Source organism: Solea solea, chromosome 16, assembly GCF_958295425.1.
Source record: "Solea solea chromosome 16, fSolSol10.1, whole genome shotgun sequence".
Classification (NCBI taxonomy): Eukaryota; Metazoa; Chordata; class Actinopteri; order Pleuronectiformes; family Soleidae; genus Solea; species Solea solea.
Genome location: NC_081149.1, coordinates 7,703,311 through 7,775,399, shown reverse-complemented (window position 1 = coordinate 7,775,399; position 72,089 = coordinate 7,703,311). Strand labels below are relative to the sequence as shown.

Here is a 72,089-nt window from a genome sequence, read left to right as displayed (position 1 = left end):
GATGCAGTGCTTGGTTATCAGATCACCTCTTGCTTTCCCTCAGTCAGCCTTCTAAAAGCCTGTGTGATGAATCGCGCGGGGCATTCACTCCAGTGAATATGAGGCAAGGCCCTCCTTTTCTATCAGCCACTGATACAGCCTCCTCTTTATTTAATGCCAGCACACATGTTCCATTTTGTCTCAGACTGCAAGCACGGAGGAATGTTCCCTCTGTTGACATCATAAATCTGAATTGGATTAAAAGTACTACTACACTGCTGGGGAAGCTCTGTGTTCTCATCTGTCACCTGTGGAGGAGTGAAGATTCAAGGGTGAAGGGGGGGGGGGGGGAAAGCAAAATGGGGTTCACTTGCCTGTGTATGCCTGTTCAACTACTGCCATCTACAGTATGTTACAGTCACAGCGGCCTCCCTGCGTCTGCCTCTCACTGTTCATGTGCACAATGGTTCGGTGATCAGCGTCACTTCTATGCAGAACCAACACGCATGAAATATAGAACAGACCCCAGGCGTTAGTCTGCGGAGAAATGCCTTATAGCCACAACAAACATTTAGCAGCCATGACTTTGTCTAGAAGAGGACGCGGGGAGAACAAACAGCCCTCATTATGTTTATTCACTCTGTCAAGAGAGAATCATTTGCAACTGTGAACAGAATGAGGAAAGACATGACCGTAATGGTTTGAGAAAGGCGGCTCATTAGTGTTGACTTGGCTGCTTTTCACCTGAGCAGTGAGATGTTTTTTTTCAGAGGGGCAATTTTCCCCCAAAAAGAAAGAAAGAAAGAAAGAAAGAAAGAAATCACATGTCTGACATGACACGTCTTCCTTTTTTTCCTAAGACTCATAGAAAAATGTCTCTTTTCACAAATCAGGATCTAAAAGAAAAGACAATAAATTTTCAATTTATATTCTGTCTGTCACCGAAATGGGACCGCACTGGCAAAGCGGGGAGGATACATGATTCATTCTGTTTGCCTGTGCATGATGTGTCTGCTACACCAGTGTGCAAATGTTGCTTATCAGCCAATCTCCCACTTAAAATTCCAAATAATTACTGGCCTTGGAGCCTCAGTTTGAAGTTGTTACGTTCGTAAAAATCCTTAATCACCGTGTTTCTGTGAATGAGCTCACAAAACAAAGAGGAGCAGCGGCTTTTTTCAGACAGATTTAAGGTCATCAAAACATCTGAAAGCCATGTGCCTATGATCAGCACTTAAATATCTGTTCTGCTGGGTCGTATATAAGCCTGTGTGGGGTTTTATCTCTGTGTTCGGGTTGAGAAAACAGGTCAGAATGAGCACAATCTCGGCCAAGTCTAATAAATCTGTGGAGAAGCTCACCGTCTGACTCCATAGTGACATTTCTGGCACCGAGGTTTTGGAAAGGTTTAAACCCTCAATAGCCTGGATGTGCTCCCTTATCCCCCTGACACACAGCTTTCTGACCCGGGGAGCTGCCATACATGCCTCACATGCGCTTCCTGACATCTTCGCATTTTACGCCTGTTTGAATTTCAAAATAAAATAAATGGCACTAGTATTCGGCGAGGTGAGCGGTCACACGTGTCTGGCGGATATACGGAGATAAGATCGATGTTATTCATTGGCTGCGGAGGCCTGTCGACAGTGGAATAACCCACATATTTCGAACATCAGCGCGGCATGACAGCGAGTGCAGGAGCAGAGGGAATGAAAACAGACAAAAAAAAAGATAATACAATGAATTGTCAGTCTTTTTCCATCCTCAAATATCCCCCCCGACTAAAACCCTGCTCCTTTTTTTTGTTGTTTTTACTGCAGATTTATAACGTGTGAAATGTATGCACTCAGAAAACAATGATTGCACAGTACTTGTGCGGATAGGCATCCGTTTGAACTTTGCTCCATGCCAAGTTTTTTTCAGGCTTCCTCATATAATCAGATTCCCTGACTCATTCCAGGCCTTTACAGATTGAATGAACAAGCACCTGCTGTGCCAGTGTGGGGAGGGGACCGAGCTGGCAGCTTGTAGATTAAATAAAGCTGTCTAGTCTGTGCCAAGGTAATGGCTTCTCAAACCAGAGTTAAATGTAATACTGATTCTGTGTCAGTGTTACTTTGTTGGAGGACTCTGTCTGGGGTATCGAATCGGCAGAGTACTGACACACATTGCACATACAGGGCTCCAGCTGAGATAGTCTCCATTCTGGGTCCACGGGGGCCCAAAAGAATGTTCCTGCACTTTCAATTGTGCAACTCAGCATCAGCAGAAAAGCAGATATGTTACAGTGTTATGTTTAAAAGCACTGCTATGCATATACACGCAAGCACATGGCCACACCAGAGCCCAGCCAAAGCTTTAGTTGTATCATCATCAAAAATAAATGCACATTTGAACAAGAAGAAGAAAATAAAATACCAGTCCCAGGAAGCCTGTTTATATTTAGATGTGTTCTTTGCAGGTATTAGGTTTTGGCACCTTGTCAGAAATACAGTAAAACCTCTTCTTCTTCTTCTTCTGTGTCCAATGCTGATGAGCACAGGTTTTTTTTTTTTTCTTTGGAGTTACAAAGAGAAACATAGTGTACTCTGCAGCCCACACATCCCATCTAAAAAAACAAAACAAGATACACTTATAATAAAAATGTAACACAGATTTAGTCGCCTTATGCCTGGCGTGTTCCGGCAAAGTGCCAAATGGGCTGGGATCATCTGCCATATGTGACCACATTAATGCATATTTATGCATCAACAACTGCAGAGATTGAAGTCAGGCATCCATGTGTCATTATTGTGATATGACAGAAATATTATAATCTCGAAGTGAGGTCTGTGTCACGCTGGAACACGAGGTCATGGATGTGTGGACGAGTGGGAATGTGGGAACGTTTACAATCTGTTGGATGAACATGATGTTAGTCTTACCCACTCTGTTCCTTTTGACTGCAATCACCAAGGCTGTGCCTAAAATAAGCCGCTCAAAATGCATGTGGTAATCAGCAGGTTTATTCGTTCAGATGTTTACCATGGGTGAGTATTAGGAGGTGGAAAGGTGAAAAACACAATATTCATTCTTTAAGACAGTTAAGAAAATCCACTGTAACACTGTAAGGTTTCCATACTTTGGATGCACAACTTTCCATGACAAAATTCATCCTGATCTGTGACGATGTCGCTGACCTACACACAGCTGAACACGTTAAATGGGATTGCCTATGTTAAATTTAAATTGCTGCCAAATCCTGAAACTTACACTGCTCTTGAGATTAAACAATTATTATGCAGGATCAGAGACTTCCAGCACAGTGTCTTAACCTCTTCTTCTCATGTCCAAACTAAATAGAGCACATATCTCTGCAATTACAAGCTCTACGTTAATTATCTTGGTATCATAATAAAGATAACACTTTTCCGTCGCCTAAAGAAATTGCATTTTGTAGTAAATATCACCTTTAATATAAAAATATGTAGTAAAGCTTAAAAAGTGTGCAAAGATTTGTTAGGTACCAAATGATTAAACCCATTTAATTTTATATACATGTCACTATTTGTCAAAAAATAGGGATGACTCAGGAATTTCCTGGTTAAACTCATCATCAACAAATGTGGTCATCACGAGAACAACATCTAGCGGTCTTGTTGTGTCGCAATAAATATGGACCTTATGGAAGCATTACATGCTTCATTTAATGTGGAATCACCGCATCATCAGCTGATGTCATGGTACAATTCACTTGCAACTGATGGAAGTCAAGCTCCCCAAACTTCTAAACATGGAGCAAAGGTTACTAAATCTACAATAATATTGTATGTTTTTTTTTATATGTCAACATTTTTCAAATAAATACACTCTTGGATGTGGGGAAACAATGTGAAGTAAAAATAACTGAGGAGGAAGTGAAGGTCCAGGACAGATGATAAACCCGTGGAAATGATTGGAAATGAGTGATAATGTCAACATTGGCTCAGTTTTTGACACACCGACACCTTCATATATTCCCAGGTCATATCTTGATGAGCCCATTCACTCCGTCAAAGCGAGAACCATTTTATTTTCCCCCTTAAATCAATTCCAGTTGAGATATGAAATGCAATTTCTTATTTCATGACCACACACTGGTGGCTGCCATGACAAAGAATCAATCCTAAACTGTAACAAATGGCTGCAATTCATGGAGGGAAATGGTTCCCATTTGTCCCCAGCTGGTCAATACGCATTTGCGGTCCAGCCGAGAGCTCTTTAATGAATGTGTGTTGGCTTGTTTACCCTGTGGAGACAGAGACATAATTTCTGACTGCGTGTCTTTGGCCACTTTTTGCCTCAGCGTCATGCCACGAAACGCTGCAAAGCCAGTTCCAGAGAAAATGTCCTGGCCTGATGAAAGCCCTTCTTTTTGGCTCACTGTATCAGCTTCACTACCAGTGTAAGGGATCAAACTAATCACAGCAGCTTTTGTATGCTATATTCAACCCCTTGTTTTTAAAGGGCACCACTTAAGTTGCCCCACCACAAGGGCGCACACACACACACGCACACACACATTTACCACAGGGAAACTAGATGGAAGAGTTTGACCTATACTGTACATTTCCCTTGTATCCCTTGTCCTGTGAATAAAGGACATTGAGCTTTCTTTGCATATAAACCACTTTAAGTAGTGCAAGTGGGTTCAAGGGCAGGGTCAAATTCACGATCAATACCTGCTAAAGATCCTAATTTAGCACATTATTCATGTTGACTACCGTGCTCTATGTTTTATTGATCGATGTACGTTGTGGAGATGACAAAGACAAATAGATGAAATAAGAGGACTTATTAAAGAGGATGACAGAATCACTACTGGTCAATGGAGATCATACAGAAGGTGCAGTGAAGTGGCCCCATAAAAGGAGAAGTCTATTTATGTATATGTATTATTTTGTTTACCCTAATTATGTATTCACAAAGCTTCGCTGCAGGAGCGTCTCATTTAATGCTATCGAGCTGTGATGTTGAGGGTTGGTCATCCTGGCCTTTTACACCACAGCTGTCAATAAACTTCCATTTACAGTGGCATCCAACAAATGGGGAAAGGAATTCAATTTGCCAGCATTCATTCAAAACTATTTTGTTCTATGGTCTCGCTGACATCTACCATCAAGCAAAACCAATGTGGTGGAACCTAGCGACCGGCTGCAGGCTGACAGTGAATTCTCCCCCCATTACTGCAGCAACAGATCAATCCACCGCCACTGTGGAGGTAGTGCAGACAATTGGCTATAAATATGGATGATTTTAGGGAAAGTATATTGCCTGGCGGGCATTTGTTTAGGTACAGTGTGTTTTCCAAACCAATACTATATTAGTAAACAAGCTCCATCCTCTCGTTAAACAGGATAGCGACTCTGCTGGAGATACTGGTGTGGGAATGTGTACACTGCTGCCGCCCTGACTGAACTCTGTTTCATTTTATTTTCCACCAAAGGCAGAACTGATGTATAACTAATGGTTGTGGTCATTCAGCGGAGTGAAATAATTTTAAAAGGCACCGTAAACTGTTTTTGGTTTTAATGTTTTGCAACAGGCGGCCCATTTCATTTTACTCCTACTTTAGCAATAGGGAGAATAATTGAACTGACAAAATCAGGTTTAATTCACATTATTGATGGGTCAGAATAAACTCCCTTTAAAACAGGCTACGTCTATGTACTGATGAGTTACCGGTTGTAATACTATGGCTGATTGATTGTTCACTGTATATTCATTTGTGGTTAAAGCTGTAGTATGATCAATGTATGCGTTTAATTTTGTGTACACTCAGTGCATGCATATTGTTTTTTTTACTGGGTAAACATTGCATGTTATGTCATGCAATAGGGTGTCTGCTATTTTGTTTCTTTTAACATTGATTTCCGTCAGTTTTATTACCATTCTGCACACCTGATTAATGTTACATTTTTATCATTTAAAAACTCCATGTTCTCTTTTTTAGGGTGACACTGTAACATTTCCTCAGGGAGTACATGCTCAGTGAGCATTAAAGTGAGCATAATTCACATAATACACACCTCTATCCTTAACCACTTCCTCGGGTATGAGGTTCAGCCTCATTAGGACCAGGTTTTCCATGAGGACTATTGGTCCTGACAAGGTCAGAAAGCAAGAGATGGCTAACACAAGTACACACACACACACACATTTTGGTTTCTTTGATGACTTATAGTTACAGTTCGAGTCCAGAATATTAATATAACTAATACTGGCCTAACCCTAATCCTAACCATACGTCTTCACCTTAAAATGTGTCAGTTTACATCATGATACTTGCTTTTTGTCCCCATAAGGAAGACAGGTCCCCACAATCTGAGTGCATAAGCAGATTCAGGTCCCCACAAAAATGCATAATACCTGGAACAAACTCGCACTCAAAACATAGCTTTTATCCTTGTCTTATTTTGATATACATGTTTGCTGTTGCTGATACAGCAATAATACAAATAATTGCCCCCGGGCCTTAATATACCACTATTACAAAAACAATAAAGCAGATACGCACCACTACCACTCAGCCTTTGCCTCTGTAAAACAGTTTGGATTTATTATTCTCGTGCTTTTTTTTTGTTCCTGTTGCTCTGTTGCCTCGTGGAGACGGTGGCAGCTGCTGCTAATTCCTCAGTCTGGTATTTATGTGCGATAACCATCTCCTCTCACATACACAGACTGAAGATGAGGATGTAATATATTGACCTGTCTATGGGTGGCACTGCATCTACATCAACGGCAGAGGAGAAAGGCTCTGGATGCACACAGGAAGCAGGATGTCACACATTCGGAGAGATTCACACACACGTTTGCACACTGAGAACTTTCTTTCTTACTCTAATCCTCGCCATCATGTCTGTATAATTGTTAATGGTGCTGCGTGGTAGTTAATTAAAACCCATCAAACACTCCATTAAGCTACTTTGCATCTAATAATTTAAACTGTCTAATGGCTCAAAGCATGCTTAATGTCCAATCTGCTATAATCTGTCACTAGAAGCTGAAGCGTTTGAGTAGAATAGCACAATTGCCCCAGACACTCAAACTAAACTGAAGCAGGTGAACACAATAAGAGGAGAGTATCTTTTGTTTCTTATTATCACTCATATCAAGAGTGAGTGAGCAGCATGGAAATGTACTGCTCAAGGTATTAAAAGTATTGTTGGGTCTCACAAAGTTATGACACACTGAAATACAACCATAAATCTAATACGCTGATACCTGGCATCATTTTGGTCAGTATTTATTTCTATGAAGGAATGCAAGGGCCTGCGATGTGGTTGCAGGAGTTATTTGGAGCTCATTTTCTTCTAATCGTCAAAGCAAACAAGTACAACTGAGCTCCTACTTCCTGTACACCATGACTCTTGCCCTCATTTTCCTTGCGTGGCAGCCTTCTCGCATTAATGTGCTGCACAAACCGCTGTAAGACACAAACATGGACATTGTACACAGAGTTTCAATGTACGCGTTGAATATTTTCATTTATTAAACACGGGCAGCGGCGATAGATTGCAGAAAATGGAGTTGAGTGACTCAAAGGGCACAGTTTTATATGTGTAGTTTAGCTAATCATGGACGGCTCTTTCATTTAATGGCGGTCATCAATGTTGCTCTTCACGGCTCGTTGTAAACTGTGAGTTAAAGAGGCCGTATAAGGCACATAGTAGTACGATTTAAACCTCATACAAATGCACAACACTATCGTGAATGTGGTGCATTCAATGTATGCTGAAATGATGCATAATTTCTACCATACTTTACCCTTGACCAATGAAAATCCGATAAAATGGGCTTTTAAAAAGGTAAAACTCCATACTGACAAACAAAATCTACACAAATACACCCACTCTGGTGTTGAACAGCTTCTTTTTTATTAGGAATATTTTGTCAAATTTCTGTCAATAACAGCTCTGATGCTTGTTTCATCGGTTTCATTCAAAATAAAGTAATAAAAAATACGTTTGTCAAGGGGATGCATTGAAATGACCTTGTGCAAACACTCACTAGATAACTGGAAAAAAAGTTGATATGTAAACCACAAAGTAAGGTTTTATTGATGGTATATCGCATATTGCATAAATAAGTATTATTACATCACAAAAAATATTATTTTGGACTTCCTATAGCACACATTATATAGTGTAGTATAGTCTTATATAGCGAGGGCAACTATTTGTGACTGTTGCACCTGCTTTTTTACCATTTTTATTCAACACATGACTGTTGTGAATGGTTTAATATTGTTTGTTGTTGATGTTTCTCTTCTTCTTGTTGTGCTGCCTCTTGCCCAGGTTGTCATTATAAATGAGAATTGGCTTTCAACTGACTTACGTGGTTACATAAAGGTAAAATAAAACATCACAAGAAATGTAATATAGCATTATATTTAATATATTAATACAATTTCCAGCACTGACACTCAGTTTATGTGACGACAACATTCATTCAGAGTAATTCAGAGTTTGGCCACCAAGGGGCTCCCTTCTCAAATATGACTATGCAAAGCAGACTCAGTCTTTTGGAGTGTGGACTGCATATGCTCATATCTACAGGGAAAGCGTAATCATTACCATGGAATGTATAAGGCTCAACGATAAATACAGTAAATAATATTATACATTTTAATATTGTGTGATAGAAATGATTCAGTACATCTTTATACCTGATATACATGGACTTTGTCACACTAAATTCGTTTTTATTCCAGTGTTATGTGCATCAAAGGCACAATAACACAACTAACAATGAACTTTTAATAAAAAGCTGATTTATTATGCAAGTGTTCTGTTTTACATGAAATATACTGTATGGAAATAAAACATTGAACTTTTACTCTGCAAAACACTGCCACACAAGTGTGTGTTATTATTATTATTATCCATGCATATATAAGTATATGCAAGTTCCCAACACCAGTGCAAAGATACTATCCCATATGTTTGAGCACTGGAGTGATGAAATCCAATTGTACAAACAGCGAGCCAAATATATTAAAAAAAAATAATGGCTTTGTATGAGACCCACGTCCAACACTGACCTTTCTTGATTGAGTGTAATAGCATACAGAGCAAATGCAAAAAGGTCACTGCTAGAGACAGCTATAATATTATAATTGGCACTTTTTTTTTTTCCCAGGGAGACAGTTCAATTGCAGGGAACTACACACACACACACACACACACACACACACACACACACACACACACACGCCTCAGAAAGAAGAGAAGAAAAAAACCTGTTACATATTCAGGGAGTAATGTTTGTGTGGCTGTCATAGCCATGCAAGATAGACTACCTGGTTACCCACACAGACAAAATGCTAACAGGAGCAATTGCAACGTGCATGTAACTTGTTTTATCAGCCTCTCTCTCCCTCTCTCCCTCCCTCCCTCCCTCCCTCCCTCTCTGTGTTAGCATTCAGACGGATGCCTTTGTGTCTTTACCAAGGCTTCTCCTTTTATTCTGTGTAATAGTCAAGGACGGCATGTTTTTAGCTGAATTCATATACGCTGAAATATGCAGCAAGAGGAGGATGATGCTAAAAAAAAAAAAAAAGATCAAATGACTGTGCTTCGCCTGACATTTCGAGAGAGGCAGCACATTTTTGAACATGTTGCCACTGTCGTCTTTGGGAATAATCTCCGCACCCTATGCTTTCCTCGCTCTATGGCAGCTAATCAGCAGAGGAAAAAAATATATACTGCGTTATGTGACTGTTAAGCACCTTCAAGTATTCCGACTGCCCTCTCCTTGTGCCATAATGATGAGCAAGCCGTCTGCCCAGTTTAATCACTGTTATCCAGGCAGGTTAGCTTCTGTACGTGGGCTACATGGTTAAAGACCACATCTCAAAATATAGAGTGAATCACACTGCGGGAGCATCTTTGTCTCTGTGCTCCTTGTGTTTACGCTGATACCGACCGGATCAAAGACATCACAACAGGATGTGAGTCTTCTTTTTATTATTATCACTGGTGAAGGAGAAAGTTTTGCATTAATGGCACTGCTGTGATGTTTGTAAAATGAGTAAACCCCATGAAAATAAAAATCTTAAATGACATTGTGAACTATATCATGATGATAGTAAGTTGTAGAAAGCATAATGTGGAGATATACTTTGACAAAAACTGCATCCAATATGTAGGCCACGTAGGCCAACCTGTCAACACTCTATCCCCTTAACACTGGAAGTTATCGTCAATATTGAGACTGGACTTTCAGCTAAAATTGTTGTTCCTGCTAGAAGTTTGCTAACTTCTAGCCATAATATTTGCTTTAGTGGTATATATACAATTTTTAAGGGTCTATTCATCCATCTTCTACAACTTTATCTTCCACAGGAGGGTTTGCGGGGGGGTGCCGGTGCCAATCCCAGCAGACATAGAGGCGAAAAGCAGGATACAACCTGGACAGGGCACCTGTCCATCACAGGGTCACATCGAGACAAACCAATATTCACGCCGACAGTATGGTCAATTTAGAGTGTCCAATTCACCTAATCCCCAAAATCTGCATGTTTTTGGACGGTGGGAGGAAACCAGAGAACATCCACACACACAGGGAGAACATAAGTAGGTCACAAAACCCCAGTCTTCTTGCTGCAAAAGCAAATGTGCTAACCACTACACTACCCATAACTATGTTGGTATGAGTGCAAGATTGTTTAAAAATGAAAATGAACCCCTCTACAGTACAAGAAGAAGAGCACCTTCTCTTGTGCAGTATGTGAGGGCGACAGAACCTCCCTGATGTGCTTGGAAAACATAGGAGTGAGCGGAGTCCTTCATCTGTTACAATCTGCAGTCTCACCAGTTCTCACACACTTGAACTTTAAATAGTATTATAAGTTTGTGAAATCATATTATAAACTTATTGGTACCCAGACTTATTTTTCTGTTTACTTTTACTATCTTGAATGTAGCAGCCTGTGTGACAACAGCATCAGAAGATGGAGTAATTATTTCCACAGAAGCTTTATAATAGGTTTAGCTCGATGGCTTATTTGTTGTGGGTTATGTAAATACAGTGCTGTCTAATTAATACAATTGGGTGAACAGGGGGAGATAACATGGGAAACATCACGCACGCACACACAGCAATTGTGTGCTCCTGTTAATAAAAAAGGTCACAGTGACAGAATACATAACTTGAGAGCAGCGCGATGTCACGTGGGTTAGCCATAAAATGTTCCGTTTTCCAATTTCAGACAGACTCTACTGTACTAGTATTTGGAAAATGATATGGAAATGAAAAACTATAGTCAGCGTTGCAGTAGCTGTTGCACTTGTGATTCAGACCGCAGTGTCATGCAGCATGCTCTGGACAAATGGCATCATGGCACCATGTGATAGATAGGATTCAGTCTGCGGATGATTTGTTAATGATTAATGGTCATGTCACAGCACTCAGCACTGCAGTGACTTCCCATTCTAAGTACTTGCTGCTGCTGCTGCTGCTGCTGCTGCTGCTGCTGCAGAAGCCTTTAAACCACAAGCGGATCCCCCATCTTATCAAGTATTTTTCTGTCTGTTATATAAAGCAGCACTGGTGATGTTCTTCGCTCTTTACAATGCAAACTCGGTATTTTTTGAAGTGGCTGCTAATTGAAACAGCCACTTCAATTATTCTGTCTTTCAACCCTTTGGATGCATGACTCACAACAACTATATGCAGATTTTCAGACCACAGACTCTTTGTCTATATTATTCTGTATTAATATTTGTACTCACTTACTTTGTATGAAAGCAATTCCCATGGTGGACATCACCGTGGGCTGAAACATCTCAACTGCAGTGACTTTACTGATACTCTGACTTTTCCTCTCGCAACAGTTTTGTTTTTGAGAGTCTTTCGGATACAATTTGGATATTTAAACTATTTTTGTCACGAGTACAACTTTCAGGCCTCTGCACACCAAACACATGCTTTTCTATACAATCAGAATATGTGTTGTTGGAACAATGGAAGATTAAAATTATTTAAAAATGTAAATGCACACAGTTTAAAAACAAACAGGACCTTCTTCAAACCTTCAAAGTGTCTGTCAGACAATCCAATGACTATCATACAATTGGCAAATAGTAGAGTTTTAGCTCCTTTCTTTCCTTTTAACTCGTAAACACTAGTTCACTCATCACTAAACACAAACTCCACCTTCTCGGGTCATTTTTAGTCAAGTCAAACTTGGTGTAAATATAGAGTCTATTTTAAAATGAATCTCCAAATTACACGTCCATGCTGTTTGTTTGAATGTTTGAAATGCACTTAATATTCAAAGGACTTTATGAGAAACAAGTTTCTTTACACAGATCAATTTGAAGCTGTAGTGCATATGTATATATAAACAGACTCATGTGAAAATGCTTTGAATCTAACTGACTTTCATTTTTTCAAGCAGTAGGATTTACTTTGTGGGTGCTTCTTCTTTGTGTTTTCAAAGTCATTCAGCAGTTTCATGGGATACATGCTTCTTGACCCCACCTGCCCCTGCACTGCTGCTGTATATACACAAGCGCTCCCTCAGGCGGGTCTGATAGTTTAACTGGACAGAGTTGCTTTTCATACAAAGAGGACATCATACAAATAAGAGTGTTAAATGTATAAACATGACGGTTGACATATTTCAACACATTGGTTCATTCAAACACACCGCAAATAAAAGCGAAGTGCAACGGAGATTATGATTATCCTGAAGAAATAATTGATGTTTTTCTAAAGGATGGTTTATTCCACTGAAGTTGTCAGGGGTCAGGGGGTCAACACTACATGTGACAGCAAAGAGTCAGTGAGCACCTGTGAACCCCCCACACACTTTCATGATTCTATCATTTAATGGCTGCCTCTCAGTAACACACTGACATCGTCCACCCGAGATCCTCTCTCCAAGATGGCTTGATTTACCAAACCTCTTGTAAAGGGGGGAAAAAAAAATCTCATTGAAGAGACGGATTGCAGAGAGGGCTCTGCAGCAGGCCTATAAATCATTCTTTAATCAGAGTGCACTGAGAGTGAGGTTACACACTCAGACCCCACATTAGCACCACTGACTCTCTGCTGTCTATGGTTCTGCTCCTGCACTCTGCCTTCCAAACGCCTTCACTGCTCCTTAAATCCTCCACCTTCTCTCATCGCCCATGCCTTGCAATATAAAGCAGCGTGTCATCTCCCCCGAAAGCTGGGAAAATAAAATATTGGAAACGTCAATGTGTTTTGAGTCGTCTAAATATTTGGACATCAACGCGATCCAGTCATGGCTTTGGATGAAGAATTTCAAAACATACGTGGGTGGTAAACACTGACGGCTTCAGCTACGTCGGTCAAATAACATAGCTCGCCGTGTGGCTCTAAAAAATGTGGAGATTTTTGTTCAGGCAGACACAGGGGCCACATGGAATCACATTTGGCCACTAACCACTATCACAGGCCATTGAAATATAACACTGTGCCCTATGCTGTGGAATCCAATATGTGATTGAGCACAATGACCTCTGTCAAAGTTGACCTATGGCACATATCTTATGGTTTAAAGCAACAGTTTGACTTCAAAAAAGTCTATTAAATGGGTCACTGACCAGGAGTGGAAAGAAGCCTCTTTCATTTCCACTCTGCATCTGAAGTGAGTGGGCAGGAACACTGCAAGGAGGGCGGTAGACTTGATGGAAGTCAGCGATTCGATCAGGCCCAGCGAGTTAATAATGAATGCTGATAGCAATAATATAGCACAGTAATATAGTGTTGTTTTAAATGTGGTTTTATGGTAAAATATTATTATCTCTATAATAATAGAGATAACTATTCTCTTGACTCTTAACTGCATAACTGTCCGACAGGTTGCTTGACAGGCTTCAAACTTAGCACGTGACGTACTCCGGGCACCAGTGTGTCCAGTGCCGACTTATGCGGTGTTTGGATGTGAAATGCGATAGAGAGATGACAGATATATCACTAAAAGAGTTGTCTCCGCCCTGCCCCCGCCCCTATCAAAGGCTCTTGCCTCTTAAAGGCAAGCGTTCTTTAACCCTCTTATGACCATCTTAGGTTTTATTTTGCCTGGATTTATTTGGATTTTATGGACTGTAGAATTGTCAAAAAATGTTCAGTGAGTGAGTTCTTCTGCCTCTTTTTCCCAGATAACTTTCACTTTCGTTATCTGGCAGTTAGTCAACCGTTTTGGAATTGCGTTACTGAGAAGCTGACGTCACAAATGTGTGACGCGCTGGTGAAGCTTGTCTGGGGCTACCGTAACGACAAGTATATGGGCACAAAGTTCTTTTTCTCTGCTTTTCGGTATCCATCCATCCATCCATCTTCTACCGATTAATCTCAGCTGACTTGGAGGGGAAAGGCGGGGTCACACCCTGGACAGATCGCCAGTCCATAGATTTGGAATTTTCTAGATGTCACAACCAGTCTATGAGTTACAGTAATGAGAAGTACAAATGCCAAATCCTGTCGGCGACGACTGATTGATTGGTAACGGGTTAAGGGTCATTGACTGCACAGAAAAAAGCATGTAGTGAAACACTATTGATTCACTACTCGTGTTTTTATGGTGTACATCAAATACTTGTATGGGAACTTCAGGCAAGGGTCTTGTGCAGGGGTGGACTGGACAAAATTTTTGCCCTGGACTTTTTGGTCCAGACTGGCCCACTATAATCTGTGCCAACTCGCCCCATTGATGTACATACAAATACGCAAGCCCTTGATAACACCACTATACTGAGCAATATCCTTTATATTCTGGAGCCTTGAATAAATAAATGATAAATATACAGTGCATTGCTTACTGTACCTGCTCTTAAGAAGGATACTGGAGAAAGGATTTAAGACTTGAGTGCGTTCATTTATCACTCATTACCACACAGCTGCCTGCTGCCTTTCACAAATCTGGACAAGTAGAGAAATAGTGTGGAATAGTTTAAGTTTGAACAAGATTACATGCAAAAAATGAGTCTGCATGCAATCAGAACTTTGGCTAGTTGACTAAAGTATGGAAAACAATAGTATAATGATCTGAAAAATGGACTCCTGGGCCTCTGTAGCCTCTCATAGGGCCATTCTTGACAATTGTCACATCATCTCTCCGTTGTGTTGTGCGTTGTCCCCCGGGCCAGAACATGTCCCTGGGCCGGCCTGGTTTTCAAGACAATGCGCAGCAAATAATATAGCAAATAATGATAGAAAAAAAAAAAACGTCCGTCCCTTGGCCGGCCCAAAATCGATCGGCCCACCGGGAAAACTCCCAGTATTCCCGATTGCCAGTCCAGCGAAATGGTGTGATTGACAGGTGTGTGAGTGCCAACTTTAACGTTTGGATAAAAAAATGCAAGCGACATTGGTAGAAAAGCAACAGCTATATTGTGAAATGAGCCACTTTCACATACCTAAAGACAGTTGTGCTAATAGAGAAAGGATATGTGAGGCAATTTACCATGTACGAAATGCAGGTACTGCACATGTTGATGGATATCTTAAAACCCAGCTATGTTTTATAGAAATCAACCTCTTCAGTTCAAATTCATTTACAAAAAGAAGTTCTGCTCTACTCTTTGGAGTGCAAATGTTTTGAAATTCAATATTTCAGAATAATAAAGTGAACGAGGATCCCACAGACCTTCTGCAATCGCCGTTGGCAACTGACCCAACACTAATTGGGATTAGCAGTGGTTCACATTTCATAGTGTTTTAGCCAAAGTAACCTTGAGCTTTGAACGTGAACAAAATTAAGCTTTATTAGTTTTATTACTACCTTAGACTCTGTATTTTGGAAACAGTTACTGTAATGTTCTAATCATATGTATGCCCTATGTTATGGTACACTCAAGTGTTTTTAATGGTTCGTTGCTGGCATTTGCAGTTCCAAGGTTCACACCTCTGTGAATAAAGAGCATGCGCTTGTATTTGTAACCATGCAGCATTGTGCAAAAAAAAAAAAAAAACACTTTCCCTTTTGGTATTATTTATTCCAAGTCACAAACACAGTGGATTCAGTATTTGTGAGCAGGAGCAGCTCTTTTATGAAGACCAAGGTCACGGAGAGACGGCGCACGTTTAAGATAAAAGTTACTCACAAAGCGAAACACAGGAGATCGTTTTAAATGTAAAAAAAATAAAGAGAGATATGTGTCTGGATAATAATGTACAAATTCCCCATTAAATTCCCTCGAAATAGCAATGGTGATGAGATTTGATGAAGATCGGCCCTTTGGTTTCCTCATTAGCCGCCCTAATTGTAAGTGTGTGATTAGCTTTTTGTCTCCTCGAGCCAAAGTGATTTTATTGCTCTTTTGTTCCCTTTTAGCTCGACAGTCTCATCTTGTTTCACCGGTGCTCACTGAAGGACAGGGCCGCTGCAAGCGGTGGCCTAGAGCCTGTGGCTGAGAGGGGCCCTTGAAAAGAAATTACTCTTTTTCTTAAAAAAAATTACCTATCAATTGTGTAATTGATTACGTACCAGAGACTGCAATGACCCCATGGCATTAATATTCTGCTTCAATTTGGTTTAATGCAGGGCCCCCAAGGTCCCTACTGCCTGGGGCCCCTTAAATCTCTGAAATGCCCTTGTTAATAGGATGCCACTGTTTTAACAATGAATTCATAAACATGCTGTGTTTGAAGTTGTATCGCCACAAAAAAAACGCACTCACCGCCCACTTTACTCGGTTCACTTGTTTGACGGTGCATTAGCACAAATATCTGATAAGCCCGTCACATGGCAGCAGCCCATGTAGATTATGGTCAAGATGAAACTGCTGTTCAAACGAAGCATCATCAGAACGAGGAGGAAAGGAGATTTAAGTGACTTTGAACGTTGGCCCACGAACGTGATCCGAGTAATTCAGAAACTGCTGATCTAGGCAAGCTGGGATTTTCACACACAGCCACATCTTGGATTTCCTGAGAATGGTCTCAAATATCCAGTGAGTCGCAGTAAAAAATGGCTTGTTGATGCTAGAGGTCAGTTTTATTAGGGCATACGTACCTAATAAAGTGGCCAGTGACTTGTGTATTTTCTTGTGGAAAATCACAGTGTGTTAGATCTGCATGTGATGATCTAAATTTAGAGGCTACACAAAATGAACAAGGTTAATTGGCTGTTAGACGGATTAAGATTGGTAATTTAAATGACATTTTCTCTGATCTATGTTCTATTTAATAGTCTACTTCTGTGAGCATGATGAAAAAAAGAAAAAAAACACTTATCTGTAGGCTATTTTGGAGGAGAAGCGAAACATTAGCATCCTCATTAAAGCTTGCTGCGCACTCGTCCTCACTGTGTTTGGTCAGAGATGAGGACCCCAGTCATCATCACTGGATACAAGTTCTTTCAAGTCACTTCAAAAAGCAAAGACTCCCATTGATGTTGTGGCAAAAAAAATAAATAAATTCAAGCCTCAGTATGAGAACATCACAGCCTGCACTCCGTGGATGTGTCGACGCCATCACGCGGAGCCTCTTAGTTGTCATTTCCTTCAAATGGTATGTGTTCAGTCCTGGTGAGAGAGAGTCTGTGCATTACGGGGACATCACAGTTGATGTCCTATAATGTTTTGAGTGTCATTCGCATGCATTTACGTATGTGTGTACATTAGAGAATAGACAGCTAAATATCTGCTAGAGAAACCCTGTCATCAGCGGTCTGTTAAGACAGTCCCACGTACACCGTAATCTCCATTAACACACTCTGCATGTAAATATGCAGAATCTGGGGGACTGGATTTATATTTTTGGACCTTTTTTTGAGAGACAGATTTCACTGTTGAACAATCACATTTGAACAGGGTTTGTTTGGCTGCAGGTAAACAAATGTGTGAGGAGAAAAAGAGGTTTTTGAATTTATCCGCATTAGCTGTTCACGGATTAGCCCGGGAAAAAAAAAAAAAATCTGGTACCTCAATTATTGTGTCTCACGCTGAGTCTCAAACAATAATTGATGGTTTCCCATAGACAGTAGTGTATTTGCTCTTCCTGCAGCCTAATAAAAGGAGAAGGATTACAATAAAGTATTCAATAACATGCATGGTTTTGTGGAAAGTTATCACTGAGATTATTTGTTAAAATGAAATGAAACTGCTGCATTCACTCTGAACTACTGTACAATCTGGACGTTGTGGAGTAAAAGTGAAAAAGTACATTAAAGTGCTGTCGGTGTGTGTGATAATCTCAATCCTCTCAATCCCCAGCACAACTGAGTTCACCTCCTCCTGAGTTCATCACAGCGTGTGAGTGCGCAGCTCTTGCGCCGTATCCTCTTCCCGCAGAACATCTCTGCTGACTTTTACTAAGCTGGGAGTCTTTTTTTGGAAGCACGGCGCCTCGCCGTCAGTGCCTTGTTTACTCTGTTTATGAAAGTACACTGGCAGTAAACCTTATCTGCCACACTTAATGTCATAATTATAATATTCATGAAAACGGCATGTGCACCTCACACTTTGCTTTAGTCTTAATCAGTCTTTCGGAGAGGAAAATACTGCACAGCTATTCAAGCACTTAAAGCTGCATGGGTAGGCGACATAGTGTCGGGATTTCTGATCAATAGGGCCACTGTAATCATTCAGAATAATGTAAATCAAGTGATCGAAGACACAACTAAGCTCCTGCATTTCCTCTAACCTCAGTTTACAGCAGAGGTCTCAAACCTTAGCCCTCAAACCTTTTTAAATGTTTTTCTATTGTGAATTATATATCGTCTGTAAAATATCGTCACAATATTGTAATTGCGACATAATGGAGTACTGTGACATAATTCTAAGCTTACACTATATTGTCCACTGGTGTTTTTCCCCCTTAAAGGCCACATAGACCGGAAGCTCCAATTAACGCTGCGTCTGTGTGTGTATCTGCGTCATTACCTCGTTTTTTTGAAACCCTAAAGTTTCAGAACAAACAGTTCAGCCACTGCTGAGAAAATAGTGTTGTATTGTTTTCCTGGGCTCTGCGAAGCGAATCGGCACTTCCCTATGCTGATGATGTCATCAGAAATCCTCACCACTCCTCTCACCACCGTAGCGCCTCCCGGTGCGGGCACTAGTCCGGGTACATCCGGTTGCGTACATTCAACCGCAGAAGAAGAAGAACTACTCTCGTTGTAGCTGCTGAGATGCAGAGCATCCACCGGGCCAGAGGGGGAGCTGTGTATCTGAGAGCTGGCCTACCAATTATGTCACTTCCAGGTACCTGGCCAATCACAGGACAGTGGGAAAGCTCTCGTTGGCTGGCCAATCACAACACAGTCCACGTTCTGGGGGTGTGGTTTTGGTCTGAAACAGCGCGGCTGGCGAGAGTGTCAGTGAGGAGATATTTTGATCGGCTTGTTTCCAGCGATTAGGAGGTTTTTAACCATGAAAACAAGTTAATATATGTAAGTAGACCTCCATAACTAACATATATGTGCGATACAAGCATTCGATGTCACCTTTAACTTGATCGGCTCCTGTCTGACCAGACAAGATACTCATTGGCTCATTTGAGTTTGAGTTTTCAAGCCTATGACAGACGACCCCTCCCACTCTGAACTACCCTGTGATTCGTCAGTTATATGCTCCAAAACAAAGGGCTCTTAGAAATAAACCAAAAAAATAAACAATATCAGCCTTTTAATAGAGTTCTGTGTCCTGCTTTGTTCAGCTACAAAGAGCAGTGTTTTTTCAGGTTTAGCTCGATCAGTTAATCCATCTGATAATATATTAATCAAAAATGTCTTTAAGCGGGAAATGGCTCCTTCAGGGGTTTCCTGAAAGTGTCAACATTACAGCATGCATGAGCTCGGCTTGTTTACCTGCAGGTAACAACAAAAAAGATGCTTCATCTATATTTCATAATTAAATCTACTTGATAAAATGATACCTTATAAATAACTAATTAACGATACCGACGCGTGCTACATATTAGCTGATGAGGTGCAGCTTACGGGAGGAATTGTAATTTTTGATAAACGTGCAACAACCAAGACATTTAAATGAAATTTTAATGCTTCACAATGAGTGTTATGATCAAAAAATAAACTTGTGTACATTTGTTTGGCAGAAATTGCCCTGAGAGACATGGCTTATTTATGAGATACTTGATATAAATGTTTCATAACAGATGAACTGACCCAATTTTGTCATTCTCATTTTCTGACGACAGAAAGTTTTAACACAACTTTTGTCATTCTCTTTCCATTTCCTCGTCCATTTGGCTTTTGTTGGATTTCTTTTGCAGTTTGCCGTCGACAAATGTCGTGGCCTACGAACAGAAACAAAACAAAAGTAAAAACAAAAGACACGTGGTAGTAAATCAAGTGGAAATAAATCTGTCTCTTCTGACCTCGCGGTCCTGCAACAGCGTCCCGGGAGCATGTCGCGGTTCTGTCTTCAATGCTAAAAAAAAAGGATAACAAATAACCAAACGCATCTGTTGCTGCTTTTATACTTTACTTCCACACCTTGTTGTTTGTATTCTGACTCTCCAGTGCATTTGACAGTGGTGTAGGAAGAGGCGATGAAAGATTGAAGCTTCCCGTCTTTTTTCTCTTGTTTCTTGATACAGCGGCTTCTACACTATCTCCTGTGACACTGGATGTTTACCCTCAGCAGAGCTGCAATTCACAGTCAACACTGTGTGAAAAAGACCAGCCAAAGTGAACAGCATTACAAAAATGCAACACTATTTGTTGGAATAAAGTATTTTCACTGGTTCAAATTTACCTGAGCCGTGATAAAGAAAAAAGGGCACTGAAAACGTGTTGTACAATTCAATTATTCACCGACTGTGTAAGAAACACCTGCCACATGTTTCCATGGTCACTGCCCAGCACCCTCCCTCTCAAATCCTCTTCTCACTTTCTGTTTTTACCAGGATTTGGGAGAGATATCTGGAGGATAAAAAAAAAAAAAGAAAAAAAGGTGACAAGTCCGAATGGATAACAGTAAATGCGATGTGAATATGTAGCAGCGACCGAGACGGATTTAAATATAAATTATGGATACCACGGAAAATTTAGAGTGCTCTAAAAATTCTCCCCTCACACTTCAATTATAGATGTGGTTCAGTGCTCCAGCTGATCCACATTCATCCACTGGTGTTTGTGAGAGAAATGGCAAGTATTCACACCTCTGTTCTCCACTGCAACAAATACATTTGCAGGAATGTATCCAGGTTTTACTGGTGAGTGGAATGGAAAACTGGGACGTCTTTTGATTTACGAGCTCACAATGCTGCCCTCAAGCATAAATATCGTGGTTTACATCTTCCACACCAAGCGTCTGAATAAAGAGTTGCCGATCACCAACTATCAGTGGTTTATTCGACATAATCTCACATGTGAACCACACCTTTCTGAGTATTATCTGACAGTTTAGCAGCAGGAAACTTCCCCAAATGGTGAGCGAGTGGGAACCAGTTGTTAAGTCGAACTCCCGCCTCCAGAATCGTGTCATTTTACTGTGTCACTTGCAACCAGGTGCCTATTCAGGTGGTCGCTGTCAATCACACTGGTGTCCACTCGTGTGGGCGCAAATGTATCATCTAAGTTCCTATAAACGGGAACCTCACTTACTAAAGTGACATCATATTCTATGGGAGACCATTAACTCCTCATGTTTAACGAGGTTGTGAGAAGAAGAAGCTCAATTTCCCATCGAGTTATTTTTGCAACTGGCAGAGTCGCCGCCCTGGTGGCTTTTTAATATATTTCACCTCTGCAGAAGTAAAAGTCGAGGGCCACACGGTTGGTGCAGTGGTTAGCACTCTTGCCTTTGCAGCAAGAAGACCTGGGTTTGTGGGTTTTCTCCAGGTTCTCCGGTTTCCTCCCACAGTACCAAAACATGCAGATTTGGGGATCAGGGAAATTGGACACTCTAAATTGACCGTGATAGTGGATGTGGCCCTGTGATGGACAGGTCACCCGTCCAGCGTGTACTCCGCCTTTTGCCCTATGTCACCAGGATAAAGCAGTAGAAGATGAACGAATGAATGAATGAATGATGAAAGACTATGTGCCCTTTTTGTACACGGTCTACAGTGTTGATTGTTTTTGTGTTCAATAGTCAAGTCAACTTTATTTCTAGAGCATATTTAAAAAAAAAAAAACAAGGTTGAACAAAGTGCTTTACGGATTTAAAGGCACAGCAAAATAAGATGTACAAGTATACGTAAAACAGTAAAATACTAGAGTGTGGGCCACACTGGTCACAGCAAACTCTCGTCGGCAACAAGTGTTTACAGTATCTAATCTTTCTCTAAACTGTTTTGTCCTCCAAGAGATCTTTAAAAACATCTGCATGATTAGAAACCAACCGTGTCTTACCTCAGGGTGAAAAAAGGATAAAACATCTAGACAACACATTTCTAAATATAATCTATGACAGCCTGTGGGGAGAGCTGGGGATAAAGCAGCGAGCTGCAGGATTTACATATCTGTGATATGCTCTAACACATAAAGTTACTTTTTACAAACACGTTCTCCAACAGCTGCTGAAAGCTGAGGTCTCACATTTTGCTTCCACAGTGGGAACATCCTCATGCGCAGACATGTGAGCATCAAAAAAAAATATTGTTCCAGGAGGCGCATGCTGGAAGTGAGTCAGTATCAGGTTTTTTTAAATAAATAAGTGAATACATGCAGTGATAGATGCTCAGCCACCTCAGACTTCACAGGTGAAATGTTCAGCCTTTTGGAAGGGGAGCAGATTTATCCAGTCCAAATCACTTCCGTGCCATTTTTTTTAGCACACACTCACTATCTATACACCACTTGTTAATGCTGTAATTTGCCTTTTTTTTTTGTTTAACTTTTTCATTTAATCCGCACAGTTTAGACTCCCTGTCAAGGTGAACAGCAAGATACGAATCTGTTCTTTTACTGTGCAGGGAGAGAACACAGGAGCCGATGACCTGCTGTGCTTGTTTGTGCACATTAGCTACTTTAATTTGCTCTAAAAACATGCGAGAAAAGTAAAATATGTCTCTGATGTGACCCATGTTGTGGTGAGTGTAGAAATATGAAGACCTAAAAACAGCAGCTCTCTTTGGGAGTGTTATTCTTCTTGCAAGAGGCACAGACAGACAGACAGACGGACAGAACGGAGCATCAAGGCTGTCTGAGCAGTAACACAAGGTGATACAGACACATTCTTATGATTAGTACATACATTTTTTCTATAACTCTTCTAAAAAATTGTCAAAGTTCTGGTTTTCTTCTTCTTACTGGATTTCGAAGGATGACATTTTGTAAAGAAATGACAGAGATTTCAGTTTGCTTCTGGGTGACGCGGAGAACTTTTCAAAGTGATCCTGTAGCCTCAGCCGATGCAGCTCTCGAGCTCTAATGCTCGTTGCACCTTTTCTAATTTCCTCTGCACAATTTGCCCATTTAGGAAACCACTTGATCAAACAGTGGGAAGGTTATAAATACCCCTCATAATATCATCGAAATGATTCATTCACTTTTTATTCAAAAAGTATGTCATTGAAACATTTGAATCAATATCCGTCTCAGCTCTCAAGCCTCAAAAGCTTAAAGTAGTTCCGTTATCGACGCTGAAATTTAACCAAATGTTGACAGACAACATAAGACTGAATTAACAGATAACATGTATATTAGCTCATAATAGAAACTAACAGAGGCTTGAAAAACATGTTGTGCAACATGGAGTGTTTGCAGAGACACTGCTGTGTTGTGTGTCATTATTATCTACGCTTTTTTTGTTCCTATTTCCCAGCCCAGGGCTGGTCTGAGATAAAGGCTCCCACTGAGACACAGTTGTCATTTTGTCTAGATTCACGAGTGCCGAGCGTTGGAATAACAGCGGGTATTAGATACTCCCTGTTTGTGTGCTTTTCACGAGGCGCTGGACTTGGAGAATAAAGAATTTGTGGAGATACGATCAAAGAGAATGAATCTTAGCGCCACTGAAAGGACATTGGAATCAACTTCACAGGCATCAATCGATCCTATATGCGTGGACTATCGATCACTCGCCGAAGCAACCCTTTGTCCGAGTCGCCGAAACACGCGCCCCCAAACAGAACGCACGGAATCCATCAGCCACGCGGTTCCGTCTCCATCAATAAGCAGCCATGTTCAGAAATGCTTGGGGCAAATAAACGGCGTCGTTTTTAACAATGCTCGCCTCTTTCTCTGGCGGCAACTGTCCATCATCAGCTAATCAGGACAGTGTGACGTGTTAAGATGTGTCTCACGTTGCAGGGACATTTTATATTAAGATGCTGTGTGACTTCAAACCACTCAAACTGTCAGATATTTAAAATGTGGCCACTATTTGGAATCAATAATTTCTATTTAAAACAAAAATAAGAAGAATTAGTCTTGGAGACTTGCTTAGCCTACCAATTTGTGCATGAGTCACAGCTGCTTGCAGTGTTGTTGTTTTTCCAAAAAGTTCCGTCTTCCCTGAATAGTTTGGATTCTTCCCGACAGTCAGATCTGTGAGACTCGGCGGACTAAATCCTCATCATAAGAGGATCAAGGGGATCGGAATCCGTTTTCTCACTGTCCTGTCAAGACTGACGCAAGAAGAGTGTCTCGTCAGCGATCAAGACGCTCAGCGGACGACAGAGAGGGTGGCATTTGTAAACCGTGTCCTCTTGTTGTGAGGAGACAAAGGGAAGCAACACACAAAAATAGTTTGGGTTGACACGACACGGGCAAAATGTCAGCGGCAATTAGCCGACACTGTGGCTGGTGAGGAGAGAGGTAACCTGCTGTTCAATGGCCTTTAGTCGGAGCTTGACTTTTGTTCTCGTCGCATCTTTTCAGATCATCATCATCAACAAAAACACTCGGGAGGAAGACGAGGGAGGACGAAGAAAAGGGCAAAAGAATTTGTAGTTGTGGCGGCAAAGCGTGATTTTGATTGAAGTGAAAATATTAAAAAGGTAGAAGTTATTGGCGAAAAAGACCCAAGAAAGAAGAAACTGAAGTTCATCATGTTGTAATAAAAGCCACTTTATTATCAGAAGTGTCGGACGCAGTGCAATCACTTTTTCTCATGTTTAACCAAAGTGCACCGAGCATTTTGTTTTGATGCGCGGGGTAAAATTAGAGATTGACAACAAAAGGCAGCAAGTGACACCATTGTATCCATCCTTGTGATTAGACTGAGGAAGAGTCATGACGATGGCTGGCTCCGAGGAGGAAGGAGTGGCGTATTCAGAGAAGAGAAAAACAATCTCTGTCTTTTTAAGTGCAAGAAATGTCTTTGCCTTCCATTAAAGCTCACTAAAGAAACGCAAGAGAGATTACATTAAAAAGTGAACAAATAAAACTTCATTTGATTCATTCAGACTTCTGAAGCCTCACATGAGCTGCTGTGGATATCAATTACATTAAGGTGCCATTAAAACAGACAGACCTTTCGTAAATTATCACATCAAGCTAAAACATTCTCAGTGTATAGTAAAAAAAAAAAAAAGTGTTTCTTTCATGACAAACTCAAAATTCAAAACCTTATCAGTTCAAACTTTTTTAATCACACACTTTCCTGCTACCAAGCGCAGAGGAAGCTCCAACACAGTCACTAATTAGGTGAAGGGATGTCAAACAATGACAAGTGATGAAAATAAGAACTTTTTTAAAAAAATAAAGTGAGTGAGCAAGTCAGTGGTTGTTTGTTTTTTTTCCCCCCTGTCCTTAAAACACCTACATAAATCCTGAATATAATTTCACTTTCAGATTAATTTCAGCAGCACTGGGTATAAATGAGGTCTGTTGGTGTTGCTTCACTTTTTTTACTCCAGTCCAGTTTAATTAATGAAACTGTGCAGAAGTGACTGACACTCAATTAAAAAACCGGGAGACTAACGCTCAATTAAAAAAACGGGAGACTGCTGTTTTATGTCTCCTCACAGGAGCGGTGGCGGCAATAAGATCCTGTCACTGCTCCTGTGTTTATATATCACTGCAAAGACGTTTCACTGAACTGGGTTTGTTATGAGCCGCGTGACACCGTTACGGAGTCGCACGGATGCGGCGCTGTGAACCTACGCCGTGTCTCTAATCAACAGTCTTTGAGCATGAGTCCGAGTCGAGCTCTGAGGTGGACTCTAGTGCTCCTCCTAGAGATGATGTCATAAAAAAGGGTTCACTTTAAAGGTCCAGTGTGTAACATTTAAGGAGGAGTTTATTGGCAGAAATTAAATATACTACCCATGCGTGTGTGTTTGTATTAGCTTATTAGTCTATAAGCCTTCAGGAAAGGTACAGTACTTGCTTTATGGAAGCCGCCATCTACCCACAGTGACACATCTTAAGATGGGAGGGCAACTTGTAAGAGCCGCTTTGCCCGTGGTGTCCATTTTTATGGATTTGCAGCACGCTCTGCACCTGGACAAGAGATTGTCCTTTGGATGTTGGTCAAAGTCAGTTTTTTATCATTTTGTTTGGTGAGTCAGAGATCTACCCGGTCTTTCTGCATGGAGTTTGCATGTTCTCCCCGTGTGTGCATGGGTTCCCTCCCACAGTCCAAAACAGGCAATATAGGGATAAGCTAAATTGGACACTCCAAACTGAGCGTGAGTGTCCCCGCCTTTCGCCCTATGTCAGCTGAGATTGAGCCTCCCACGACCCTCATGTGGAGGATAAAGTGGCAGAAGATGGATGGATGGAGTCAGAGATCTTGGAATTTGCCTTTCCCAGGCATTTGCTCTCTCTTGCTTAATGTTACTCACTCATCGCTCTGTGTGGAAGACAGTGGACAGTGTCCACAGCACTGCTAGTCATTACTTTCTTGCACAAAATGCAAGTACTTTCAATGACCCATGTCTTTTTAAGGTGGTTTTCAAAAATGTTCAAGCGCCTTATTCACAAACTTTCAAGGTAACTATTATAAATAGAAAAAAAAGAGAGAAAATAAAAGAGCTTCTGTTCTCAAAGACACAGCTTGTTGCAAGAGCACATGCAGTCTGTCACTAACTGACCTGCTTACCGATGCACAGACAGACACACCACCCACTGTCTGAATGAAAGTGTTGGTTATGTTTATCTTGCCATTGCTGATTTTTCACTAAAAAATTAAAATGTGATGGACCTTGGCTTTTGGTAGCTTCTCTTTTCATATTTGTGAAACTGGGAGTTTTCTTGTTTCCTTGTTACATGTCCAGTTTGATCTTTAACACACCTACATCTAAAAAAAAAACCTTTGTGGTGAAGCTTTGAATTCAGGATGCACTTTTTTTTGGAGTTGTGTTGTGATGATACAGAGTTTACTCTGATTTGCAGCAGGCAGATGGGAATCTGTAGGAAATAGTGAGTGGGTGTTTACCAAAAAATAAAAAATAAAGATGAGACATTTTACCCAGCATCATGAATTCTGAAACTCAACTTGTTTTTTTGTCAAAGAAACAATACTTTCTGTCCCCTTTTTTTTTTACATAACAGCCTACAGCGTGCCACACAATTTAGCAGTATCACGTCAGGTTTTAGCACATAGTGTGGGTGGAATAACTAAATCCTGTCAAGTCCTGATATCATACTGCGATCCTATGTTCTCTGAATTAAAAATAAAAAGTAGGTAAATAAATGAAAAGAAATAAAAATGTAAGACATCCAGATAACGTGGGCATTTGCAAGAAGGAAAAAAAGGGGGAAGGTGTTTCATTCCCGCAGGGTGCTGCACTGCAGATGCTTGGTGAGGTTTATTCTTCTCAGTAACTTAAAAGGAGAAAAGATTACTTTGGATCTGCTGGGACAATCCTGTGTGATGCAGCCGGAGCACAGTTCAGCCGTGGTAATTTGGCACAGAGAGCAACAAGTGGTCAAATGGAAGTGGACAATTTTCCATCCCTGCATGGCATGGAGTTTACTGAAGATCTAGTGTGTGACTAGGTCATGTTTGTGTTTCCTGTTCTGCAGGATGTGTAACTAACAAAAGCACTGACAGCACAGCGGGAGTCACGTCGTTGCCCTACAAACGTTGTATATTCTGAAGGCTTGCTTCATGACAAACTATCGCACAGAGCAGGCGCCTGTAATGTGGAAGCCGTATCTGGGATTTCTGCACACATCAATCACTTTATTTTTCTTTTCTTTTTTATATGATATTCTTCTCTATTCATCATCGGAGTGGCACATTTTTTTTATTTATTTTTTGCGTGAAATACATAAAACTTTAGCTTCATCAAAGTTCTCCCAACTGGGTATAGTAAGAAAAAGATGTGCCCTCATTCCTGAGATTTTATGGTGCACGTAGTTGACGAGTAATTTCAGAGCTCATTAAAACCTAAATCTGTCCCTTTTGACTCTAAATGGCATGGACGTCTTTAGACGAGTGCAGTGTTGTCCACAAATGTAAGTGTAAGGGGAATAGTTATGAAATACCTCCTGCTGTCCGTGTGAGTAGATTTTAAAGTGTCATTTTATCACACGTTGTGAGCCTGATACTATTTCACAAAAATGTTCAGCAGGGTTGTGAGTGTCAGTTTCAGTGAAATCCATGTTATTACCAAAAGACAAGTGGTGTCAGTCTTGGGAACTGTGCTCCCGTTTGGACAAAAATAGATGACACATGTTTGGCTATGTATGTGGCATTGATGAGTGGACACTTGTGTGATTGACAGCTGGTGTCTGGTTTCACAATGGGAGTCCCGATTCTCATCAATGTCAGCTGTAATGTTCCTTAAAATGGCTGAACACTCCTTTCAAAACAGCACTCTGAGACCGTAATCCATGCCTTTATTACGTCTCGTCAGTCAGACGTCCCTCTCACGTCTCCAGCTGAATCTAAAGAGAGTGTTTCCTTAGACACGCCCCCTCACTGTTAAATGGCTGAACAATGTAGTCAGTTTAGCACAGTTTCCACTAATTCTTAACAGTTTGGTATGGTATGCAATGAATGTCTGTAATTATAGTATATTATTGAATAATTATGATTTTAGCCAGACACACTTCTGGCACAGCTATTGCTATCCAGCCTACACAAAGGAAACGAGGGCCGTGTGCCGGTTTATTCTTCACATTTTGCTGCTAAATTAATACTTTCAAACCAGTGCTGGTGCTTCAAAAGTTCAACTCAACTCAAAATATGTCATTTACACAAGATGAAGTTGAAAGAATTAATAAAAAACAAACTGGTAAAATGCTGTGATGTGGATGAAACAGTCACTTGTGGAAACAGCTCTGACACCAAAATCTATGAGAAAATATTCTGACTATAAATCACTTGATTTATACCGTTGGTAAATACTTTTCTACAGACTTAATGGTCTTTACTGTAGTTTCAGGTCTTCTTCACTAAAGCATGATGTCCATTTTGTGAGTAATGGTCAATCAGATGATGGATCAGTTTGAGGATAAAAGCACGGCGTGAGCGTGACCACGGACCGTGGTTCTCAAAATAATAACAAATCTAGCAGAAATCTTACACTCAAGGCTTTAAAACAGCAGCTCACAAACCAATCGGTGATGTCACGGTGGGTTAACACTCGACACCACAAAATTCTCTAATGAAGTGGAGGACTTTTTTCTCCCTCCAGAATCCCCTCGGGTGGAAATTAGTGTGGAGGAGTCATTGACTCCAAACCCCAGTTGAAAGCTCTCACAGCCGTGGCAGTGCAAGTGCAAAGTTATGTGGTGACAGTCTCTGAGAGGCAAACGTGAAGTTAGACGCTAAATGTTACGAGAATGGCTGAAAAAGTCGTACAGCTGTGTGACTATAAGAATTATTTTCCCAGCGTTTACATGAGAGTCTCAATTAGTGTATGTTTGGAGATGAGAAGCTTAACGGATTCACACTCCCGCGTCTTTGCTTGTGTAAATGTTATGATGGAGAGGAAACGTTGACTCAACATAAGCATCTGCCTCGCAGGATTCAGTGTGTGTGACAATAGGTGGCGCCATGAGCCATATTCAGCCCATAAAATGTGCATTATTTTATGACTTTCATCATAAATGTGATTTGTTACAGCCATATAATTTAGTTTTCAGTTCAAAAAACACATTTAAGTGTCTCTTTAAGTGGATGATTTAGTGTGTGTGTGTGTGTACTCATCCCCTCTTTAGAGACTTTTCTGGCATAAACACTGGCCTTGTCAGGATCAGGAGTCCTTATGGAGACCAAAACCTGGTCCAAATGAAACTGGTGAAGTTTAGGGCGAAGATGTGAATTGTGATGTAAGGTTAGGCATCAACTGGTTACTGTGAAGGTGTGGAATTATGTTTTGTTTAGGCTGTCCACATGAATGAGAGTCTGCACGTGTGTGTCCTTTATTGCAGAAATGATTTGTGTCCCTGTGCAATGGATGGCTAAAGAGCAAAGAGACAAACAGAAGAAACAAATGCATTATTATTATTTCTTGTGTCGTTGAAATAACGATGAGTAACATTCAGTCACTCTCGCTACAACCAGCAGTGTCCTTGTGGTCGAGTTTCTCATGCATGTCACATCAAACCAAAATAGTATGGGAGTATTCAAAGAGGCTTCTGTGCGGTCTGCAGTTCCATACGTCTCACTGTTCCTTGTGAATTTTTTTTTTTTTTTTTTTTAACCTCTCCTGTCCAGTACCCAGGACATGTAATATGATTGACTGCATGCCTTTTGGTGTCGGACAGATTTGATATGTGCAGGACGAGTCTGGGATACTCGGAACTGCAGTATTTTTATTTATTCGTTTAAGGATTATGTGTTGCGGGCAGCCGGACCGGACAGGGGGACAGGGGGACAGGGAGTGGACTGACAAGGGGATGGGGAGTGAGCGGGGAGGAGGAAGGGAGGGGGAGGGGGAGTGAGAGAGAGAGAGAGAGAGCGAGCGAGAGAGAGAGGGAGAAAAAAGAAGAGAGAAAGAGATCGAGAGGGAGAGAGAGAGAGAGAGCAAGGTGGACAACAGTATAATACGTGGGTTAGTACCATTAAATTGAAATTATATAGACAGAACATACCTGATAAGACAGAACCTAGACAGCTTAAGGGTGACATTAGTGTGTTAGTAACAGGTTAATAACATTAAACAGTTGAAATTATTTAGTGTATACAGAACATACTTTCAGATACAGTTTATATAGTAATTGTTAACGACCACATCAAGAGAGTATGTCCGGGCTTACAACAGTTATATCAGTTAAATTTAATTTATCTTAGCGTGTTAGTGTGTGTGTGCGTGTGTGTGTGTGTGTGTGTGTGTGATCGTGCATATCAGTGTATATGTGCAGGGGTTGTCATTAGGAGTGATTGGAATCTGGGTGGGGGACTGTGCCAATGTCCGGCCCGTCCCCAGCGACGGGCCGAAAATCATCCAGGCGCCTAAGGCGCCCAGTAGCCGTACAGGGCAGGAGAGGCCCACAGCCACCACCCCCAGGATAGCAACGCATCCATCCCGCAGGGGGCCAGTCGGAGGAATGCGGGGGGAAAGCCCCCCCACCCAAGGTCGACCCGAGGGGGCCGACGGCGACAAGACCATGGACAGAGGCCGAAACTACCCCACACTCAGGCAGGCCGCAGAGGCCCAGGGTCCCCGCACCCAGAGCCCGCCAGCGCCCAAGGGCAGGGCCAGCCCACCACCGGGGGGAGAAGCGCCCCCCCCCAGACCGCCCACCAGGGAGGCACGGCCAGATACCCACCACTGCCACCCCCACCGCCCCCCAGAAGCCGACTGCACGCCCCCCAGCCCAGGGAGGGACAGGCGGAGGCCCACGTAGGGCCACCAGCCAAGGGGGCCCCCAGAGACGGAAGAGAGGCAGACTCCCGAGCCGGTCCAGACCCCCCAGGTAGAGGCAGGGCCAGTGGTCCAAGGACCCGCCGTGCCCAACCCCGCGGTGCCCCGGAGAGGGGTCCCCCAACATCCAGGAGCATCTGCGCCCGCCGACGACCCCCGCCGGGTAGGCAGACTGCCGCCCACCACAGCACCTTCAGGGAGGTGCGTCATGATGAGCCACAACCATGCCTCCCGGACACCCCCCAGACCGAGCGCAGGGGATCCGATCCCCCACGTCCAGCGACGCCTCATGGCCACCACTGCTGCCCTCACCCAGACCGCCAGTCCCAACACGGCCCGGGGGGTGAGCAGGAATCGAGCGCTCAGGAGTGCACCCACGACCACCCCCCCCACCCCAGCCCACCGGTGAGTGATTTGGAGGTGTGTGCGTGTGTGTGGTGTGTGATACGATGTATGTTGGTATCTGGGGTGTAGTTAAAATGGTGGAGGGAAATGTGGCACGGGCGTCCCACTGTTGGCAGACAGTGGAGCCGTCGACGTGTCTCTCGCCCACCAGGCCCTAATGTCTAACATGCGATAAAATTAGGGGAAGAGTGGCAGATCATCGGGGGGAAGGAGAGCGGCCCCACCATGTGATGGTCCCACCCCCCGACCCCCCATCAGCTCAGCCACACCCCCCCCGGTGCCCTAGATGTGTGTGTTTAGATGTATCATCTGCGGTGGGGGGGGGCGTAGGGGGTGGGCAAGAGTGCCCCCCCAAGTAGGTTGCCAGCTTCCTGACTGGCAGGGCCATATGCCCCATTCCCACTCACCCCCGGCCAAGAAGGGAGCAACCCGTCCAGGCCAGGGACACGCCATGGCATCCCATGAGTGCCGCCGGGGCGGAGGACCAGATACCCCCACACTCGACCAGAAGGTAGGACCCCGGTGAGCACACCAGCCCCGACGAGGCAGGACCCACACCCAGGCCACCACGGCATTACTGACGGCAGCAATCCCCAGACCCCGGCCCCGCCCACAGCCCAGGAACAGTCCAGACCAGGCCCACGTTCCACCCCATCTCCCATCCCAAGGGTCCCCAAAGCAAGGCGCCCCCCCGCGTGCCCCCCACCATGCCCCCCCCCAAGGGACGGAGGACGCACAAGTCCGCCCCAGAGCGCAGCAGGAGCACAGCAGCGTGCACCGCCCCGCCACCCCGGAGGGCAGATCCCAGGGGGGATCCCCCCCCCCCCCCGCTAGGGGCCAACTCCACCCCCCAGCGCCCCGCAGGCCCCAGCGCACAGAGACCCAGAGCCCCTACCCCCACCCGCAGTGCGGCGCCAGCCCAGCCCCAGCCCACGGCCCACCACCCCCAACCCCCACGGGCCCCCCAGGCCAAGGCGGCAGTCCCCCCACAAATCCACCCCAACCCCCGTAGGGCAGACCCACAGCCACCGAGGGACGGTAGACCCAGGGCCACCAACCCACACAGACCACCAGACATCCCCAGTACCCCAGATGCACGGCCCGCAACACCACGGACCGACCAGGGAAGACACAGTCACCAACCCGCCCTAGGAAATATAATCAATTAGAGGTGTCCAGGTCAAATCAAATATAGGTAATTGTTTCTTTATGGAAGCAGACATTCTCTCCATAGAGATGTGATCTAAAATTAAATTTCTGTATTGGTTTAAACTTAAGTTTTTCTTGTTTTTCCAGTTCAAGAGGATAGTTTTCTTGGCGATGCTTAGGCTATTGATTAATATGTGTGATTTTTCCATGTTTATATGTATTCCGTTTAAATCACCCAGTATGCATAGCATGGGGGAAGGTGGTATGGTGTATTCGAGACATGCTGAGAGGTCCTCGCATACCCTACACCAGAAGTTATACACCGGTGTGCATAGCCATATAGCATGCATGTAGCTATCTGCTGTGTTTTCGTTGCAGTTTGTGCAGATATTTGATTGTGAGAGCCCCATTCTGAACATCCTTTGTCCTGTGTAGTGTGTTCTGTGTAAGATTTTGTATTGTATTAGTTGTAGGTCTGGATTTTTTATCAATTTGAATGTGTTAGATGATATCTGTAACCAGAAATTTTCATCTAGGCTGATGGATAGGTCCGCCTCCCATTTTGTGGTTGGTAAAGAGATTATACAATCATTTTTAGTCAATAGTGCATGTGTTTTAGACACCATTTTGGGAGACATAAGGTTTAGAAATTGTTTGATCATTGGAGGTAGTTCTAGATCCAATTTACTGGTTTTAAACCTCGTCTGGATTACAGATTTTATTTGTAGATAATCAAAGGACGTGTTGCTGTTAATGCCATATTGTTCCACTAAGTTATGGAATGGAATGAATTTGTTATCTTGAAGAATTTGTTCCAGGTGCCTTATACCTTTTTCTTGCCATGATTTGAGTTTTAGTGTTGTTTTATTCCGTAGTATGTCTGGATTATTCCAGATTGGGGTATATTTACATGGGATATGCGAGGACCCAGTGAGTTTGATAAATTCCCACCAGGCTGACAAGGAGGTATTTATATTTATGCTTTTAAAGCACTGATGCCGTTTAATGGTTTTACTTATAAATGGTAAATCGGAGATTTTAATTTCATTACAGAGTGTTTGTTCGATGTCTAGCCACAGACTGTCCAGTGGTTTAGGTTGAAACCATTTTTGGACATAGTGAAGCCTATTTGCAAGAAAGTAGTTGTGGAAGTTTGGAAGTTCCAGACCACCATAGGCTTTTGCTTTTTGGAGTGTTTTTAGACTGATGCGTGCTGGTTTGGTTTTCCAGAGGAATTTTGTGGTGGCAGAGTCTAAGGATTTAAACCAGATTGGTGAGGGTTTAGTTGGAATCATTGAGAAGAGGTAACTGATTTTTGGTAAGATCATCATTTTCATGGTGTTAACTCTTCCCATAAGTGATATAGGTAAGGAATTCCATCGTAGGAGGTCATCCTCTATTGATTTAAGTAGTGGGGTATAGTTTAATTGTGCTAGATCTGACAGCCTGGAGGAAAAATTTACACCCAAATATCTAATGTTTCCAGATTTTAGAGGACAGGATGGTGATGATTTGAAGTCATGGTTCCTTGTGAATTTTAAAACAGCTCCAGTTGCAAAAACCTTTTTGCCCGTCATTTGGACCTTGAGGAACTCAATATGACCTTGATCTGCATGAATCAGAATACTTTATTATTTTACTTGTGTTACAGCTGCTACTATTCAAAGAGCATGAAACAGGGATAGAAATATATAAGAATAATAAAAGAAAATGAACAAGGGTGAACGTAAACATAAACATATGCACAATGTAAAATGTGATGTACATTATAAACAGTAATGAATGGATGAGATGGTTGTAATTTGAGTTATTATACATAAGTCGGTTATTGCACAGATAATTTGCTGATACATATTTTTTTTTTTACGATAGGAACTGATTTATTAGCTTGATAAGCCCACAAATAAGCTAATTTTTTAATTCAATATTGGAAAAGAAAATGCAACCAATACTTCCCACCCTCTCCTGTCGGCCATATTGTGAAAGCTCCACCCCCAAAACACGGGAAGGCACTCTCTGTCTGCTTGAATTGTTTATGCCTCAACTCTGGTCACATGGTGCACAATCACAGGTGTGTGAAGGTACGCTGGTCACTTGTTCTATGCTTAATTCTGAGTTTGAACAGATCAGTGGGAATGTGTTTTAGTTGTGTGTGTCATTTCTGGTGGAAAGCTAAGACGCACATTCATCTTGTGGCCGTTTACCATGAATGTTTTTTTTTTTTTTTTATCTAAAATTTGTTTTTACAACTCGGGACCTTATTAACACCTCAAAACCGTTTGGTTTGAACAAGGGACTGAAGTAAAACGTACAGTGTTACCGAGCTCCCCTGTGTTGCATAATGTCATATTTCATGCACTGGTGATGTGGTAATGAAAAAAAAAAAAAAAAAAAAAAAACACCACAGGGCAGACCATGCACTGACAATGGGAATGGGGAAGGGTGTCAATCTCCTTTTTTAAAAACAGGTTCACAAACTGTCAAAAACGTCCCAGGTCTACCTGCTAATTTCAGAGTGAAAGTGTCTTTGGTGACAGCCAGCGATTTGGGATTTCATGTGGTCTGAATGAAATGATTGGTTGTGTTTACGACAGCAGTGCGAGGGCTACAGACACCGGCTTTTTTTTTTTTTTGTTCCAGACAGCTTTATTGATAGCTATCGGGACGTGAAGAGGGTATCAACAAATCAGATAAAAGCATTTCAAAAAAGAAATCACAGACCGTGGCTTTAGAGCTCCAGTAATCTGTCTGACTGTTTTCATTTATTTTTATTCATGGATTCGAATCTTTGAAGTGAAAGTGCACGACAGACAAGAAATATAGGGGAAATTCTAACCCAAAGGAATCGCTCGCGTCTACGGGGCCGTTCATCATCAGACATTTTTGGACCGGTTACATTTCCTGACATCATTCAACATGAGCTGCAGGTGAAATGATGCTGTCGGCTGGTGTGCGGCCCAATGGGCCTGACAAATGACTTCATAAAAAAGTGCCGGAGCTTTCGTCGTGCTTGTTTGTTTCCTGGAGTACAGGGCAGCAGTGTGGCAGTAAAACCCCAGGAGCCAAGGCTGCTGTCTGTAAAAGCAGCATTGAGGATCAGATATATAGTGCTTGTACACTGTGACACTCACAAAGCAGTGTCCTTCTCAGGGAATTCACTTCTCCCCATTAGAGGTAGTTAATCTGTGAAACTGACTTGGATCACACTTTAAAAAAGGTCCAGTTCACTTAGTGACATCTAATGGTGAGACTACATATGGCGCTTTTTCGATTTTTACAGTTCGAGCACTACTGGGCTCCGGTGTACTGAATCTTTAGAATCAGTTACTTCCTGCAAGACCGTGGCACAGACTCCGTCAGACTGAAATACGGCTGAACGGGTTGCAATTTGGCTCACTTTCGGTTTGATTCTTGTGTCGGATGTCACGCTCATGAAGATGCTTCCAGTGATGTCACTCTCTGAACCCAACAGTCCCCGGTGGTCTGTTGACATCACATTTTACTATTGGCTCAGCTCGTTTGGAACCTTGCCTGAGCAGGTACCAGAAAAGAGCACTAGGTACTATCACTAATGGATATAAAGCAAAAAGAGTACTGTGCTGTTCCTCTGATTGACTCATTCCTGATCCTATCCATCTTCGTCACTCCCAAAAAGAACCTCAACATCTTCATCTCTGCTACCTCCAGCTCTGCTTCCTGTCTTTTCCTCAGTGCCACTGTCTCTAGACCATACAGCATCGCTGGTCTCACCACTGTCTTGTATATCTTTCCTTTCATTCTGGCTGATACTCTTTTATCACACATTACCCCTGGAACTTTTCTCCACCCATTCCAACCAGCTTGAACACGTTTCTTCACCTCTTTTCCACAATCTCCACTGCTCTGGACTGTTGACTCTAAATACTTCAAATCCTCCACCTTCTTTATCTCCACTCCCTGTAGCCTCATGGTTCCACTTGGGTTCCTCTCATTCACACACATATATTCTGTCTTGCTGCGACTAACCTTCATTTCTCTCCTTTCTAGAGCATATCTCCACCTCTCGAGCTTTTCCTCCACCTGGTCTCTGCTCTCACCACAGATCACAATGTCATCTGCAAACATCATAGTCCATGGAGATTCCTGTCTAACCTCATCTGTCAGTCTGTCCATCACCACCGCAAACAAGAAGGGACTCAGAGTCAAACCCTGATGTAGTCCCACCTCCACCTTGAACTTCTCATACAGTACCATAGTTCCTCTCTCGGCACCCTGTCATGGGCTTTTTCCACATCTACAAAGGCACAATGCAGCTCCCTCTGACCTTCTCTGTATTTCTCTACCAGCATTTTTAAAGAGAACCTAAATGCAAAGACCGGCGACATATTTATGGATGCCAAACGTGTAATTGTTGTTGTTAAAATGAAATCAGTTCAGGCTTATTGCCAGTGTTCTGGAAATAATCAAGGAGATTGCTTTTACCTTCACCTCGCAGCATCCGCTCCGTTTATTAGTTTCTAGCTAATGGCTTACAATTCAAGGACACAAATCATTACTATCCTTTTGCAAAAGTGACACTCTACACTTCTGTGCTTTTCCCTTTTTTTAGGAACCGATTACTGCCACTTATGTTTGCTCCAGTTTACACACACGACCAATACAAATGGGTTTAAAACAAAAGTCAAAATGCCTTCCCCGAAACAGACAATTGAAGTGACAATGACAATGTGAGTTCACACTTCATTTAAAACGTGGAAGAACAGGAATATTGTAGCCGGTGCGTCTGATTCACCACGTCCCCCTGCAATGAAACAAACTTCTACCATGACAGTGAAAGAACCCACTCTGAAACTTTACCTTCTCGTCTGCATGCAGAGCACATCATGGCAGCAGAGATGTGTGTGTGTGTGCGTGTGTGTGTGTGAGTGAGCGAGTGCAAAGAGAGAATATTGCTCAGCCTTGATAAATCATTCTGTTTCAAGTGAAAAGCAAACGAGTTGCACGCAGAAGAAAATTTATAACAAAACTGTTGATAGCTGCTATAAAAATGTATGTGGCTTAGCCTGAACAGAATCCTCTTTTTAAAAAGCATATACTGCAGAGGATTACGAAAGAATGGACCATTAGGGTCAGTTAACGTGCCACCCGCAACTCCGACATCTTCTTTTCGGTGGTTTGCGTTGTTGTTGCTGTTATTATTCTGCGTTTGTTTGGTGAGAACGGCCTCAGTTAAGCAAAAACTCTGAGGGGCCATTTGTGTGTATACAGCAGCAGCACTGGGGAATAAGAAACCTTTAACCCATCAAACTGCAACCAGGTTTTTTGAGCAGTACGATTGACACTTTTCTCCACCGTTTCTTTGTGTTTTCAAACATTGTCCAACCTTTTTGCAGCTGCCTCGCTTTACTAGCGCAATGTTGCCGTTGCCTGCATCTGTCTTGACATAAATCACGTCCCATCCACCAGTAGACACCACATCCAAGAACTACTTCACTGAGAAACTCAGTTGTGTGGAGCATCAGCTTAATTGAGCATTGTGTGAACTCTTATGACAATGGTTTGAATGTAACAGACATTTAGAAGAGAGTTGAAGGAGCACTGTTAGTGTCCATTGTTTTTAAATCTGTAAAGTTACACATTACCACCCAACATGTTCCATAAAATATATAACAAATGTCCCTTTAGAGGATAAAACGCATACTGAATTATGATCATTTACGTGAAGTCTCATAGTATGTAGCCTGTAAGTGAATATATCTTCATAAGTTTATAATGAAAGGAAAATGTGGGCTCTTCATCGAAATCCCCTCGGAGGAGAGAAAGAGGAGAAGAGACGCGCCACTGGTGAGAGTTAAGTGTTTTTGGGGACACACTGGATGCACTGGACGTTTTTTCCCCCTCTCCTGTCACACTCAGTAAGGAGAACGAGGACAGCAATGGGCGTCAAATTCCTTTAGGGTTCATTTTCAAAACAGCCATCAGATGTTTAACTTCAAACTACTTCTGAAGAACTTGTTTTCTCTGCGTGTATCATATGATGCGCCAAGACTCTGCGCACAGTTCAGCAGCCTATGAAAAGAAATAACGCGAGTTGCGCGCACTTGATGCCTCCAAGAAGCCAGCCCTATGCTCATATGCCAGTCTGCCTCACTTTGGAACCTGTGCTGTTGCCAGTCTCCGGTCGCAGACCAAGAGAGAGGGGAGGCAGACTCCAGATGGAAAACCATGCAGCACTCTGAACCCATGGAGACATGGCACAGAGGTTCCTCTCATCTACGCACAGATTCAGCGCCAGATTCGCCTTCATATTCACCGTGTCTCTGTCTTGCACTTACCTGTGCTACAGTATCATTTTTTGCCGCGGCACAATCATGACCAATCAGGGTTACGAGGGCAAACGATGCCCACCGAGTAAGACCGCGGGCGGAAAGAAACTTCTTGGAAATGTGGACAATTGCGCTTCGTTGGAAATGCGCTCCGCCCTTGATGAGACCGCAGCTGCCCGGCGAGGATCGACTGATCCCGGCGACCAAAGCAAAGTCCCCGCCGCGTCTGGAAGTCACTGGGCGGACATGAAGTTGAGGAACATGACTGTGGCGCAGAAATATGGGAATAAGAAGCTGCCTAACGCGTTGATAGTCGGGGTAAAGAAAGGAGGCACCAGGGCGGTGCTGGAGTTCATCAGGATACATCCAGATGTGCGCGCACTCGGAACTGAGCCGCACTTTTTTGACAGAAACTACGACAGAGGGCTGGACTGGTACAGGTGAGGAGAAGATGAGCCTCAGAGTTGATATTGTATCGATATGTTTTTATCATTTATACATGTCATGTGGCATCTTCCTGCACGCGCACGCACCGTGTTTACTTCTGTCAGTGCCACAGCAGTCACTCTCCTCTGCTTCCCTCAGAAACTTGAGGTCCTGATGTTAAACGATCATCAGCCGAACAGATGGTTAATGTGTTGTGTCCGTTTGTTTATGTGTCAGCACGATTATGTAAATGTGACAAAGGCTGGGTGGAGGGATGGGCCAGGAATAAATCTTTTCTTTTTTTAATATTTTCCTCTGATTCTGGAAAAGGGGATTTGTTTTAAATCATTTGCGTGGGTTTCACAGATCAATGCATCATGATATAACACCTTCTTAGATTTGACAGTTTGTATAAGCAGCCTTTTTCATTTGATGATTTGTATAGCTATAAAAAGAGAATACTGTCTATGTGTCTACATCAAGTTCATCCTTTTGTGTCAAACATGATCAATAAGGTCATGTTCTCAGTCTTAATGTGTTTCACTCATTAGCTCACTCTCTTCTTCAGTCTGTAGGCCGTGTAATAACATATTGTGATAGCATTTGATTCAATGGCAATATAACAGAGGTTCAACATAATATGTGTAGGCACTTTGAAAAAAAATCACAATCGATAGAAAGGTTTCCTCAACTTTCACTCGGGAGCAAAACTAAATATTTAACTTGCATTGTATTGCGATAATCATCAAATCCTAGTTCAATCTAATGAATTAAGGAACAAGGTTGGCCAAAGTGCTGCGTAGTAATATTCAAATCCATAAGACAAAAAAAGCCCAGCATTTTACACAAAAGCCAAGGGAAAATAGGTGTGTTTTAAGAAGAGATTTATAACCAGGTTTGCTTTGGGAGACAAAACTGAAAAGTCTCCAAAATCTCAAGCTTCAACCTCGTTTCCGGGACAACTACAAGAGCAGCTGATAAGCAGACCTAAGAGACCAGACTTAGGGTGGGGCAACACCGTTCACGGAGACACAGCAGCAAACAGGAAGATTGGCAAAATGACACGTCGTACAAAGACATGACAGAACTTTTACGAAACACTGCGGTGAAAATCCACGCTGTTGCAAACACACAAACCCTCCATAGTTTTTGCACCCACAAATCACACCTTTAGACTTTGTGTGATGATGTGTTGCAGATGATGGCTGTCATGTCAGCACAGCGACTTAATGCTGAACACACACTAGCTGCAGGATCAGTTCACGCACACAATCAGGCAGCAGCACAGATGTGAACAACAGCCCCAGGTTTCCAGCTGCCTTCAAACAGGCTAAATATGCAGGGATCCAAATTCGTGTTGACATGGACACCTTTTCTAATTCACACTCCTCTACCTTTCACCTATTGTGTGCCAGTAAAACTTGAATTCAAGTGACTTTAATGAATTATGAAACAGGGACGAGCATTTCCATATTGAGTGCCCACTGTCTGGAAAACGTTGTGCAATCAAGTCTTCTTGGTCTCCTCCAACCAGATTTGATAGCATCGCGATACATTTTCTCGGACCCGGGGAGCTTTTTGCTCACGTAGCAACACTGTCACTATAGAGTGGCAGGAACAGACCACATAGCGACGCTTCCAGGAACATGGAACAGGCGACGATGTCTTTCCTCGGGCTGCGCCGTGAGAACAAACAGCACAAGATGAGTTCCTGCCCTCCCCCGTCTCAGCGGATGGTTTGCTCAGGTCTTATTAGACATGCACTCCACACGGTGTCTTCACTTTACTCTGGCTTTAAGCAGCCTGAGTTTGCACATTTTTTTAAACACCCATTTATATGCTTTTAATCACTGGATATGCATGTTTTCATTTATTTTTTCCCAATCGTGCACATGCATACATATTTTCTGGAGCCACAGACTTAAGTTCACGTGGAGACGGAAGTTTTTAAACTTTATCATCAGATTGTTGGAAAAATGGTAGGTCCTTCCACTGAGTCCTGGACTTCCTGGATTTTGTATATGTGACACAAGGCCATGACACAGCAAATCTGCCAGTTTGATTCCATTAGAGTCCACTCACTGTGGATTTCTAAGAGCAAATACCAGAATGTAAGAATATTCCAATGCCATTTCCAATACAAACACCTGATGGTTTTGGAAAAGATTCCTAAGATGTCATTGTTGAAACCCAAAGTAATTCTTATTTGATATTTTACAGCTCAAACTCATAAATAAGTAATACATTTACATGAAATCCGTATGTACAAACATCACACATACCACATTTGACTTTTCTGTATTTTAAACATCTAATAAGCAAATGTTGACAACAAATCAAGTACAGCAAGGACCCCAAAAACTGAAGTCCAGAAGACAACATTCATCCCAATCTGTTATGATGTTGCTGAGATACACACATCATGTGCTGTAATCTGGATCAGCCTGATGGTTTTTGAACCTGCATTCACATACCTAATTTTTTCTTTTTTTTGCCCATTACAAAAGATAGGGATTTCTTCAAATGTTGGTCCTTATTTGTGACGTCATGAGTGGGTGGATTTGTACCAAATTTTAATTGGAACACACCAACAAATCTGAGTTGACAGGAATTGACAGCTAACAGAAGGACAAACTTAAAGATAAACCCACACCAATGGAAACATAACCTCTTGACGGAGATGATTGTTATCATTTTCAATAGTCGCCGCATTCTGCATCGCTTATCCTACAAAATAAAAGTTTAATTGTTTCACCAGAAATATTCATGATTTCCTGTTTGCTATGCACACCAACAAAACGCTGACAAAATAAAATAGAATTAAGATACCATAGAGGAAGGTCAACCCTTTCCATCTTGAAACTAATACACCTGAGGTCATCGTTTTGCTGAATCAATGGCACCAAACTCTCCAAAAACGCCTGGTCAGAGGCTGAAAAGACACTTTTTCAGGTTCTGTGTAATTGCAAAACCTGGCACTAATCCTATTTTCACATATTTGTATGTATCCCGTTATTTAGCCTACGCGGGGGCTTCCATGTTTCTGAAGTTTTCTGTTTAAACTGTATTAACAATTAGGCTTTATTGTTGTCACACTGATTCAGAAACAATGCAGTGACAGTGAAAGGTGCTGGCCTTAGTGATAATTAACTGTGTGAGCTGGAGAGCCTGTTGAATAGAATGCCTTGGCACATGGAGATGGACTCAGAGGGTTGTTGTTGGTTTTTTTCCCCCTTTTCAGTGGTGAAACGGTTGATTAATTTATGGAAACACATGCACACATCAGGCCAAATAAAGACACAGTTTAAAAAGGGAGTCAGTTGTGTATTCACTCACACAGTAGGTCTTTATGTACAAGCATCAGCGCATCGCAGTAAACAAATCCCACGAGTTGGAACTACAAGTGAGCTCACCGAGAAGTGTTGTTTTGATCACAATCACGACACATTATTTCCCTCATTGCATCATAATGGTTATGCAAAATGATGCCGCATTACATCTGATGCTAAAGCGCTGATAATGCACAGGAATGAGAGGCGGAATTTCATGTGCGATTGAACTCAAAATGACCAATTTTTTCCCCTGCTTCTCCAAACACGCAGGAGCCGCACCATCAAACATCCGCACATCAGATTCCCTCCTGCCCCCCCCCCCAATATATCCACTGACCACAGCCTCCACCTTCCATCACATGCAACTAACATCTTAAAGCAATTTCATTAAACAGCCGCAACAGTTTACTTCATCAATAAGCAGACTATTAACTCAGGCTTTACAGAAGTTCGATTTTGTTTTCTCTCCGTGTCACTTAAGTGAAGATAAATGAGGTGCCTCGCTGATATAAAGGGAAATTGAACACTGTTTATGTGTTTAACATAAACAAACAACACCTTGGACACAAACACCGGAATAATTCAGGCTGAAGCGAATGTTATTCAATTTGATGACTGGCTGAGTGATGCTCATTGAATTAGACTGGCCCGCAGTGATTTCCTGTCACATACGTTTGGCTCGTTGGCGGCGAGTCACGTAAGGTATTCTTCCGTTTTGATTAACTGTCACATTTTTGTCTGCAGAAAGTCACATTTGGTGTATGTTTTCTCTACTTTGCTGAGGTAAGCCGTGTGTAATAGCCCCATTTATACTGTATATCAATATATATACACAGAACATCTCTTTCTATCAGTGGGTTTCACGTCGTAGTTATTATATAGGTTAGAGCTTTAACCAAATAATGGGGTTTTTTGTGCTCCATAACCTGCAGCAGATTACAACCACACAAAATAAAATGTATTTTTAAATCCATACAATGTAACAAACTTGGAAATAATCAGCAGATTCATCAGTAATGAAAGTATTTATCATAATAGCTGGAATAATAATATTCAAGGCTATATAGTCTCTAATTGTCTTGATGACTGTTGCCTAGATTGGATCACTATTATTTTGTTTACTTGCTTTTACCGATAATTTGGCTGATTTTGGCCACTTAAAAAAAAAAAAGGGCTCACCGGACACTATCTACATCTGCTCAATTCTATAATACTGTATCTTAATAGATTCTAGCTTCTTCCAGCAAGAAACTGAAGTTTGTAAACTGTTCAATCTCTTTCTCACCAAAGTTAAAATTGCGTCTGTTAATCCCTCAGACTACAGGATAAGCCGTCTAAAATCAGAAGGCACCCACGATTGTCGGAAGGGCCAGATCACGACCAAAATCTGGCCAATCGTCCTCTAGTGTGGGGCGGGCTTTAGGTAAATTAGGTCAACACAGGACTTACATCTACTGTGGACTATGGTACAGGAAGGTGACTTCAGTATCCAGTCGTCCAAAGCTGTTTAACAGCAAGAAATAGTCGGACACATCATCTTAACGTATCACAGACTTAAGCAGGCATAGATTTTATGAAGTGAGCCTTTTGGTGAGTGGCTAAAATTGGTTTTGGTCCAAGGAAATTGAGAAGTCAGTATGTCCTACAACTCAAAAAACCATGAATTATCTCTTTAAAGGGAATATAGACTGTACAGATTATATACAACATGCTAGAAATGAGCATTCTACATTTGAGCATTGTCATTTTTGACCTTGAGAATAGTAGATGGGCTATTTTATTCTTATTTTATTCACAGTTATCGCCGCACAGGGAAGACATGGTCATCTGTCAATTTCTGCTGATGTTCTATTTAAGCACAACGGTTCATTATTGACCTTGGTTTAATTACCAAGGTGTAGGCCCATCAGATAAAAGACTCAACACAAGGTCCATCTTTCTGAGAGTCACACACCACAAGTGTTTCTCACACACACACACACACACACACACCTCAAGTGTTTCATCAACAAATGCAATGCAACTCCAGTGCCTTCACAAGAAAGTGACTCAATTGCAGCACTTATAACGCTGATGTATGTTGTACATGCATGTACCAAAAACATAAGGAAAATCAGATAAATATGACTTAATAATAATCATCATCTTGATTCTAACAGCAGTCAGCTCACACTTTACTTCACCTGAAATTATATATGCTATACCATTAAAATTGTAGGTATAGATTCCATATAATTGAACTATTGCCATCTGCAATAACATTAGATTAAGTGTTTCAATATTGAACATTATATTTCATTATATAATTGAAAATAAAAATTCCTAAATACCTTAATGCCACATTTATATTTTGAATGAATCAGCTTTTATTTGGACACATTTAAAGAATAAAAAAAACTATTTACTTTACTTACTAATGCAACAATAGTCAAGCCAAACATAAAACTATTGCAACATCACAACACATAACTAACATTAAACAGAATATCTGTCAAACTCTGATAAGTGGCCAGTTGTTCATTTGGGCACTCGTTCAGCTCAGTTTCCACAGTCTGTCCTGTTGCATTAGTCATGTGACACATCATTTAGGATGGGAATAAAGATGGTGCAGTGTTCATTAACCGCGTCTCCTGAACAGAGAACACTCACGTGGCCTCATTTACTTTGCTCACACAATCACACAAGGCCTGCTAATAAAGACATTTCGCTGCCACCAATTTCCTTGAACTTTTCTCACCGCTTTTTCTTTTTCCCCCCACCATTCTCCGCAGCATCATAAAGATCAAACAAAAACATGTCGCTATACACCATCAAGACTTAAAAGGGCATCTCGGCTCTATTGATTTCGCAGGAGTCGCCGGCACTTGCAGTCGATTCCAGCGAGAAGTGTTGAACTTGTATGAGAGGTTGCGGCGACGGATGTTCTCCAGGTCCACATTAATTGGCTCGGGGAGGCAGGGAGCGCTGGAACAGTATCATCAGAAAAAGGTTGATGAGGACACAAAGTTAGACGGCTCGAAACATTAACATAGAAAAGTGCACATTACACAGCAAAGGATGGTCCGGCTTTTCCTCTGCATTATTAATGAGTTGTCTTCAGCGCGCGGGTGCTGCTCGGGAGACATGATGTAGTGATTAACATTAATTACAAAACCCACTCTTACACAGGCACAAGAGACTCAAGTTCCTTTGATAGAATCATTCAGATAATTTCAAATCATGCGTACGTTCCTATCAGTAAAGTTATTTTGCAGCCAAGTTTAATCCCTCATGTCGTATTCAAGACTGTGTGCGAAGTTTAGAAAAAGATAAGTTGTGATGTGATGTGTGTTGTGATGTGTGTTTTTTGCTGATGTTTTCAAAAAATGGCAGCGCTCGTGGAAGTTGAGAGTTCGGTGCTAGTGAGTTGATATATTGAAATTCAGGTCGTATAGATTTTGGAGGAAAAAAAAAAAGTTTTTAAAGGAAGTGCAAAGTAAGTCAAAAACTCTTTGGAAGAGAAGAAGAAGATTGAGACTTTCTTCTGACCTGTTGTGTCAAGGCCTCTGGAGAAAGTGTGAAGAGATTAAAACTACAGTGGCGCCTAAAATCACTAATATCTCTTCTTACGGATGTTAAAAAGTGTGAATTATGGTTTATCTTACATACGTGTGCCAACATTCAGTGCCACTGACTTTTACACCCCATCAGCACAAAGAATCTGAGCTTGGATTTTATTAGTGGCCCGTCTCAACAACCTCGTCAACTTTTACACTCTGCGCTCAAATTGTGTCAACTGTAGAGCAATGAATGTTTTATCATCTTTTCAGGCAACTCAAATTTAAGTTTGGGGAAAGATAAAAAAAAATCATGATGAGACATTTAAAGAGTCTGACGGTGTCTTCACAACAAATGTCTCATATCTGTTCCAATCTTTAAAGTAGCTGTTTTTACACAGACACAACTTGTTGGGCTGGGTATCAATCAAACATGTTCGATACCAGAACCAATACGGTTCCTGAACGATACTTTTTTCTATACCAGTTTTATAACGAGTTCTAAAAAAGAAAATTTTAAAAAACCTGAGTTTTTATTTTCCAGCTTTCCGGCATTTTTATACTCATTGAGGTTTTAGATTGAAAAAATAAACATTATTTTCAGTGCAAAACTCTCGTTTTAACTCCGTAGGTACCGAAAATTGGGATCGAAAAACAAGGCATGTTTCGATCGGTACCATAAAAGAACCGAAGTTCGGTACCCAGCCCTAGACATAAGTCATTGGTGTAGTGCTCAGCACTCAGGGTTCAAGCACTGGTTGGAGCAAAGGCTTTTCTGCATGGAGTTTGCATGTTCTCTCCGTGTGTGCGTGGGTTTCCTCCGGGTTCTCCGGCTTCCTCCCACAGTCCAAAACCTGCAATATGGCAATTAGGTAAATTGGACACTCATAATTATCTATATGTGGCCCTGTGATAGACTGGAAAAACTGTCCAGGGTTGGCCCTATGACAGCTGAGATTGGCACAACACCCCCCACGTGGAGGGAATTAGACAGATAGTGGACAGCGAGGGGACGAGTAGACATGTGCAGCCTTTGTTTACGTCCGGAATAATTAGACAACGTGGCTCATGTCACAATAGTCCCCTCTGACTGAACACTTGAAAATTTTCACATAACCACTGTGTCACAATTAAAAAGATTGACATAAATTTTGATGTTAGGCCATTTAATTGAGTGTGAACTTGATGGACAAGTCAAAAACAACACACTTGAACAGCAACATAGGTGTAAATTAGATAGTTGTGGTATTTAACAGTGTTTTCTTTTCCTTTTTTTCCTCATTTACTTTTCCTTATGTCCACTATCTCTCCGTGTTTGTCTTTTGTATCTCCGTGGCTGTTGGCATCCTGTCTTCTTCTCACACAGGAAACAAAGGTTGTCAACAAAGTCATCAGGATGATACCGTGTTTTTGTGTCGTCAGGAAATTTGCCATCGGTCCGAGCAATAGATGACTGATGACTATCATTTGCTGTATCTGTAAAAGTCAATGATCCTTTGCCGGCATTTAGACAGTGTCAGCTTGTTCGTTTTCCCCCCTCTTGGCAAACCTTAGCATGTCCCCACTGAGCTGGGATCAGATCCTGTCTGCGCTTTTGCTCCTTTTGTACTTTTTTTCTTCTTCTTTTTTATCATCAGAGTACAGAGTGAAACTACTAAAGAAAGGTGGACCGTCCACACTTCATTTATAAATATCCTTGACTGTCACATTGCCAAAGGCGCTCTCGTAGAGAACTTCTAAAGGTTTCAGTGTTGATGGAAATTCAAGACGTCTCCATTTATGACAGTTGAAATGCTGCTGTGGGAAAACGGAGGAAAAGGTGTACTTATGCTGTGTGCAGGGGCAGGATATAATCTGCCCATTACTGATGCAGACTACCACTTATACTGTCAATGTTATTAAAATAGAGGTTTCATGTGAATTGCAGCTTTAGAACACACGTGTTTGAGTATGCTTTGGCCAAAAAAGCCAGTAAAAGACATGATTTCATGTTCATTCATGATCAAATTAATCAAAATACTCAAAACAAACCATTTAGAATCCACTTCAGGTTTTTAGAGGCTCTCCTGTCAGTCAGTCTGTCTGAGTGTCTTTATTTCCAGCGTCCCCGGACACTTTCCCGTGCCATATGTTAATGTGACAGCTCATTGCTCAGATCAATTCGACGTGTTATTGCTCAAGGAGAGCAAGTGTCAGTCACTTCCCTCCACAGACCAGGCCATGAATAATTGTTATTTCAAGGGAAAACAAGAGGCAGGAGTTGAAATGACGGCGATTAAATGGGATTTGGTCCAAGGTGAAATACATTATGCAGCTTTTGTACAGTACTCTGTTGCCATGCTATAAATAATGTCTGAGAAAAATGTTCAATTGCAATACATCTGGCTCAGGCAGTCTGGTATTTGCAAGCAATTTGTCTCCTATTAAATAAGAGAAATGGAAGCTTGACTCAGGATGTTAAATTGTTATTCACCTCTGTTCTTCACCGTTTTCCTCGGGACTGTTCTCGGTTAACTCTTAATGGACTTTCAAGGCGGCAGGCCTCTGTTGCCGGTGATTAATGATCGGATGTCATCACAGCTGTAATCTAAGTGAGTGATACTTTAATAATGGAGCAGCCTCTCCGGTGGAGACTGGATCTTGATATGCTGTCATATCACGGAAGAAAGAGGAAGATGACATTTTTTTTGAGGGGGGAGGGGGAGTGCAGTGGCTCAGACATGATGAAAACCACGCAGCATTAGAGGAACATTTTCTCTGCACAGACTACCTGCGTGAAATAAGCGGTTAATGGCTTTTCAGGACATTTCAGGGCAAATGGATGATGCGGAAGCACAAGTTTCCAGTGATGATTTCCCCAAAAGAGCAGAAAGAAAGTTTTCCCAGACGAAGTGGTTTGACCATCTGCAAATCAACACTTGACTAATTATCAAAACATGTTTAGAGAATATGACCAAGAATTAATGTTCTGCAAATCAACACTTGAAAACTCCAATTAAAAATAATTCATGTATCTGTATGACTTGAATAAAAAACACAATGAGTTGATGTTGTTGTGACACGTTCGCAGGATGGTGCATGATTTTAATAAGCTTGTGGTGTTTGTCCCCAACAAAAAAAACTATGTTTTAGTAATTTAGTCCTACTCTGCAACCATTTGCATATTCTTCCAGGTGTTCAGTCATCCACTTGTATTACTGCAGTGTTCACCGTTGTTGGGCGTCTTTGTGCTGCTGTAATTAAGAGGAAATTAATTATTTCATGTTATTTGACCTTTTGTGTCTGATAAAATGTTGCTTGGTGTTGACTTTTGTGGAAGGGAGAGGTTTTTATCTGTACACCAAAGCTTATTTTGTTTGTGTGTACAATATTACCAAAGCACTGTGAGCATCATTACTCTGCATGCTGCTTCCTGTGATAACACACTGGCAATGAGAGCCCAGGAGCCTTCTTCTTATAATTTACTGTGTAACTGTTTTGTTGTTAAATTACTCCAGAGACTGGGCAAACGGAGCGCGTCAAAGATACTGTGATTTGAGCCTCTCTCTCTGGCCCCAGCCTATGTATATGCCCCCGTATTGTTTAATGGCCAGGTTCATTATTAGTCCTTGTAATGATAAACATTTGTTGTCCAGTGGGAGCTAAAGGCCATTCTCTAAATCCCCCCTCTGCCCTCTCTGGCCTTGTAGAAACTGTTCACATTGTGATTAATGGCTTCAAAGTAAAATCCCATACACATCATTGTTCGTCTAGAATCTCCCAACGCGGAGCTCGGCTTTATTAGTAATGGACCGTTTCATGGCTTCATCAATTATAATTGATGGGGAAGATGATGTGCACTTAACACTGGTTTGATACTGGATGAGTGTGAGTATTGGTCACGATACGGGGAAAGAACTCGTCATACATCATGATGATTTCACGGTGATAATGAATGATAGAATACCATTTTTGGGGGTTTATTGTAAAATCACTGAAGGACAGGTGTAGCTATCGTCTGTCCTTGTCAATGTGAGGGAGAAACTTGCTGTTAAGCCCTTCAAGGCAAATTGTGTCGGGCCATATGCATAAAAATGACTTGAACTCCAAGGACTCATCTAAGGTGATTTTTTTGGAGTTAAATATAAAGTTAAATAATGCATTGATTATGAAATAACTGAAGTTGCAGTAGATAACATTATGTATACAGGAAATGTTGCTAAGTCACCTCAATACACTGTATGACAATTACCGTGAAATTACAGTAAAATACAGTATTTACACAGGGAACTACTGCTTAATCAGCCCATAATAATATGGGGAAGTTATAATTTACAATGGTTTACTATATAATTGGAACACCGAGTGTATCACACATATGACACATTTGCACAAGCACACTTTGCATTATCGTAATTACGCAACGGTTTGTGCTACTGGAAAAATACCAACGGTTTTTGAAAGCTGAGAAGTTGCACGTCAAAGCCAACGTGTGGTTATTACAGCAATTTCACTCACGCTGTTGCAGGAAGCCAGTGAATCGGCATCTTTGTCACCAGAGGAGAGGAGTGGGAAAAAATGCCTGTACATAGTTTCCATTTTGTGGCCTGTTTTTGGACATTGAGACAAAGACTCAAACAAATGTTATTTGAAATGATACTGTTCAAATTTCAAATTTAACACGCAAAAGTGGGTGTTCATATACAATTTTACTATTTTAACATTAAAATAGCAGTAGATTTCTAAATAACTGCCAGATATTGAATTTATTCTGGGAAAAATGGGCAAAAGCACTTAGTTGCAGGATAATTTGCTAGCCCTTTATGGTTAAAATAAGTGCAGACGGACGTACTGTTACTGTTCACTTTTTTTATTTTAATACGAAGTCACATTGACATTAAAAACCTCTTTTGTTTGAATTCATCTACAGCAACAAAATTATAAAGTCCAACAGCTAGCATCCATAAATATGATGCTATGGTGGGGATACAATTTGATGTAGGTTCCTCTTACTCCCTACAGTCCCCCTAAATCCCTGAAAACTAAAGTCCCTGGAATGAAATCACACATGAAAGTGTTGTGTTTGCACTGCAAACATTTGCTGCGAGCTCGACTCAAAACGGGCAATATGCAACATTCTGTTTTAAGTTCAACCCATGGGCTGAAATGACAGTAATAAATTCCGAGTTCATTGATTGTTCGGGAGGAGATGATTCAAAGCTGACCTTTATTTGTTCTGATGGTCTGCATCCCTGATGAACCCGCGCTGCTCTTTAGAAGTTGTTCTATGAGACAAAATGTCTGAAGCTGAAAAGTTCAGGGATTTATTGTTCTCGCCTCAGCGGTGACAGAAAACACCATCACACTTACATAATCAGTGGACTCCACTGTGGGACTCGGGATTTCAGATTGGTATTAATTGTTATGTGCATTCTGACTCTTTTCCTTATGATTCTGACTTTATTGACAGCTTTAATTGGCACTGTTCATTTTCATTGAATATGTCCGTTTCGTTGTCTTGAGCGTCCCTCTCTCGGTCACTCTAATTGTTGTCCTGCATTAATGCTGCTGTTGCCGCCGCTGAAACTTGTTTCCCTGTGGAAATGCACACTGCAATGGAACAGAGTATAATGGGGAGTTCCTGCTACTTTGAAATGAAGATGCCCGTGTTTGTGGCTCGTTCCTGTCTAATGATACAGCAGCTCCAGAGGGAACGGAGCTTGAACTCCAGACCTCCTGCTTCCACTGTGCCAACACAGATAAATTGTTCAGCGAGATATAGCCAGCGTCTCCGGTCATTGCAATATGTAGACTATAGCTTGTAGCGATGGTGCAGGAAAATTAACAAGTAACAATGACCGTTTCCATTATTGACCCGAGCTACCGCAGACGGGAGCTTGTTTAAAAAATGCGTATGTGTTCCTCAGCTGACCACTTCACCAAAATACCCAGAATTAACGAGGACTGAACAATTAAACCATTCTGGGTGATGTATATTTGCAGTATAATCTTTTTTAAGTGAAGCTTCAGAGTAAAATTTACTGTGCTTTACAATTTCAAACAAGATGGATCATCACCACATGATATAACCATTAAAATATTCATCATTACTCTAGTACAAGGGATGAGGACTTCTGTTGCAATTACAAAAAAAAACAATTCTACAATAAAACAATCAAAAATGGAACAATTAAACTGCAGCTTTGGTAATTTGCTAATAGCATTGTGTCAAAATGTGGTTTGGGACTGAAAATGATTAATTATTCAGCCCATATTTTCTCCTGTATTGTCAACTTTTAATATACAACTACTACCTACTGGTTCTGAAGGAAGGAAGACAAACTACATGTCATTTATGAAGTAAACTCTAGATTGAATGTCCATCCAAGAAGCAATCTCCATCTTGGCCCATTTTTTGTTCCTGTGCAAAATAGATTTTTTTTTTTTTTTTCCTCTTTCAAACTCGTGAGGAGTTGTTTTTTTCACCATCTGCCTTTTCAATCACTGCTCGATGAACACTACACTGTTCATGTTTTTGCTTTTGTGCAAAAATTGAGTTGTCATTATTCCACACACAAAAACACCAAACCAGTGGCCTAGAGAATTCTATGGTGAATCCAAGGCTCACTGGTGGACCAATATAAGCACAGTTTGTCTTGTTTTTTTTCCCATCACCATTTCACTGTGCAATCAATTAGATTTTTTTCTCCACTGTAATAAAAAAAATTGACAATTGCCTAAAGTAACTTCTGAAAAAGTCAGTTAAGTTCCAGCGTTGACGTCATCTGTTGTCATTAAAACTATATTTGCTTTACAATTTACAATGTATTATTTATGCCATGCTCATGACCATTTGAGACCAATTCCCAGTTTCCTACATTTGTGAATCTGCCAATTAGGTCACCCTATGGTCCATGTCATGTAAATGTTCCATCCATGTCCACCACAGTATGTGTGTGTCTGTGTAAATTGTGTACATTTACTGCGTTTGATCCACAAAATATGGAATCATGGAATGGAATAGAAAGTGGCATCAAGTATGTGCAGTGATGTGTAAAAGGTTTTGGTAGGTGTGAAATGAGACATGTTCACATTTAAATTTTAATTGTTTGTTTTATTTTTTTTAAATAATTTTACAAAATTCAAAGGGGGCTAAAAACAACATGTGACCAACCTTTGCACACAGCTGTTTAAGACGCTTAAAACTTAACGAGGCACAGCCAGACTCTGCTACCAAGGTTGGAGTCACATTAAATATTGATTTCATTTAGATTTTCCTTTTGGTAGCTCACTCTCAAAAATGTGTATTTTATGAAAAAAAACAAGTGCCTCGACACGTTGCAGCCAGGCTTATTTCTGCACAGACTGTGTGAAAATTAACAGGTAGTTAAGCAAAAACACAATATTTCTTTTTGATTTAGGGAAGTTTAAAATAAGTCAGATTAGACCGAACACAGCTGCACATGTGGTTGATAAAAAAAATAGCACCCAGATCTGTCAATTAAACTGAATACATGTTAAAATATCAGCTTAGAATAACATATAGTGCAATTGCAGAGATGACTTCATAAAGTGTTTTCTCTTACACAGATTACCTTCATGAATTGTATAATTATACCTTCTAATGCAAATAAACTCATTATTCGACCAGGAGAGTATTGAGCAGGTCTTCCACAGCTGAGTTCATTTCGTCAGAGTGATTAAAATGTCACCTCCGATGCTTGTAATGCATCCTGACTTAAACTTTCACTGAAAATGGCGAAGAAAGCTGCAAATTACCCACAAAGAGTTGAGTGTTGACTCGGCACGAGGAGGCTGTAATCAATCAGGGCACTTCACTCAAATGTCAGTTCATCAAGGACTGTGTTACCGTTTGTGGGCGCGTGTGTGTTTGTGTATCTTTGTGAGGACCAAAAAAATATATAACCCATAGGGAGTGAGGATTTTGTCTGGTCTCAAAACCTTTTTAAAAGGTTTTTTTGGGGCTTAAAGTCTTGGTTTTATGGTTCATTTTTATGTTTAGGTCAAGGATTAGGCATTTAGTTGTGATGGTTAAGGTAAGGGAATTTTGATTCAGTAGTTCCAGAAACACCCGTGATTACCCCGGTACATCACGTAGATTTTCGAATTGCAAATAATTATTATCAAGCAAGAACTGAACAGCTTTCAGTAAAAAAAGCTGCTGCACTAAAGACCCCACAATTTTATCTTTTAGTTTCAGATGCTGTGTGCAGTGCCGATTCCTTCTCCGGGGCATAAAAGTACATTTGTGGTTCAGACGCCTGCCTCAGGTGTCACGTTTTCCCTTAGTCTGATTCATGCTATCTCAGTAATGAACAGATACATAAATGAGGCTGCCACCACCACCGCTGCTGCTGCTGCTGCTGCTGCTGTTGTGTTTGAGTGAATGTATATCAAAAATGATGAATTCCTGCCCTTCATTTGCATCCTTTTATATACATGTATAACTTAAAACGACACAAATGGCCATTAAAGGGCTAATGTGTAGCCATTAAAAGATAGATAAAGAACACGAGCCATGACCATGAATGCAACATTAAGAAAACATGTTTGTAGATGTGACCGGTGTCCCTGTTGTGCTCCTCATTAACATCACTGAAAGAAAGGTGACTTGGAACTAACTGGTTCGAGGCTGCTCCTACCGACATGAAAGCGTTCATCATAAATAGAGCGGATTCCTATAAAAAATGACGACCAGCGTCCTTTCATCATCACACTGTACTCCGTCCTCCTGGGCTCCAGTCACAGATAATTAAACAATCCTTTTACTGGATGTCTGTCAAGTGGTAAAACATGAGTGTCCTGCGCCACAGGATACATGAGGTTCCTCTGTGTTGGTGGCTTTAAAGAACGGCCTCATCATATGACATTTTTCAGCGTTCAATGTTTAATGCAGAATTATGCAGGATTTCTGTCTCCACGTCTCCCCCTACTGCCCGTTAGCGGAAAAAACAATATTGCAAGATCAGGACCGGCAATCCGGAATCCTCAGTCGGGAGGTCTTGTGAAGTCTTTAAGATAATGAGGCTGTGTAGATTTATACTGATCGTATGGCTGTATGCACTGTCACGTGGGATAAAACAAGGACGACAGTCTTAGCCGAGCACGGATTATTCTCTGCTGCTCCTGAGACTGCTTCACAAGTTCAGCACCAGACCACAGAGTAACCCAACCCACTACTGTCCGAGTCCGAGTCAAGGTCACTGTTTGAGTGACTCAAAAGTCTCAGACTTGAGTCCCGATCTCTGCCTCTCAAACTCAAATTTATTTAAAAAACAAACAAAGGTTGACCGAAGTGCTGTACGGAGAGATTAGGAGAGCCATAGGTTTTTAAAGACCATTTAAAATGCTCAACAGTCTGGGTGGATCTAATGTTCCAGTCTTTGGGACTTCTAAACGTAGCCGGTTAGCTGACCTGAGCGCTCTGACTGGACTGCGTGAGTGCAACAGTTCAGCCAGATATTGAGCAGCCAGTCCATTTCCAACACTTAAGAGAATTTTAAAATCAATCCTAAAAGTGAGGCCGTTACGCGCTGACGTTTGCGCTCCCCAGTGCTGCAGCGTTCTGCACGAGTTGCAGACGAGACATTCAATGATCTGTCGATGCCAAAGTAGAGGGAGTTGCATGGATTACCCTCTCCAGACCCTTGAGGGGGAGGTAGCCTTTGACCTTTGCTAAAACTCCAAGTTGGTAAAAACTCCTCCTGAAGTTCAAGAACTTAATTAAATCATCCACCCATTATCAAAACAAGAAGAAAAAGAGACACATGTGAAGACCGATACAGCAAACAAGCTGACAGAGCCGTCTGTGGTTACACGGTGGCAACTAAAACTTTACAGCACAGCATAAATTTAAAAAAATTTAAAACGTTGTGTGACTCATTAAGCTTTGTCGAGCAATAATTACCGAAAATTGTTGAGTAATGGAGTATAAACAGGCCATTATTCATTCATCACTGAGAGGAAACTGCACAATCGTGCCATTCATCCGTTTTTATGAGTCCACATAAAAATTCAACACTGTGCAGAAACACTAAGAATGTGAAAATAAAAAATATTTATTTTTCTTTATTTTCCCACCCATTTCCAGTGTAAACAGAGAAGAGCTGTTATGATGAGTACAAACCAAATAAATATGTTTGCCAAACAATATAAAAGGATGTGACTCAGGATTTCCATCGTTGGCTTCACTCGCAACTGATTCAGTGTCATGACAGCAAATCCATGGGGAGAGAAAAAGTGGACGGAAACGCAACTAAAGAAGAAGAAAACACATATAGCACCAAATATAGAGAACTTGAATGTGCTCGTTGCCAGGGCAGACATTTTGACGGGTCGCAGAAGGAAAATCAAAGGTGTGAATTATGTTTGTGTGTATGCTGCTTCACGGTCATACGCCGTCCTGAAGTATGAACTTGTTTGTAACACCTGTGCGTTTCCTGCCAACACATGGCTGCTGTGCTAAAGGCCTTTCTAAAGTGCAAATACGAGTAATGAAAACAAAGAAATGACAGGATTTTTCTGCTCTGTTTTTTTTCCCCATCACACGTCTATCGTCTAGTTAATGTCAGTGATTTTTCTCGACTTGTGTGGAAAATGTTGATTATTGTTAATCTGTGTTCATCAAACCTCAGATTGATGATCTCAGACCAAAACCAATGATTAGTTTGATCTAGCAAAGAACCCTGGGTTTCTAGATCTTGATCCTTGGGATCTGATGCAAATCCATGGTTCATTATGAGCTGAGAATTAGAATCAGCTGTGTTGGAGCAGGGAAACTTTGAAAAACATGCAGGACACACCAGTATTGAGAAACCCTGCTTTATTATATATATTAAAAAATAAACAAACTGAAAAGCATTTTTAAAACAGTTGGTGATTAATTTAGTAATCAGTTCATAGCAGATTTATCGATTACTCGTTGCAGCCCTACCATTCACAAGCTGCTAACACAGACACACATCACCATGTAGATTAGCAGAGTTTGGGATTGAACCCTCCAGTTGGATTATGACCCGACTGAGCTACAGTTGCCCAGAGTGTCTTCTCCTTTACCCAAGAATGACATTCAGGCCGATAATAACCAACAGTGTCAATGTTTGTCTAAGACAAACTCCAAACTTTTAAGTTTAATCTCAAACAAAAACAAAAGAGCCAAGACACAATTATGTAAAAGCAGTAGATTGATGCTTTTGTTATGTAACCATGTAACCACCATTTTATTTATTTTTTTAAAAAAAAGCAAAGAAATGACTAACCCTTCTTTACACATTTCTGATCCCTTTGGAAACAAAATGGTGGCACAACAGATGCGCCGGCCGCTCAGATTTTAACACCTCTATTTTCCATTTCTCTCATTTCTCTTATTCAGTGTTGTGCAGCCTCCATCTGACAGTCATGTCATTTATCCAGTGTCGAGACTCGGTCTGAGAAAAACAAACAAAACAGATGTAAAAATCAATAACTCAAGGTAAGTTAGCGTAGGCTGCAACTTCCTGATGGACACATTCTGTGTCCAAACATTTCAGCCTGAAACCACCTTTGTTTGTATTATTCCAAGCGCTCGTGGCTGCAGTAGGTCCCAGAGATAGTTCTGTGTATTCTATAGTTGCCATATAGCTGTACATTATTGTTGTATATTATTTTAAGGTGAGCCATCTGTCACCTCTCAGTGTACACGCTCGGCCTGGGTCGAACCGTTTTTGCGGGTGTGAACCAGCAGACGCAGGGTTTTCTTCTCACAAACGCAATCTTCATCTCCGAGGACGGTGAAAACAGACAGATAACGAAGACCGTTTCCTCAGCATGAGATGTGTTCAGATTCTGCACCTACTGGAAGATTTTCTTCCTCTTTGTGTGTGTGTGTAGCAAAGCTGTTTGCTCGAAAAGGTGGTGTTCTCATAAAAGATTAATAGTTGCCTGGTGGCCCTGAGGCACCCAAGCCAGCAACTCCGGATTCATAAATAAAGCTAAATGGATCAATATTTCCGAGACTTTAGAGGTAACCTTATGGCTACCTATACCTCGAGAAAGAAAGCTGTGAGAAAGGTTAGGTTTTAATCGAAGCCTTCCCACAGTAATAATAAAGAAAGCAAGGCATTTAATCATCAGAACTGTAGTAACGTGCCTGTAACCCAACAAAAGATTTGGTGGGACAGAAATTTAGCGGGCGGTATTTTCTATAATCATGAAGTTAAAAAGGGGGGAAAGTCTGTTTTAATAGTATCATTTTAGACTTCTTGCTGCAGAGTTTGTTTTGCTGACACTGTGCGACAGAGTCTCTTCTATTTTAACCCCGAAACTGACTCAGGGAAACTCAGCGGCTCCAATATATGTATCATAATGATGAAGGTGGTCAATGTTTCTAATAATTTTAAAGTTTGTCTGCATTGTTGTACTGACACTGTGTATATATATGCCAGGGTGTCTCTTTTCTTCTCTTTTCTGAGAAACTCTGTGTCCGTCGATAAACAAAAAGGAACTGTGTGTTAATTGTGTAACTTTCCAATGGCTTCGAACCCAGCAGATGACTTAACTCATGGCGCGTTTCTAACATGGTATGGTTTGGTACAGTTTGGAACAGTAAACTGGGTCAGGCTTGCAAGCTGACTGTTGTGGGTCTATCTCCACCTCTGGTACTCCAACGGAAGGGGTTGGGGCAGTTATTTTGGGCCGAAGCACGTCATAAGGGCAACAGTGTGTGCAGTTCTGACTCCAGCATTATTTGGATAAGAAATGGAAGAGATATTGATCAAAATTCCATTCACGCACCTGCTTTTTGTACAACTGTCCACGTACATCTATTTTTGACATTCTAGCAGCATGATTACATAACAGAGACCACTCACTGCAGCTTTAGTGTCCAGGCTGAATCTAAAACTATTTCAACAGCTGTGCAGATTCTCATCCTCTCACATGACGCTTCCTTTCAGAGATGAAGTCATCATCGTACCGGTGGTAACGGGAGACGAGCGAGACGCAGCAGACAGTTTGAACACACACATCCGGTGTGAGTCTTGCACTAGTGTGTGCCGTGCCAATTTTGATGTCTGGATGAGACGAGATATACTGTATCGGTAATAAAACAGGCACATATTGAACAGGTACTGCAGTGGTGCTCTATAATCCTGTAAGTGGTAAATTCTGTTTTTCTGCAGAGTCGTTGTGCTGACACCATATGAAAAAGTCTCTCCCGTTTTTAACTCACTGTGAAATTCAGCATCTGTATCCTCTATAATCATAAAAGTGGTAAAAAGGAGAAAAGTACTGTTTTAACAGCATCATTTGAGAGGTTTTTTTTCTGTTTTTTTCCTGCAGAGTTGTTGCGCTGACGTTATACGGATATATGGAGTCCCTCTTCTGTTTTTTTACGGAAACAAGAAACAAAGTTGGGGTGATCTAAGAGCTGCGGCGCCGTCTCAGCAGCCAGCACCAGATGGCTATTAATCAACTCTTACTCTGAGCTGAAGTGCCAGAGCAGAATGACATATTACACTGGGAAGGGAAAACACAGGACAAATGCAAACATTTGCCCGCAGTTTGAGGAGCCATTATGTCGGCCACGTGGCGATGATAATTATGATGCATGTATGTGTTGTGCAAACTGCTATCAAATGAATCTCCAGCAAATACATTAGCACAGTGTTTATTGAGGTTTGGTCTAATCTGCGCAAAGAACTAACGCGACGTGACTCCATCAACAGCATTAGATTTTTAGTGTTATCTAGTCAAGAGAGAGACAAGAAACAGGACGAGACAGTTGGGGAGGAGACACGCAGTAAACGCTCCGTCCAACTGGGAGTCGAACTGGTGACCAGTTGGTCAAGACAAATGTGCTGCCATGCAGAACAGGGCCAGTCCAACTGGCAGTGGGATGCACTGACAGATCTTAGCATCTATTTTCATTAAGGAGTTTGTCTTCATTCATGTCTTTGCTGGCCATATGTTGGTTTATTTAGGACCAAACTGAGTTTTACACCAAAATAGTGGAAAGACGAGTCTTAGGATGAATACATGAATATAATGAAATGTCCGTCTGGACTTGTGCTTATCTTAACCATAAAAGGGCCAGAAAATGTTCCTGTGAGTTTGTGCTTTTGCCCATTTTTCCAGAATAACGTCCAATATCTGGCAGTTATTTACAATTCACTGCATGTAAAAATAGAGTAGTAACATTTTAAAATGAAGTAAAACACTTGTACATGAACACCAGATGATTTTGTGTGTTAAATTTGAACAGTATAAAACATTTAAAACATCTGTCTGAGTCTTTGTCGCAATGTCCAAAAAATGGAAACTATGTACAGGCGTTTTTGCAAATCTTTCCTCTCTGGCGACAAAGACGCTGATTGGCTTGCTTCTCGCAACAGCGCGAGTGAAATGACCATAATAGCCACACGTTTGCTTTGACTTGCAACTTCTCAACTTTCAGAAACTGTTGGAATTTTTCCGATAACAAACCGTTGTGTAATTACGGTAACGCAAAGTGCGGTTGCACAAATGTGCCGTCTGCAATACGCTCGGCGTTAAAGGGTTATGGTTGGATCCAGGAATTTTCTTGCGTTTATCATTAGTGTGTAAGCCAATAATACACATGGTCCTTGATTTTTTTTTTTTTAAATCAAAAATAATATTTAGCAGGTTGATGTTCATGGGGTACATGCTTTAATAAGTACAATTTGATCAATTCTCCCATTTCCACACATACCCCGTCTCATTACTTTGCTGGATTGCTGTTTGGGTTTTCAAATGTCATACAATCAATTAAACAAACCCACTGAGGGCAATTCATTTGTAACAGTTGGTAAACAAAGGAAAAAAAAAAAAACAGACAGATGCAAGACACAGGAAGCTTAATGAGAATATATAAGAAAATACAGTGTAATAAATCACAATGTCATTTCGACATCTGTCAGGAGACATGTTCAAACGTATGAGTGTAAATCACTCGTTTGTCCTTTATAATCATCTTTACACTTCATTATCCCATTAGGAGAAGTTTGATTGCAGCTAGACAAAGGGCAAATCATCATAAAAGACCAGTACATACATTCTACAAATGCATGTTGTGTTGTGTAAAGATCACATTTGCAGATTCAAGCTACAAAGTGATGACGACAGCGTCACATGTTTTTGTCCGTTGAGCAAAAACTCTGTACCTACAATGTTAAAGGTAGGAGCTCAAATCCCTCTGCAGGTTTTTTGTTTGTTATTCCTTTTAGCTTCATACTATAATGCATTATTTATGCTTTTTGATTGTTTGTTTGGCACTGGATGATTGGTAGTAACAGCTTTTTGGTTTCATACAAATTAAAAACAAGAGGCAACAGTTTAAGGATCCATTTACGTAAAAGATGGATTGCAATGGGGGGGTTTAGTAAATGTGCATTTATCACTACATCAGTAACAAGGTTGTTTTCCCATTCAGTTTGGCGATGTTCCCTTCCCTGAAGTAAAACTGTCCCTGTCACTTCATTTCCACATCCACCATCGCCAAAAAAAAAAAGTAAAGCTATGTGAAATGCCCCAGGGCAGAAAAATAACCCCTTGCTGACTCATCCTTTTGTTTCTCTCCCAAGGGCACTGATGCCACGAACACTCGACAGCCAGATCACTTTAGAGAAGACGCCCAGCTACTTTGTCACCAGAGAGGCACCCAGACGCATCACGAGCATGTCCCACGAGACCAAGCTGATTGTTGTGGTGCGAAACCCAGTCACCAGAGCCATCTCCGACTACACGCAGACTCTTTCCAAGAAGCCCGACATCCCTACGTTCGAAGATCTGGCCTTTAAGAACAGAAGTCAGGGCCTTGTTGACACTTCCTGGAACGCCATTCGCATCGGAATGTACATCCTGCACCTGGAGAACTGGCTGCAGTACTTCCGCCTGTCGCAGATGCACTTTGTGAGCGGCGAGCGGCTCATCACGGATCCGGCGGGGGAGATGGGCCGCGTTCAGGACTTCTTGGGCCTGAAGCGAATAATCACGGACAAGCACTTCTACTTTAATCGAACCAAAGGCTTCCCCTGTCTGAAGAAGCCGGAGAGCAGCAGCCAGCCGCGCTGCCTCGGCAAATCCAAGGGGAGGACTCACGTACAGATCGACCGCGAGGTCATAGAGCAGCTGCGAGAGTTTTATAGGCCATTTAATATTAAATTCTATGAAACAGTGGGACAGGATTTCAAGTGGGATTGAGAGAGCCATACAGGAACGGTGCTGCTTTTAAAATGGCTACCTCTAGAGATGTGTTAAGATATATATTAAAAAAAAAGCCTGGGGTATCAACCCAATGTCATCACAACTCTATTTAACTTAATATATAAAAAAAATTAACCCAGATGGTTACACTTTACACTGGAGTACAGTAACGTAATGAAAATGGTCATTTCATCCTATAGTAATTACCAAGTAATAGCTTGGTAAAACCATGAGTGTGGGTATAAAGGATCAATTTATATATTAGATATTACACAATTCTCATTACCAAGCTATAACCTGGATATTACTGTGTAAATGAGATGGCATTTACAATATAATCCCCTTATTACCACACCATTACCATACTGGGAAGTGTATCATAAATCAGGTGATTCTACACTAATAATCACCTCCCTATTGCAAATGTCGTTGCTGTAAAGTTGTTACCAATCAGAACTTAAAAATGGTAATTGTTTCCCATAATGCTGGGTTGGTGTTGTGACAATAAGTGCCATTTCTTTAAAAAAGAAAGACTTTTTTTTTCCTTTACTGCAAAACAGGACACGCAAATTCATCGCACGGACAGACGGTGTTAATCCATCAACAAATATTAACAAGCAAACCACCAGGACCAGACCTACGTTAATGACACTGCTTGAATATTCATTGCCCATTTATTCATAATTTAACCACTGGTTTATGGTTTTAATGAGTTCTCAACATGACACTGCAGCGAAATGTCAAATTAATAATAAAAATCAGTTATTCTGTATTGAACGTTTTTATCCATATTAAAAGCTCATATAAAAAAAGGCAACAGTGACACATTTACTGAATAAATGTGCTATAATACAATATATTAAGAGACGTGATAAAAGTGGTTGGACTCACCTCAGCTTTTTCTGTGTTCGCTTCTTTTTTTGTTGTGACCACAATAAAAAGGCAAAATTGTTCCATGTATTTATTCCAAACATTGACTGTTTTCCTTGCCTCTATGAAGCAGAATGTGTGGGATTTACATCACAGACACACTTGAATCATACGTGTGCGTGACACACAAACACATAATCCCTCAGAATATATAACAAAGTAGCACCAAGAAGTTTGTATTGAGCCTCTCGGGTGATAAAACTTCCCTTAGCAAACTCTGCCATGCACGTCATTGAACTCATCAACTTTCAGGATTCCTTTTTCGATGAACTCCATCTCACTCTCTCTGAACGGGTCTCGCTGCTAAGCAGCCAGATTAACTTTCAGAATTTGCACCCAAAAGCCAATCAGCGTTGTCATTAGTAATATCCTCAAAATGCTAGACATGAAATAGGGGAAACGGTACTTTAACACTGAGGAATCAGAGCCAAAAAAAGCGGTGTTAATACAAAGAAACCTCATATTAATGCAGGGTAGACATGAGGTCATTTCCATCGCTTAAATAATACAAGTTTTATTGCTTTTAATGTACAAATCTCTTGGAATCGGCTTTGTCAACGCTAAGAACCAATAGGAGGCTCCGTCTCTCTCTAAAATGCCCTGGTGATTGGTCATCATGTTTATTTCCGAGGTTTAAAACAGTCTAGAAGAGGTGCAGAAGTAGAGTTCTGTCTTAATGCACCTGGTTTATATTCCACTGAAATGTTAAAATGGAATTATTGATCAACCATCCTCCGGCATTCAATCTAATTTGACCCATTTTCCAACTTTCCTGAAACATAATTATTGCGTTTTCCATCAGATTGTCTGTGTCTGAATAAAAAAAAAAATTGCTGATCATGTCTTTCATTTAATTCTGAATGCTACACACTTTTGTTGTAGCTGGTCAATTGTCAGTTTAGACCATGAAAACACATGAAGTAGAGTTCAAGGAACAATGGATTAAGGTTATTCATGGCAATCTGGCAAAATGTAGTATTCCATATCCTGCTTGAACTCACACAAAGCCTCTTCACTCTAATAAGCTGGTATACACAGGTTTTGTCAAACTGGGTGAACCAATCTGCAGAAAAAAAAAAGGGAAGTTGCACTCAAATTCAGTCGCAAATAAATGTTTTGGTTCAAGTGAGGAAGTGGACTACGTCGCAGGGCATTGTGGGTATAAGCACAACCAAAACATACGCACATGTAGAACGACAGCCGGGAAAAAATGTCTGAGCCCATTGTTGCTGGTGTGTGTCGTAGGTTCACATAAAATAAGATCTGATGCAGCGCCATGTTTTGCTCTTGTTCATTGTTTCGTCTTCTCCTTGTTGATGCAGCGCCACCTCAGGCGAGGAGGGGAACACGTTATTGAAAAGCTTTGGTTCGTTAAACTCTGACTGGCTGCAACCCCGAGTTGAACCAAGTCCCCAATTGTGTAGCGGACTGTTAGGTGTGAAAACGACCTCAGAGTTCCAGACTGAGCATCACTGAAAAAGTGATGGAGTAAACACCGATTAAACATTCGCACAGGTCAAAAACATGTTGAAACTGTAGGAATGGTGTAGTAGATTTCTTTAGTGACACACACCGTAGTACATGAATACATATTAGATAAAGTGTTATCATAATGCGACTAAAGAATATCCACTTAACTATGTTAATGTCATAATAGTGAAGAACTTCTTCCACTTATTGTTTTTATACGTGGCCACAGGGCTGTGAATTAGCCGCGCTATCGAGTCACTTATTAATGTCCCTATATGTGACAATGCAACCTTCCATATTAAGGAAAAAAATGACATTCACTTGCTTTCCAGCTGCGCCCCTGCAGCACGTCTGTAAGCCAGCAGCAGTATTTAAAACTATCATTTGTGATATTCTCCATTAATTTTTCATCAACTTGCCAATTCAGCGGGCAGCCGCCTGCTAGACTTAGCAAACTGTCACCACACACACACACACACCAGTTTAGCAATAAGCTCAACTTCATCTCAGCTCGGGTAATTATAACTTTTCCCCCAGAATGCTTGAGGCTTCATGACATGGCATTGAGGGAAAGCCACCCACACTGCTGCCAATGTATAATACCCAATGAATATTTTTGATATTTTATCTGTCCTGCATCTGGCAACCGTCCATGTCGCTTCTGTCGGAGAATATAAAAGGTAATTTTATTTTCTTTTATTCCTTCCTAACCCAGGAGGAAATCTTCATTTCTCCTCAACAGAATGCAAACACTGCAGAGAGGAAAATGGGACCTTTCAAAGTTCTGCACACATCTTCCTCTAGTGCTTGTGATTATTAAATGTTAATGCTTTACACAGTATCATAGGCACCCTACATCCACACTGTCGCACATGCAGCTTCACACTGTAATGTATTTACTCCTCATTAGGAAGAAAGGAAAACGTTTGCAGGGTGACTAAAAAACTGTCAGACTGACCGTTCCATAACCTTCCGAGTAAATACCAAAGAAGCTGCTGTAAATGTCATGAACTTTCAAAACTGACTGAGGTGAATGTGACACTCTTCAGAACTGTCCAACAATAAAAATCACTTACTGCCGGGCCCATTTATTTTAACTTTTATTGAATAGAAAACAGAATAACGCCATCGTGGCATCCAAGAGTGTGTTTTCGCAGGCGCCTCTGTCGAGGGCTTTCATGAGGCCTGCCTTGAAAAAAAGTGATTGAAATTCTACAGAGGCACCAACCCTGACACTCCACACACACACACACACACTTTACAAGCTTGTGTCTGTAATCTCTGTATTGTGGAGACAACATCTGAAAGAAAGACACCTGTGAGTGTGCTGTATCCCAGAGAAAATGTTCAACCAGCATGAGAAGAAAGAATCGTACATTATTTATAGGCCTGTTGTATGTAATGGAGGAAGTTGGCTGCATTTTCCCACCATATTTCACGCTGGGAAACACGGCGCACCACCACGAAGGCTTGTTTTCAATTTGGGGTACAGTGTTCAAGTACTTATATGAAGACACCGCCTTGTCCCCCTTAATGAGCCAAGCCATGGAGGATAATGAGGACGCTCCTTTTCTCCAATGGACAATGACGAGCGCCGACTTCTCTTTAGATGATTTGAAACTTGGCTGCCACAAACCCCTCCAGAGGAAATCTCATTAAATCCTAAAATGGCATGCGAGCTAACCTCTACCTGCATCAGTGCCCCTTTAGAATATGTCATCCTGGTTTTCCCAGGAACATGTTCCATCACCGACTATTGTACTCAAAGCTGTTTCTCTAAATTAAACTATGTACGGAGAAAAAAAAAAAAAAAAAGTAAAGTTATTTCATCTGCAGGAGGGGGTTGGGATTCTCTGGTGTCAACGTCCCTGCAGTGCTGCTTTATATTTGATGAAATACGACCGATGAGCTGTGCCATACTAATGAAAAGTCTCCCATTAAAAAAAAGAAGGGAGGCATGTATTCAGTTGGAAGAGAAAGAAATAAAAGAGTCACATATGCTCAACTACTGTATGTACACACACACACTAACCAATGTGAAAACCTTTCCCCTCACCTCATTTTCTCTGGTCTGCTGAACATGTGCTGCTTGCCTTACCTTCAGAAAGGTCAAGTGCAGAACAGGTCTCCCGGCACATAGTCAACTAATTAGGCAGTAGTTGTGGAAGATGCGTAACCGGCTCCAGGGATGGTGCAGCAGTCTGTAGCCTCTCTCTGCAGTAAGGAATATACTGTATCATATGCAAGCGAGGTAAACGATTTGCATTAAAGTAGACGGTATGCGTTGTGGAAGGAACAATAAAAACCACCGGATGAGTTTGTTTCGTTCAGAATCCCATTTGAAAGCACAGATTATATGAAAAATGAACTGATGAATATAAAATACACTTTTTGAATGTGTAATTATGGCCTAGAATTGACGCCACAGTCTCATTTTGTCTTCTGGTGTCTCACGAAAGCAAATGTGCCTTGATGTCACTCACACTTCATTCTTTTTTTTTGGGGGGGAGGAGCATAAAATACTTGATAAAATGATTTCTGATAAAGATGTAATATGTCACATAAAATGTCTACTTTACATTATATATAACCGACGAGATTAATGGTATATTCTTTTTGAGTAGTGCGTTTACCGAAACTTTACCACCATAGAAGTCTGTATTTCCATTCAAGGTTTAACGTTGGTCGCCTTTTGATGACGTCATCAGCTTTACTCGCCTCGGCCATAACCTCCAGGACAAACATCCAAATATATACAGTACTCATATTTAGCCACGAATAGATCACGACTCCTCATTTCTGTATGCTGCCACCAAAGATCACCCAATAAAGTGCAAGGAAATCGAATGAGTCAACAACTCCCATGACCCTTTGCTGCTTTCTGACAGCAAAATAAGTCTGTTATTGCTTTGACTGAAAGCCCCTAACATTAGTAGTTCCATACTACAAAGAACTTCAGGTGCTCGGCAGGTGGGCCTGACAGCTTTTCAGTTGCATTTTTCAAAGTGTACCTGCTACTTACGTACCCTAGCTTTAGTCAGTTGTAACTATATATTTATTTCTAAAAAAGATCCGCAATCTGAAAATGACAGAACTCGACAGTGTCTCGGACACCAGCCACGTGCTGCACAACAATTACATCCCAGGGGTATGTTGTTGGACTGAAAAACCTCAAACTGGAAGGAGCACCATGACATACAAAGTGTTACAGAGGCTGCAGCTTTGAAAGTCAAACAACTGCTCAGTGTGGAGGCTGAGAGCTGCACTGCTTTTCATTTAAAAGGTGGGATCACAGTGGAAGTCATTTCGGTGTACAGGACTGTGCCCGGGGGACACCCAGAGGAAAAAGAAGAGGTGCGCAGCGATAACAGACACCCTCTCTCCAGAATGCCTGATAAATGTAGTCAGTCTGAGTCTGTAACTTAGATAATTAAGTCCTTATTCAACTGAGGGAATGTGCCCAGCAGCAAGTTCAAGAGAGCAGAACACAATAAGGAGCTGCCAAATGACTACCACTTACCCAAACTTCTACCACTTTTGTCACTTCCACCAAAACCCCCTAGTGGCCTCGGCTATAAGTAGCACAAGATTACGGATGCTGAAGCTTTTAAAATCCCAGCAGGTGGCGAAAATGAATAACACCTCGGTCTAAACACTGAGAGTTCACTTACGGGTAAAGACGGGGGAAGTAGCAAGTGCGACTGCAGCTATAGTCGCTGCGCTGAGCCGCCAGGGTCAGCAAAGCACAGCATGTATGTCTGTGGTCATCATGTGATCTGAAAAGCCTAAAGAAAGACTGTCGTGCAGGTAACATGTGAAATACCAGGGACACAAATCTGAGTCTCACAGTTACAGCTCGCCACTGAAATAATTTGTGCATGGCCTCATTTTTTTGCTGGCAGAACACCGTCACTGGCTCTGCTTCTGTTGGTCAGCGGCACAAAGGCATTGAAAACCTTTTTGCAGAATGTAAAAAAAACAAAAAAACACTCGTCTCCAAGGACGCCGTGATGTTGGTTGGAGGCTTTTTTAACATACAACATTCCCCAGCTCTGTTGAGTATGGATTGTTTCTACAACCACCTGAAGCCTGATGTCATCGAGCATAATATTAACATGAAATTGGTTCCCTCATTCCACTCTGTAAACAGAAGTCGCTTATACCACAAGGAGTGGTGATATAGGAAAACACCCTGCGTAATAGACTTGGAGGCCATGGAGGTGGAATACATGAGCCATCATTTTTACACTTTACACTAAAACCAACAATAAATAAAGCTTTAAAAGAACTTCACCTTCGGTTTTTATATTTGATTGAACGAGGCCAACTGTATTCAAGTGCCTCTCATATTAACACACAGTAGCATTGAGAAAATCTAATTAATTTTCATATCCTTGCAAAAATTTTGTTTTTTTTATTTCTTTACAAACTGAATCCTCATGTCATTGAGTTGATAATGTTAAGGGATTAAATAACTCTATTTCTGGTTATTTCTCCATGTCCCTGTCTTGAGTTTCACACTTTTGAATATAAATATGAACTTCATCCCATTTTCACCCATAAACATGGCACAGTTACACTATTTAAACCCTCATGTTACAGTTGTGTATTACAAGAATGCCTCAGTTTGCCGTTTTTGATTGATGTTGCAAATGTGTGAGCCCTAATCAGTTGTAATTATTAACGCGAGTTTAAGAGGCCCGCCGACACTTCTAGTGAAATGCAACCGTAAATCCGTCACGATCATTTTCATGGCGGTGAATAAAACGCCGCTGGTCGTCGTAAACACGGACGGAGGACGTGCACTGTTGATATAATGCCTCATTGACCCTTAATGTGTCGGCATTTTGGGATAAATAATGGTGATTCATTCTTAAATGTAACTCTCTGTAATTGGGGGACTAATGCCCTTACTTTGGAAAACTGGAGACAATAATGTGAGACAATGCAAAGGCATGAGATTGCTTCTGTCTGCCTGGGATAGATTCTCCGAGGGAAATTATCACAGACTGTCGGGAGGCTAGTTGCAATCACATCAGGCCTAGTTTGGTGTAATGTGACTTATCAAAGCATTTCCATTGTGTCATTACTCCCGTGCTTCCACAGAAAATGGGCTCATTCAGTCAGTTCCCCCTACTCTCTTGTCCGTCACTGTCCTCTCTTTCAACAGACCCCGACTAACAACAAAGTTATTCATTTATACTTGGTTGAAACTGAAAAGTTGGGGCTCTATTAAACTCAATGAAAACTAACGGTTCCCAGTTATAACTAGAGACATGCAACGCCGAGGTTTCCACACGATAACCAAATTAATCCATTGAAGGTGTTTTACCTTTCTTAATATCAAATGCTTTTGCACTCAGAAAATGTATTACCGCCAAAGTAGAGGACTGTTTTCTGAACTGTCGTCATCCTCCTGTCAGCACAGTCAATGAAGGTAATATTCTCTTACAATACTGTGTGCCAGAAGAGACAATAACTGAAAATGCTCTTCTACGACATCCGTCAGGCGGCCTGTCGTCCTCTTGATAAATTGGAGGGAATCACTACAACATTTACGTCAGATTTGCAGAGTTCTCTTCTCGTGAATGAATCGTAATTTACATCCGCACGACTTCACACACAGAACAAAAAAAAAGTTAAAATACGAAAAAAACGAGTCTCTTCTGTTTTATCAGTCTGTAAAATGGGCTCAGCTTAATGGCCTGAGGTTGGCAGAGACACTTTAAAGCTATATGAAAAGAACAAAAGAGTCAATCTGAAACGCATGACGAGTCGCACGACATGGGTTAAAAAAAAAAAAATGTAAGAGGATTAATAATGTTTGCTGACTTGACTGGGGGACTTACAATGAGCCCCACTGGAATTGTCAGCTTTTGTGTTTGAAAAAGCATTACATTTCTTTGACTACTCACTTGCTAAAGCCATTCTGTCGCCGATATTCAGTTCGACGTGATGGATTCACACACAGAAAAAGTGGTACACTGTAAAGTGTAAAAAAAAAAAAAAAAAAAAAAAAAAAAAGAAGGGGGCCCCGTGTAATTTGGGCAGTTTGTCGTGCTTTGGTGATGAAATGACTCCGAGATCAGAGTTCAGGCTGTAATAATTCATTTGAGGACATGTTCAGTTACAGTGAGCGATTACAGAGACCTTTGTCACCCTCTCCGTAAATAAATATTATACAGAGAGAGAGAATATACTGCAGAGTCTGAGCACAATCACATTATTATCTGGTGATTTATGTTTTCAGTCCAGGTGGCGACCCACAGTGACGTGACCCAGTGGTTTATGAACTGCCATTTTGAAGGCTTGAATGTAGTATTTTTGGCCGGCACCACGTTGTTGTGTTTTTAGTAGAACTAATCATTCTCGGAAAGGGAAGCGTGAACCCGATGGAGACTCTCGCACGGTACCAGCTGTCCATCACACGGTATCCATGCTCCATGCTGTAATGAAAAGACCTGTAACGAGTGATTGAGACGACGACCCCGTCATAAAAGTTTACAGACGTTATAAATCAAGCGAGAATTAGGGTCGTTGTTCCATTGCTCCCCCGCCCGTGATCCAAACATGTGCAGATTGAGCTAAATACAGGTCTGAGCGCATCCAATCTGTTCAGAGTGTGTCCTCCGATCCAATCGGAGGAAAATGTGTCCTCACAATGGATTAGAGGCCGCTCCCTC

General features: G+C 41.4%; 2 protein-coding genes across 2 annotated transcripts; both read left to right on the top strand.

Annotated features, from left to right (window-relative positions):
* The first annotated feature begins 31,861 nt into the window (after positions 1-31,861).
* LOC131475239 (basic salivary proline-rich protein 3-like) lies at positions 31,862-33,227 on the top strand. Its single transcript, XM_058653214.1, has 3 exons — positions 31,862-32,058; positions 32,359-32,569; positions 32,727-33,227. The coding sequence occupies exons 1-3, from the start codon at positions 31,862-31,864 to the stop codon at positions 33,225-33,227; spliced, it is 909 nt and encodes a 302-aa protein (XP_058509197.1).
* A 6,076-nt stretch (positions 33,228-39,303) lies between these two features.
* hs3st2 (heparan sulfate (glucosamine) 3-O-sulfotransferase 2) lies at positions 39,304-63,966 on the top strand. Its single transcript, XM_058653745.1, has 2 exons — positions 39,304-39,952; positions 62,385-63,966. The coding sequence occupies exons 1-2, from the start codon at positions 39,438-39,440 to the stop codon at positions 63,001-63,003; spliced, it is 1,134 nt and encodes a 377-aa protein (XP_058509728.1). The 5' UTR covers positions 39,304-39,437; the 3' UTR covers positions 63,004-63,966.
* The last annotated feature ends 8,123 nt before the right edge of the window (positions 63,967-72,089 follow it).

Bases quoted from the DNA above. Each gene is read 5' to 3' on its own strand.
- hs3st2 (XM_058653745.1), top strand. From the start codon at position 39,438: ATGGCACAGAGGTTCCTCTCATCTACGCACAGATTCAGCGCCAGATTC. The intron at 39,953-62,384 runs GTGAGGAGAAGA...TTCTCTCCCAAG, and splicing joins AGAGGGCTGGACTGGTACAG to GGCACTGATGCCACGAACAC.
- LOC131475239 (XM_058653214.1), top strand. From the start codon at position 31,862: ATGATGAGCCACAACCATGCCTCCCGGACACCCCCCAGACCGAGCGCA. The intron at 32,059-32,358 runs GTGAGTGATTTG...GTGTGTGTTTAG, and splicing joins CCCCCCACCCCAGCCCACCG to ATGTATCATCTGCGGTGGGG. The intron at 32,570-32,726 runs GTAGGACCCCGG...TCCCATCCCAAG, and splicing joins CCCCCACACTCGACCAGAAG to GGTCCCCAAAGCAAGGCGCC.